Source organism: Nyctibius grandis, chromosome 1 (genome assembly GCF_013368605.1).
Source record: "Nyctibius grandis isolate bNycGra1 chromosome 1, bNycGra1.pri, whole genome shotgun sequence".
NCBI lineage: Eukaryota > Metazoa > Chordata > Aves > Nyctibiiformes > Nyctibiidae > Nyctibius > Nyctibius grandis.
Window position 1 is genome coordinate 16,911,595 of NC_090658.1, and position 58,116 is coordinate 16,969,710.

General features: G+C 44.5%; 1 protein-coding gene across 3 annotated transcripts; it reads right to left on the reverse strand.

Moving 5' to 3' along the window:
• Positions 1–8,730: 8,730 nt before the first annotated feature.
• FOXN2 (forkhead box N2) lies at positions 8,731–44,379 on the reverse strand. 3 transcript variants are annotated; one of them, XR_011049393.1, is made up of 7 exons: positions 44,335–44,379; positions 30,086–30,636; positions 22,681–22,805; positions 18,329–18,393; positions 13,946–14,014; positions 12,315–13,487; positions 8,731–9,600 (listed from the first exon to the last, which is right to left on the reverse strand). XR_011049393.1 is itself a non-coding variant. In XM_068414336.1 (6 exons), the coding sequence occupies exons 2-6, from the start codon at positions 30,620–30,622 to the stop codon at positions 12,970–12,972; spliced, it is 1,311 nt and encodes a 436-aa protein (XP_068270437.1). In that variant the 5' UTR covers positions 30,623–30,636; positions 44,335–44,379; the 3' UTR covers positions 8,731–12,969. The 3 variants fall into 3 exon arrangements, 2 of the variants coding, with proteins under 2 accessions (XP_068270437.1, XP_068270421.1); XM_068414336.1 differs by having other exon boundaries at positions 8,731–13,487; positions 18,329–18,390; XM_068414320.1 differs by having other exon boundaries at positions 8,731–13,487.
• Between the last annotated feature and the right edge of the window lie 13,737 nt (positions 44,380–58,116).

Here is a 58,116-nt window from a genome sequence, read left to right on the forward strand (position 1 = left end):
AAGTGAGTGTCGGGGATGGGTGTAGTTGGTGCCAGCATTTGACCCTTCATATTACCTTCAACCTTCAGTGCTGCCATCTCCTAATGAAGGGGAACACATCGTGTGTTACTGCCAGAAACTCGAATTCCACAGTCTTGGGGTCATTTTGAGCATCTGCACCCTGTGGTTCCCAGGGGAGGACCCTTCTCTGCTGTCTGCAGCCTGTAGGTCCCTCTGTTTCAGAACCTTCCAGCTTCTCCACCATTCAGCCATCCTCCTTTAGAGATTGCTTAGACTGTGCTAATCATCTCCTGTTTTCTTCTTCTTTATCCTCAGATTTGCCAAACATTTAAATGTGTATACACCATCAGCACTCTTTAAGCAGAATCTGAAAACATCATAATAGGTTTGGTCTTGCCAGATACCTAGCCAATGCAGGGTTTTGTTTCTGAAAATGACTGTAAACAGATGTGTAAGGAAAAGAATAATAAGGCAAAAATGTGATGATACTTCACCAGTGTATGCTGAGCAGCTGGTGATTTACAGGTTAAGAGCTTCCTGGTCTAGGATAGAGATGTAACAGCAAATTATTATTTCTGTTCAGTTTCCATGGTATCATTTTTTTCCACTTGATTTCAGCATGGTGTCTTCATAGCCTTTCCTCAGTAGTGGGTAGTGCTAGAGTTGCTAAACCATCGTTTTCTTACGTCCTTTTCTCTTTGTTTCACTGAAGTAGCAGTAGATAGTAGGTGCCTGTAATGGAAGCTAATCCTTTTCCTCAGTCTTGAGGCTTTGATGGTGTGTGCTATTCTTTTGCATATCACAGTGGTGGAGTTGGCAAGCGCTAAATATGATACAGTGGCCAGATTAGTAAATATGTTTGTGTCTCCACAGGAAGTCTTAATGTTGGGGGACATGTCGCTGATCCATATTGCCAAGATCAGAGACTGCACATTTTTAGGAAGTCTAAAAGGGGAAAAAAGCAAAACACATATTGTCACTATTAATCCAAATGATCTTGCTGCTGTTCTGCATGACCAGGAGAGCTTAAACAGCAATACTGGAATAAGAAATAAGGAAGCTCTAGTTTTTAACATTAGAGCCATGATAGACTACTCCTTCCACTCCATTTTGTATTCCCTACAGAAGTGCTTAACAAAGTAAATGGCGTTTGCAATTGCCATTCAGCACGCGAGGGTTGACAGCAACATACCTTGCATGGTATGTCCTCACATGTCAGTGCAGTAAATTTTATACTGGAAAATTATTAAAAACCTTTACAATTATTCTAAGCCTATATTTTTAGGTTTGCATTTTTTAGGATATGTCTTTCATGAAATGTTAGATTGAAATGCTTTGAACATACTTCCCAAAATACAGTACTCCCGGTTTGTGTTGTGTTCAAGGGTGCTTTTGTGATAAAATTTTCTCCTTGTATCTGGTGCAGTGAATGTTGGCAGAGATGTTTCACAGCTGAGAGCTGGGAAAGGGAGCTGAGGGAATTACTGTGCCTAGTTGTAGCAGAATGAATTGCTTTCCCACTGACAACAGTATTTCTGACTGGGCAGCTAGCGTTCAGGGTTCAGGAACACACAATTTATTTGCCTGCATCCATCCAGAATGGCAAGATGCAAATGTACATTATATAGGGTGTTTATCATAGGAGGGAATGCCAGTTTCTTAAAACACAAGCGGGCAGAGTGAATCAAAGCATGGGTGCTTTTACTGCTTAAAGGCTGTAAGGCTGAGAGCTGACTGCAGGCGTTTTAGGCTCATCAGAACAGTTTTACTTCAGTGTATTTGAAGCATCAGACCAGCCTCTTGTGTTTTAAAGTGGTCCTGTCTCTTACCCAGTTTCTCATGGATCCTGGAGTCCCTATAATGTTAGGAACATATAATGTTGTAACTTATCACCATGGTGGTACTTGGTGAACAGCTTGAGTCAAAGTTCCCCAAACATACAGGTAACAAAAGTTATGTGGCTTGTTTTGTTTTGTTTGTTTGTTTAACTTTCTCATAGGAAATTCTCAGATTCATCCTTTTGGTTTGTCATTGCAGCAGCAGTGCCACTTCTACTTTCAGCTGTGAAAAAACGTCTTTATTGTGCTGTTTCCTCGCGAGCACTCTCTTAACACTCCTCTCTCCCTAGAGAGCAAGGTTGTCCAACCACTGCAGCAGAGAGGCGCACAATGCATGTTGCTGCACCATGGTGTCGTAATGCTTCCTTGTCAGTGACTCAGAATGTAATTGCAAAGGACTGATCCTGTCATCAGAAGTTCAGAGCAAGAGAGGTCAAGTGAGTGGAATGCCAGGCAGTGTGGGGTGGTTGCCACGGGACCCCTAAAATACTACCTTCTGCAAATCCACCCACACTAATATAAGTACACGTCACGGCAGCAGAGCCTAATGCAAGCTAAAACTTGATGTGTTGAGCAAAGAAATCCCTCACAAGGGTCATAGCATTTTTGCTTGTCTTGTTGGCTTTCACCAGGGAGAACAGAGAGCAAAGGATATACAGTGGAACAGAGGCTGTCCTTTACTTATGTCTGTGCTCAGCAGCTAGTATAATGGGTGTTAAATTTTAGATGCTGTCTCAAGACAAATAATTTATTTAAGAATTACAGTGATTGTTTCAATATGTTCTATTTTCAAGCTCATTTATCCTCCCTTCCCTGCTCATACGTGCCTTCCCCTCTGTACAATTAGTCACAACTTGAACTCACATACCCTGTGAATAGGTGCAGGTAGAGAAATAAGCAAAGAATATATTTTGAATCGTCCAGGGTGTTTTCTGTGCTTTGGGAAAATAAACTTAATTGTCATCACTTACATGCTTACAAGTATTCACAACAAAAGGGTTTCTAAGATCCGGAAAAAATTCAGAAATGATTGTATGGGAGCCATCTTCAGTCATCAGACTATATCACAAGCAATGCATAAACCACATCCTCGGAAGCTGCAAACACCCTAAACTGGTGTTTTGTTTCTGTTATCTTAGCAACGGCAAGTACGAACAGCAGGATATGTGCTCACGATATGCGCTCGTTATTTCTCATGGTGACTCTGTAACAAACCGTTTGTTATATGTACCCTTTCACCTCTTTCAAAATCTGATTGTTCTGATAAAATAAAGCCAAGTAGTCAAAAGAAATTATGCATGTACAGATATGCACTTCACAGAACAATTTCTTTTCATTATTTGTAGTCTTCATTATCATAATTTCAGTGTTTCCGTAGCATTTAAAAACAGAAATTAAAACTAGTCTCTCTGTCTCTCGTGTCCCTTCCCAACCCATAGGATAAATAGCTTGAGTCATCTATAGGGTGTGTGCATGGCCGAGGGAGTGGTGCCTTTGTGTAAAAAGAAACTGCTGAGAACAAGAAGATGGAAAAACTGAGCAGGCAGCTGCCTGGGATAATTCAGAGTTGACTTTGCAGCTCACATTCCACTCGGGTACAACACATACCAGCTCTTGGTGCAAAAGCAGAAACTTCTGTATCTTCACAGCAAATCCTTACTGATATTTGCTCCATAAAACAACAGAACTCGCTAACAGCTGAAAAAAGTTTCTTTCATTTTTTTTGAATGCAGAATTCCCCCTCTTCCAGGAAAATGAAACCTCTTCCCTAGCTCTGCCATCTTTTGTTGAAGGTCTACACATCTTCCCCAGCCTCATTTCCTGCTTTTCTTCTCTTCACACTTTCAGGGGCCATAGCTGAGAAACACTGGCCCAGCTAAGACTGCCTGCACTGAGATTCTACAGTCTTGCACATCTGCTGAAGAAAGAAAAATAAAACCAGTGTACATTAAATCCCAAGAGACAAATTGTCAAATTTCATAGAGAAAAAGACCACAGTGAGAAGGAGTGTTATGAAGATTGTACACTGAGAAGTGGATGCTCTTTCACATACACCAGTTGTGGACACAGACCTGCAAGCCTTTGAAAGAAGTCCTGACTCACCCATGCAAGAAACATCAACAAACCAGGAGCTGTTACCTGCAGCAAAGATGGCATGGGTTTGTCTTAATTTTCTCAAATCTCTGGAGACAGACACATGAGCAGAGAAAGGAGAGAGATCTGGCAGATTTAGCAGTAGTTTAGGAAATATCTTAATCAGAACTATTCCTGTTCATGAGAATTTTTATTTTTTATTTTTAAAAAGATTGTGGCACCTCCAGAACTAATTTGGACTTTTTGGAATGAGCTAAAGCCAGGTCTTTGGTGTGTAAAGACTGTCGTGGAAAAAAGAAGAGGGATGGAGGAGACGTGGGGCAGGGTTCCTCACTGACAGAGCACGGGGAGAAGGCACAATGTGCCATGTGGAAGGAGAAAGAGAAACAGTTATTAGTACATTGCAAGCCCGGAGATGGGAAATGTGAACATGATGTGGAAGGGTGGACGCCCTGGGAGGATTGAAAGGCAGCAGGGGAGTATTACAATCAAATTGGCTGCTGAAAAAAGTGTCTTGGTGGAGACAGGTTTGTCTTTGCAGATTAGTATGAACTGGAAAGCAGAAACACCATGAGGAGCAAAGCAGTGTTGGTTTTGAATACAAACAATGGGAGGAGGAAGAATCTTAGGGGGGATTATGCGGTTGAGACGGACTATATTAGAAAGAAATAAAATGTAGAAAACTATTTACAAAAAAAACCCCACACCTCTGTAGAATTTAAAAATGATCTGTAAATATTCTATGTAATGATTTAAAAGAGTTAAAGCTTTCCAGTATTAAAAAAACATTAACTTTCAAAATAACAGCAGTTTATTGGAATGGTTTTAGATAAGAAGACAAGCGTTTCAACCTAGATGAAATTCAGCTAGAAGTAAGAGGACACATAATATTACTAAAAATTAAAGCTTAATTGTTATTGCCAGCTACCCATCCATAAGCATTCATTCATTTGAAAACCAGCATTCCTTAGAGAGAAAGGAGGTGCAAGCCACTTGCCCGAGCCAGCAAGGAAAGGAAGATTCACAGAATGACAATGCGCTATTTTCCTTCCACCTCTACTTGCATCCCCTATTTCTGTGTATAGATCAGCATTAAAATTTGGTATCAAGATCTACCCAGGGTGCTTATGCTCCTCCTCATTATGAGCCACTAGATACGATAAACAAAAGAGCAATGCTCCCACAACCAGGGTATTTGCGAAGTTGGACACCAACAAGTCAGGATTAACAACCACATCGGAAATAACGAGCCTTGACAGATCTAGGGTTAAATACTTTAAAATTAGATCCTGCTGAAAGCCAAATCTTGTCGCTTAGCAACAGCTGCATGGGATGCTGCTGTCACTCAGCGGATGCTTCTCTGGGGAGTTAACGTTATGCTCACAGAAAATGGGTTGCGATTGGGTCAAGATGACATCATGCAGCACGGCAGCATCATTTTTTTAAGGTAGCATACAACATGAATGCACGAGTTAACACCCAGATTTGTGAAGCCACTCGGAGATTTAAGGAAACATCTTTTCTTCTGAAATGGCTCAGCTCTGCCTACACCTTACCTGCCCTGCGGAAGAGCTCGCAGAGTCCACTCAAAACAGCAGGTTATTTCAGCCAGCACACCACAGTCAAACTCAACAGGTAGAGTTTTAATCTTTTCAAATTACTCAGAGCCAAAAGAAAAGCAAAATGCCTGTAATTTGTGGAGGTCTGACTGTGTATTCAGAGCATGGAAACCTCCACCAGCAGTTTGGAAAACACGCACAAAGCTTATGGGAGAGAATAAAATGTACCCTTACTGAAAATAACTGAAAATTTAGTTTGCTGAGCTAATTTTAGCATTTAAAACAACTGGGAACCTACTGGATCTTAGTAAGAAACCAAGATACCGAGTTAATTAAATTATAAAAAGCCTTTGAGGCATGAAATCGATTTATAAAAGTGATGCTGTATAAAGGTTGATATAGACACCTACAGAGATTTTTCTGAACACCTGCCTGCCAACTGCAAACACATAAGCACATCAGTGCTTCTGAGGTCAGTCTGATAGGGACCAACCTAGGGACCAACCTGTCTCTCTAGGCAGGAAAATACCCAAATGCTGAACTGCTACCAATGTCTTTGGAATGGGTACAGAAATTAGGTCTTCAGTCCAATCTAGTGTGCTGCCCATTAGGGCTTGGAAAGTCAAGATACTATGGAATGGAGATTATGGCAACCAGCATAAAAGCAACACTCAGCTAAACATACCTGGTTTTAAGAAATTAGATGTTCTTCTCTGAATGTTGAAGGAGCACAGACAAGTACGTGGTTGAGCGTAGTCATTCCAATGACTCAAATGAAGTGTGACGATGGCAGATGTTGCATGTCCTATTAAGACGTGAGGCAAAGACACTTTTGTTCTGTCCCCACCGTTTTAAATAAAAAAACCTCAACCTGTAGGTAACTGCAAAATGAGCTGAACAGCAAAATGCATTGATGAAATGCATATAATGGCTGACCAATCCTGTCCTCCTTCCATTATTTGAACAGGCTGTGCCAAAAGGGAGTTCCTGGTGAGCAGGAGGGGTACCAGGAGATATCACAGAGTCAGAATCAGGACAGATCTCATTAAATCAAGTTCCAGGTCACAAACTACCAACTTTTTCTGCCAACTGGGGCCTCACCTTTTGGCAGCGACGGAAAGAGAACAGAGACATGGACATATTAGTCGACAACAGGATTAGTTGACAGTGTGTGACCATGATAAAGGCCATGACAAGCCTAGGATATACCAGGCACGAGTGGTGCTGCAAAGTCAGGGAATGTATTAAGGCCAGGTTACAAAAAGCACCAGCACTCTACAAGAGTGTCCGTAACTCTTCTCATGCACGTGGCAGCAGGCTGAATTCAAACTGGAACTGATGTACAGAAGAGTGGTTCCGAGGAATGAAGATCATGTCTTCCAAACAAAAACCAAATAATCTTGGTTTGTTTAATAAGTCAAGAGACTAAGGAGGGAAATGATTGCTTTTGTACTGATGCAATAGGAAAACAAACACTGATGTTTAATGAAGAGCTGTTTAAACTAACATTGGCAGAGGGTAGTTAATAATCTTACGTTAGCTGTAAGCAGTTTATAACTGTAAGAGCAGGTATCTTTCAGGAGAGCCTTCTGGAAGAAAAGGGAGAACAAGAAACCCAGCTGATCTGAAGACTCAAAATTCAAGCAGAGACAATATTGCTTTGCCATCTCAGGTGCAAGAATTACTCTCACAGGTAAAAACAGGGAAGAGAGTTTCTACATCCAAATATGTTGGAAAGTTCACAGGAGCATTGCTGGACTATATGTGATTAGCTCTAAGCACGCCAGATCGTATATTTACTCAGACTACTCAAACTAAGAACACTTACAGGTATCTGGAAGCTCAAGATCTGTGAAAGTATAACCATATTCTGTGTCAAACAGACAGCCATTTTTTCAAAATAAATCTAATCATCTATTAAGTATTTCCTCAACAAATGTCTTTAAAATACAGCTGGTGTAAGTGGGTAATTGCTTTAGTTAATGCTTTATTTCAAGAGTTGTGGCTCCATACAGAGGGTAATTTCCAGCAAAGTCGTAACAGAGGAAAACACTCTTGGGAAATTTAACAATGAACTTAAGGCTCTCTTAGCACAATATAGTGAATAACAATTAGAAAGAGATCATTAACATATGATACATAGCTGTGATTTTGTCCAAACTAATTAGAGCAGTTGTTCTCTTATCAGTATATTAAGATGAACACTAAATCAAAGATATTAATAGCGCATATATGTTCTGTAATTTGTGATTTAAATATTATTTGATACAGTGATGAAGGCAAGTCTTTGTTAAAATCGACCGTCTCACTTCAAGTGTTGCAAAAGAAACTGTATTTCCATCAGATCCTACAGAGGAAGCTTAACTTAGTGATACTAATAGGTTAAGGAAAAATAGGAGAGCTGGACCAATGTCTGCTTTTAAGAAAGAGAAGCATAATGTCTTATCTTGTTCCCCTCCTCTGGTACTTCTGCCTGTCAGGCACTGGAAGGGCACACGCGTGTGCGTGCACTTGAGGGGAGAGCTGGCCCGGGTGCAGCAAGCTGAGGCACGTAGGAAGTGGGATGGGGAGTATTTCTTTCCTGCTAATGAAGAGAGGGGTATTCCCACCTGTGTGCTTTCCATAAGGCCTTACATATAAAGACCCAATAGATGCAGTAAATCGTATCTAAAGAAAAGTAAATACTGAAAAAATACCGAACAAGACCTATGCAGCTTTATCCAGGGACACATTTTTTAAATTACCTGTCCTGTACTACACTGTTGAACTTTGAGTGTCATACGAGCTACTTAGTGGCAGCAATACAGATATAGAACTGTAAATAATCACAGATGTTTCATCAGAAAAAGATTGGAGATATTTCTGTTTAAACAAATGCTTTGCACAGGAAGGCAAAAGGTATGCAGTAGTATTTCAGCAATTTCCAACATAAAACATACCTCGACTTCCAGGTTAAAGGGTGAAATCTTGGCCTTAATAAGATGCTCTTCAAATACTATGGACTAGCTATGGATGAACGTGACTGTAAGCAAACCCTCCTATGGATTGATAGGGTTCTGTTATTGTACAGATGACTTGCACATGCATGCAACAGTCTTAACCAAGCTGAGACCTACAATGAATTACACATTTGGCTTTTTACACCAGCCCAGTCTTGTGGAAGAGATGTAAATGGCAAGGTAGGGGACTTGGAGCACCATCTGAGACCAGGGTCTGTAGATAAAGAGAGAACACAGCGCTTTCTGTTTGCAATGCTGTTTATTTTAGAAAAGCCCCTTTGATCATCTGAATGAAAAATGTGGGCAGAAAAGTCACAAATGTTATAAAACAAACTTTATTCTGCAATATTTTGTCATAATGAATTGCATCTCTTTGGTAAAAATAAACTTTATAAACATTTTAATTAACAGAGATTAGCATACAAAAAACTAAACTTCTGTAAATCGTATTTAAAATGGGTAAAGGACTAAACTGGAGGAAAAAGGGTTAGAATTGGTCACCTACTGGCAAAATTATTCTAAACAACCCAAGGACATTGCTTATGCTACATTAGAAACAAGCTAACGGGAACAGTTTAAAAACAACTCTGGTTCATTTGATCAGAAAGCATTCTTACAATTCACTTTTAAATAAATAATAGTTACAATGAATTGGCAATTATAAAATGTTTTATATCACTATATGGCAGTAACATAATACTTTTAATTATGCACTTTTTAGTTCGACGAAATGTACATTTATAAAACAGACTTGATAATGGCACTGACAATTAGGTGTGAAGAATGTGCTTTAAGATATAATGGCAGGTGCAACATTTAAAATATTCTACCTTTTCTTTTCCATAAATATTTTGACTACACCATTATTAACGTGTATGAGTGTACTTTGCTTTAACCAAAGCTTGTACTTACTTTTCAGGCTGATGAAAAGTTGCAAACCATACAACTTCCATTTTACAGTCGGATTTTAAAATGTTTGATGTGACTTTTGCAAAAGCAGTAATTTAGTGTTGGAATCTGAAAGGCCAATACAGGTTCATACAGTATTCACATCAGATTTATCTTGAACAGAGCAGCCTCCCTTGTACACGAGTCTCATACACTTCTTCACTGTATTGAAAGAATTGAATGTGGTTCGTTAATACTTTTCTTGCCAAAATATATCTGAGTCAACCATTGGCATGAACATTTTACATATGTCACTAAAAAAAAAAACCAAAACAAAACAAACCCCAACAATCAAAATATCTTTTAATTATACTCCATTTATACTATATACACCAGGGTCTCTAACTGAGGTGGCAAACAAACCCGAACCCAATGCTAGGTAGGTAAGCAAAGGGAAGGGCAGCTATTCTCCCACTACCCAGAGGGGAGCTCTACAACCGAGCTGGCAGCCTTTGCCTGCCAAAACACACAGGCAAAGGCGTGGGACAATGTGGTGGAACAGGTCAGGGGCACAGATCGGCTGCCTTCTTCTTCGGAAGGAAGGAGGGAAGACAGCAAAGCCTGAAGACCATGGCCCTGCCGCACCGTCCTGTGTCCTGGGGAAAGGCTGAAATTGCTTCCCCCCTTCCACAAGTCCAGTTCTCCCAGGCTGAAAGCTGTAGGGCTGGATGCAGCTTTCACCATTAACTTCTGATTAGTATGGTTTTATTGCTCATTGCATATAGTAATTAAATGCATTGTTAGCATCCCAGCCCCATCCCTTTGGAAATGCTGAAGTCATTATCACCAACTTCAGGGTTAACAGCGGCACAGCCACACTCTAGTAAGTATTAACCTTCTCAAATTTTATCTGAGGCAAAAGAGTAATTCAGAACCAAACCAAACCACGGAGCCAACTATGACCGCAGTTTCCAGAATACTTGGACCTTGATCCAGCTTTCACTGGAAGCTACAGAAAAGCTGCAACCACCTTCAGTGGGAGCCAGGCAGCACCCCTCCTCAACAGCGTGCAACTGAAATCACGGCACCAAGCAAAATCCCAGACGGCTAACAATATTTCTGTGTAGCTGAATCCTCGTTTTTTCATTGACACAAGCTCTGCCCTTTGCAGTTTTCCATCAGTTCACCAAGCATTCATATCTCCACATCCCAAAACCCTAAGAACCACTGCATTGGTACTTAATTTTCCTTTAAATAGCAAGTTTTACGCCTACTATCCATCAGTAACACATCCGATATCAGATCTAATTGGCTAATGCACCACTTGTGATACCCAGAAGACATACACATCTGCACACATGTTGCTCTGTTACGGTTGTAGGCTAACAGATGTTCACACAAAGCAGGAATGCAGCAGAGTATTTTTCCTCCCTTTCAAGAAATAAAACAAATCATTCTTAAAACTGAAGTGATTGGAAAAAGAAAAAAAAAAACTTTTTTTTTCTAGTGTTTGTGCTTTAAAAAAAAAATAATATTGGCTTTAAATTCCAAAACACAAAGAACCTCAAATATTTCAGGCTTGATCCAACAGCCATTGAGTCAGCGGGAGCACCACCGTTGTCTTCAAGAGGCACTGGAACAGGCCCTCAGAGCAACAGACCTTCAGCAGCATGGCTGTGTTCATATTTAAAGTAGACAGTTTATGGCAGTACTCATGAACAGACTGACAAATAAGAAAAAAAAAGAAACAAACCACACTGATCTAAGAAAGGCCTCCAAACAGCCAGAAAAATACCCTGTTAGGGAAAGGTTAACTTTTGGCTGAACCCAGCACTGTTTTCAACAACCAAAACAGTGGACATGGGTTTCCTAGGTGGCTCTGCTCCTAATTTTCAACCAGCTTGCCCAACACCTGCTGGAAGCAACAGCTTCATGTGTTAGGGAGAACGTTTATGGCACATCATGCTACCTTTTGGAAACAGGAAAGATGACCTCTGATAGTTGTATATGATTCTGCAACATACTTAAGGCATCCTTATACTTACAGTACTGTTAAAACCCACTCCAACAGAACAGAAAGCTTAAAAAAAAAAAAAAAAAATTAATAATCTACAAGAAGATGTAAGCAATCACCACTGATTTTAAAAGAAAAAAAAAAAGAGGAAAAAAGCTCACCATAACACTAAAATATTTTTGGCCAAAGGATGTCTGGGAACTATAAAGAGATTCTTTTATTGCAAAAATGAATTGTGAAGGAATTTCTTCCCGTAACAGAGAGGTCCTCCTGAGCTACGATGTACATCCAAAGGGTAAAGCCTAGCCTTGCCCGTTATATGCCCCGTGTGCGGGAGGAGGCTGATAGGACTCACACAGCACAAGGCACAGTGATCTGGGAAACAAAAGGTATGGACAGCCCATGTGACAAAAACAAGAAGCTTTGGGGGGAAGGGGCAAAAACACCAAAAGCACCAAAAGCAATTTAGGGTTCACTGATCCAAAAGGAAGCTACTCTACTTTGTCTCAGATGAGGGGGTAAGATGTTCCCTTTTCAGCAGCCGTTCACCACCTAGGCCACCTAAAGCCTCCACCTCGTCCATGTGGTCACCACCATCAGCTGTTGGGTTCTTTTTTCTTGCCCAAATAGGTACAGTGGAGCAGAAGGGTAGATGTTGCAGGACTACGCAGCTACTATGTATTCAACAGTGGTGGTAACACAAGGACAACATCAAACTTGGCAAGTGGCAGCTTCCACTGTTGGCTTCAGGCAAGGCACATGTATGCATGCATGCATCTGCATGAAAAGGACGCACATCCCCCCAAAAAAGACAATTTGTCTTAAGATGAAAAACAAACCTGTTTTCCTTCAAGAATCTGACCTGCACACAGCAGATTTGGGGGAAGGAGTTAGAAAAAAGAAAACTGTGGGTGGTACCCACCTCAGCTACCCCTTATCCCCACTCTTCCAGGGGGTACTTAGCATCTTGCCGAAAGCAGCTCCTGGAGTCCTACAGGTTTTCAGCCCCTGTGTCAGATGAGCTGAAAACTGCAGCCGCTCGGAGATGCTTCACCAGCATTTCCATGGGACCTGTCTCAAAAGAGCGAAGAGGGGATGAGTGGGGGGAGGCAACCAAGGCCTGAACCCTTTTTTTTCCCTCCTTTCTTACTTTTTTCTCCTCCTTTTTAATCCTTTACATGAAGTCAGAGCCCTTAGACAGGGCAAAATTCACTTCTGCAGATGGGGCCAACAGAGATGTAAATATGATCCACAATGTGCATCTGAACAAACAGACCTCCATAAAAAAAAATAAAATCAACTATTAAAAAGAAAAAAAAATTAAAAAGCAATCTTTAAGAAGTATGCTTTCAGGTTTTCACAAGTCATGCATCTCTTCTAATTTGAGAAGATTAAATATTTTTTTTTTTCTTTTTAGGCAGTGATTTAAAAATAAATGGCTAAATTATAGTTAGCGCCAAAAATAAAAAAGCAATGAGTCCTCTTATGGCTTTGATCTCCCTTGTGAAGGGTAAAAGTAGAAGAGTATTGCCACAATTAAAAAAAATATATGTATATATTCAACACTGACAAACATACTATTTTTTCCTTTGCTTGTGACAGTGGGTCTTTGCAGTACTTATTAAGGAACTCAAGCACGTTTGGATGCCAGCAAGGTGCAGCAGAGACCCCGCTGCTTCTTTCAACTCCTCATCGATTTCTTGACATAACTCCTTGAGTGCTTTGTTGCTAGGCTGACTTTCCTCAGAGGTATCTACACAAGGTTGTGATGCATAGCCACTGTCTCCAAGAGGATCATCTTCATAGTCAACGTCTGTATCCACTTCGCTGTGAAATCCTTCGCTGCCATCGCTTCCGTCATGGCTGGTCTTGGAGATAAATTCATACACCTCATCAAGGGAGGACAAGGAAGACACGCTGGACCTAGATGCACAGCGCTGGGAACCCATGCTGCTGGCACTGTAGTTGTGATCCTCCTTCGGATCAATATTGGTGGCCGCAGAATCATTTTCTTGCAAATTTATGGAACTGGGAGGATTGAACGCACTGCCGTAACTCCTCTTCTTAGGTGTCTTCAGAGGCTGAGGTTTCTCACCTATTTAAAACAAGCCCTGTCAGTAAGCAAATACTCCAATGAAATCACCTGCAAAAACGAGCACACTATGGCTGGCTGACTGCAAAGTAAGCTGAACATGAGCATTTAAGAATCGTAATATCTTGTGCACATTTACTGTCATCCACAGAGGATAACAGTCTTCAGCTAACCACAATTAAGAGCTGGAGAAACAGAGAAGTAGCTAAGAAAGTCTTCTTACGATCTAGCACAAAGAGAGCAGGGGAAGAACTTTGCAGAAAAAACAAAATTAACTGGGGGAAAAAAAAGAAGGTTCTATAAAACTCTGATTCTAGCAGAAAGAATAATCAAACCAGAATTGCTTCTTGACTGCTCTTACTATTTGGAAACTAGACCATACTTGTTTCCTGAAACTTTATAGAGAAAACATTTAGCTACTGGGTAGAGAAATAAAACAGAGTAAAATGGTTTAGGCTTACAGTCCAACATCCCTTGTTGAATGGAAGTATTTAACAGCATCATTGCAGTAGCAGCATCAATATCGGATTCTGTGAAGGAGAAACAGCAAAACATTACATCTCAGGTAAGCCTGACAAAATGAGATCCCTAAAACATATGAGGAATATGTATCTGCATATGTTGGCCTACAACAAAGAGCAAGGGGGAGAAGAAATGTACAAACTCAGACAGGGCATGACTCTTAGTGCAATACAGTTATAAAACAGTCTCACATCTTAACTATAATATTCAAAAGCTGAATACTCACATTGCACTTACCAAAGCTGAAGGCAAGAATCAGCGACATTAATTAGACATTCGTATGATGATGCTGTTCCTATACTTATCAACAAGTGACTTTTGTTTGTACCAGTTGAGAGAGACAGATTATGCATATGGCACAGCAAAGCATCTCAGCAGCTTCATACCCTGGTGATGTGAATAAGCAAGGCTGAGGAACGAACATGCCTGTTAACGCAGCACTAATTGAGCAGACCTCTCTCCTCCAGCAGTATTTTTCACACTAACAGCAAGTCAAATGGAAGCAATCGAGAAGATGAGGAGGGAAAGGGCACTGAACTGCTCAACCTAGAAAGCATGGAGATCTAAATAATAAATAGGCACTTTAAAAGGTTTAGGTGAACTGCGCCGCTTTTAGCTATGGTGAAAAGCACTGCTGTTAAACGCCATCCTTGGCTGCATGGAGTAGATTGCTTACATCTGAAAAAGGGCACCTTGAGGATATTATGGCAAAGAGTGACATTTCTAACCAGAATCAGCTGAAAAGGAAGAAACAAGCACACCTTTCCCACTCATTTCAGGGCACGCTCATGCACTTTAACAAAGAGGAAATTCAAGGTCTTCCTTTGCTCACTTCAGCTATGGATGATGGAGAGACAGGCTATATATTCCTCTCCTTATAGAGGAGAGAAATATGTAAGACTAGAGATATATATATATATAGTGGACTAACCAGGCAGAAGAGAAGCAAAGAGACAGTGAGCTCTCACAAGAACCTTGGTGTCTCAGAGCAAAAGACCACATCCGAGGTGTACATATGTATGTGTGTACGTATGTACATAAGTGGTGAGTGGAGAAGCGGGGCTGGAAGACAACACGTGGAAGGCTCCAGCAGTGAGCAGAATGGGTTCTCCCTGCTGAACTGGAACTGGGGTGGGAACTGCTGAAGTGAAACATCAGGATTGTCATTTTCGATGGCATTTCTCCCCCCCACGCCCATCATATACATTAACTATGTTATTGAATTTGAGGGGAGGGTTAGTATTGGGAGGGGGACTACAGAATTGTCAATTTGGCTTCCTTATCTTATATAATTGTCCCTAACTTCATCCCTCGTCAAGGAGAAATTTGAAGACGACTTCACCTTGGCAATGTTGTACCAACATGGAAAGGGGACTGAGCTGCTGCTTCCAACACAGCTTATAAAACATACACATTCCCTCTTGTTTTCACTTGCTATAATTTTAAAACCAGCATGCTTTAAGGTCTATCCCTTTGCACTCACGAGATTTTTTTTTTTTTACTCTGTTTTGTCTTTCTTTGGCGGCAACAGAGCCCCTGAATTTACGAGTCATATGTACCAAACTGACAAAAAGAAATTAAAAAACCATGAAGCTACTTTCCTTCACACTACCGTAATCAGAAAGTGAAATATTCCCATCCCTTACTTGCTGTCACAATTTATATACCAGGATCATATGTTAATATAAGCATCATCTTATTAAAATGACAAGCAATTGGACGCATTAATGCAACACAGAATTACTACCTGCAAATAGAGTTTCTGCATGTTAGTACCCCCAAAGAAAGAGGAGGGACACTTCTGCAGTGACTTCTTAGCGGTGCTCTGTGTCACCATTAATGTGCTTTGGCTTCATTTGCAATTGCTCTCCTCCATAGAGCAGTATTCCCTAAATTTATGCTTCCCCAGCAGAATGGCTGAGGAAGCACCTCATTACAAGGAATTCTTTCATCTGTACAGCAGCTGCCCTCCATGACCCCAGGAACATTAACGGCTTGCCTCTAATGCCAGGGAGATGCTGAACAGGTTCACAGAGATGCAGAAATTCAAAGAGAGCAGATATATGTCATTATTTCGGCACCTCCAGTGTAGCAAATTGGAACAGTTAGCATCAGACTGGCAATCTCCAAACCTATCTCAGGACACACCAGCAAAATCATTAAGTGGAGGGAGATTTCTTGTGTTCTCTAAGAAGCCCTGAGAATCCCAGATCTAGCAGCCCTGCAGCAGCCAGCCAGCCAAGGATGCTGCTTTGCCACTCGGGTATCACCATAAAACCTCCATCTGGATGCATGGTAATTGCCATCTGTGGACCAGGCAGCTGCTGTCTTTAAAAAACCTTGGCTTTGCTGCCTAACCAATGTTTCTAGCTTGTGGCTGAAAGCTAAAAGCAACCTTCTTGCCTCAAAGCCTACCATGATAGCAAAACCAGAGAGCTGGATGTCTGCTATGCTGCTCAAGTCCTACTTTGTTGGTGGCTTTTTATTATCCTTTTCAAAGAGTTTTAACAACAATTCTCTACGACAAATTAACACATGCTCACTTTTTCTTGGAATCAGCCCTTTCAAAATTGAGCATGACTCACTTTTCAGCCCTTTTTTTAAAAAATTTTTATTATTTTTGAGAAGGACAAGCCTTTGGTGGATTAAGCTTTATTACTGAGGTGAAACACCTGTGCTCAACAGGCTGCTTCTGAAGAAATGCTGCAATATCCCAGCATGCTGTCTAGCTCCCTCCTGCTACCAAGGCCCACTAAAATGCTTTAAAATGAAGAAAACTTTTTAGAAAGTACATATGGGAAAATGACGTAACCATCTTCTGTTCAACAGCTGTTGGTACTTCAATTTGCATTTGACTGTCAATGAAAAACAGATTTCCATCCTAAATTCACTTTTTTTTTTTTCTTTTTAAATCTGAACCTGGCTGGCTGTTTTGACTCATGGAAAGCAGTAGTAGAAATCCACAGGACAGAATTATGGCCAAGTCCTTGTTACTCCAATGCTCGTTGAAACCTGTAAGAATAGGTATATCCCAGTGGGCTGAGGAAGGGGACACCAGAAAGATAGCAATGCCGCACTTCAGCAGGGATTCCTTGAAAATAAACAGCAAAAAAAACCCCAAAACCTGCACTCTTTCTCAGTAGCAATACCACCTGGGGTTTGTCCCCGCAAGCGTAGCTACGTCGACATCCCCTGCTCAGCTTGCACGCTGCTGCCAGTGCCTATCCGACCCCTTGGGCAGGTCTGCAAGTACTGAAAAACTGCCCTAACAGAGGTGTCAGCTACTGCAGGGGCAACCAGGAGGGATAGGCACCTTCTGAAACACCATCTACAGACAACTACATTTAACTTGCTGGACAGGGAAATGTGTCGTGCCGCTGAGATCCTGCCATGGCTAGAAGAGATCACTTATCCACAGTAATATCCAGAGCATGACTCGGTCCGATCCAATCTTTCTCCACCAAGTTTTGGTGACTACGGTTAAATTAATATTTATACAACGTAAAAGCCTTTGGTTGTGGACATGACTTGTTTTCTCCTGCACCTGCTTCATTACTTGTGCAGGAAACACAGAGGGATGTAAACTTGGCTGAGAAGCAGCACTGCAGCCTACAGTATCAAGACCTGTATTTGGAGTCCATGTATTAAAACTCATCCTACTCCTCTTTCCCAAGAGTTAAAATGAACATTTTGCAATTTTTAAGGTGATACCTTAAACCAAACAGACACCATAAGGCTATTCTGTCAGCTGGGTTAATATCCAGAACTTAGGTCTTCCTGCATAACTACACTGGCAGTAACACCAGCTTGTGCCCAACTTTTTGGCAAATGCATAAAAAGTACCACACAGCTGTGAAATCCTCCTCTGAATTGTTCCACATTCCCCTGCAAATCCTGTCATGCTCTCCCAGCCACCTGTATCAAACAGTCAACTTTAAGGCACTTCTATGGCCACATCCCACAAGTTTTGTATATTAAAATTTGCTGCCTTCGGTTCTCAGTTCTTGGTAACCAATGTAGCTTTCAGACTGGTTTTCTGCTGAACTATTCATCCTTTAAGTAGGTCATATTTGGGAGTGATGTGTCTGCTAAATACCTTACTGGCAGAACAAGATGACTCCTGTTACATCTTGAGATTAATCTTATGGATTTAAACTTAATACACAAGTGGCTAATACAATGAGCACGCGTTCTACTACATCAGGTTTTTTCGTAATCTGGTGGACCCTTCAGAGCAGGTCCGTACACAACATCAGCTGGGCTTCAGTACATGCTTATGACTAAAAACAGGGGAACAGAATGAAAGAAAATTAAATGTTTACCTTTGAGAGATCGGCCATGACTCTGCTGAAGGACTGAAGTTAGGTAGTGAGGGGATGCTGACCTACTGAACAGAAATGAAACAGGTCAAAGCCAAGCCCTAATTAGACAAATTATTTGTACAAAGTATAGTAGACACAATACTATGATCATAGAAGGGTAAAAACAAAACCAACCCAATCACCACAGTTTGGTGGGCAAGCAGTTTCTATTGCCCTCAGTAGATGGCATGACACATTGGTTGATGGTTTATGTAGCACAATTAAATGATCATCAGCATTTGGAAAACACCCCCAAACACACACACTAAGCAATAGTCTTGTTGGCAAGAGATACTAATTTCTACAGATTTTATGTACCTGCCTAAAGGCTAGATTTTAAACAAAGATATGTATTTTTCAGTAAGTAAAACCTACATGTGAACAAAACATTAGCTTATACAGGGATGCTTAGAGCCCAGGAGCAACAGAATAGATAAGGACCAGTTGTGTCCGTCTGCTCTTCAAAATGGTGGTGGGAGATTAACAAAAACGAAAGGTAGTGTCATGCAAAAGGCCAGGGAAGAACCAAAACCAAACCAAGTTATCTGCTGATTTTAAATTACGTGAAGCTGGGCTGTTTTGGTGATACTGTCTGCTTTTCTGCATTATCAGACCAGCTTTGTACCAGCATAAAGGGCAAGTTAAAGCTTTCACACGGTTTTCTGCTACACACCCAGCCCTAATTATTCAGTTCGTTATAAAGGTACTAGCAAACAGTTAGAAATAAATACCACAGCATTAGTACACAACTATTAAAACCGCATGAAACATAGCAATGTGCCATCTTTCATAGTATCGCTGGAAGAATTCAAAGGGTGATGAGCAGAATTTTCAAGTCCAACCTGTAACAGCAACTTCACAGGATTAATGGGGTGTGCTTACCTTCTATATTTATAGACAATTCTATTTTCCAAAATAAGGCACAGCCACAAATCCCTTCCAAAAATCACAGAGCTGCTAAGGGCTTTATATTTTTTTAAAAATTACTGGTCTAGATCATTAATTAAAACCCAAACAATTATTTCCATTTTTAAAATACCTTTTTAAAACTAAAATCTTCATTCTTTAAGTTGAATTTTGAACAAAATATTTTTCACCAGTCACTGGCCAGTGCTGTGGCTGCACACATCTTAACAACCTGGAGATCAGCTACGCTGCGCAGCTGTTTACGAGGAATGCCCATTTAATACTCTCACTGCTCCGACTTGCCGTCATAGTATCCAAACTCAGCTGGCTGTTGGTAACGGCCCCAAAGGTTAGCACAGTGCAGACTGCTAACGGGAAGAAGATGCAAAAAAAATTGAAGCAAGGTGGCTTGAAATGCATCACCCGAGCTACGTAAAGAGCTCTTGCAGCACTGCAGCCCGCCTGGCACTGGTAACCAGAACTACTGAAAAGGCGACCAATATTTAAGCATCTCCCAGCGTGGTAACCGATGGGAGAAAGATCCAGTGCAGTTGAATGCAAACACGTGCAAAACTCAAGCTCACTGTCTGGTGTGTTTTCTTGTGGGGGTGATGGAGCGCAAAGGGAACAGATCCAAAAACGGGAGAAAAAAATTAAAAGTAATTAAAAAAAAGAAGTCACAAGGAAAGCAATGGACCCACCCCAACACAGCTGGCTCTGCAGTCTGCAGGTAAATCGTACAAAGAGATGATAAACATCTTCGTCCCTTTGTCTGAGCTCAGATCCTTCAAGAATCATATCCATGTACAAGCTTTCCTACAGTAAATTAATGCTTAGTATTGATTAAGACAAGCTATGCATATGCATAAAGTATTTGCAAGATGAGGACCCTGGCCGTCCTGAGAGCCCAGGGATATGATACATGTAGTACTAGAAACAGAATGCAGCTAGAGGCCTTGCACCAACTTGTTGAACAAGCTGTGCAGGAATAAAATGCACCAGCAATGCCAATCATCTATGATAATACAAGTTTCAGTTTAACGAGACACACATTACAGTTTTGGAAAGCTTCTGCTCAAAGTGACACCTTAAATTTTATTTTAAAATGCTGCTGAATGATAGCTATATTCCCTGCTAACACACTGTAAAATAATTATGAACACAAGCCCTCCCACAGAAAAATTCAGAGACTCTCACAGTCAAATTCCAGCATGACCTTATAGTTAAATTTGGACAGTCCTTCCAGCCTCTCTCCAGATGTGCCTCTGTGCTTTTTCTTTCTCTCCACACACAAGGCAGCTCTTCGGGGCACTTCCCCAAAATTAGGCCAGAATTCAAATCTAATACAAGAATTTTTAAACATGGAATAGGAAAAAAAAAAAAAAAAAAAAAAATCTGTTTTTCTGTGTATGACAGAGTCATACAAATTTTTTTTATTATCAAAGGAAAATAAACCAGCTTTCATTAGGAAGAAGTCGAATATCTTAAAATGTTGTTCTTATTTTGTTGTCCTTGTAAATACAAGCATCGCAAAATCCTTCATGTACTGAAGTCAGTGGGAATTTTGCCATGTGGCTTCATTAGGACCAGGATTTCCTTGTAATTGTGATTGTTGGCAAGTGTGACTAATCCTTCAGTGAAGGAAAAAAAGTTACTGAAAACAACAGCTTCAAATTGAAGTCCTGATCTTGCAAGTATTTCAGCATTCAGAAAAAATCTCTCCTTCCCTACACCTAATTTCAGTATGTTGTATTTATACAAGCTAGGTAAATCATACTTCAGTGCTTGTATTGTTGGACTAATCTTGAAGACCTTGGAGATATTAAAAGCTTAACTGGTCAAGGCTCTCAACAACCTGCTCTAGGCTGAGTCTGTCTTGATCCTCTGCTCCTCTGGCTGGACAGACAACATCCAGACGTACCTTCCCATCTGTATTATTCTCTAAATTTTACAGTTTGACCATGTTAACATAGACACAGTGTTAACAAAGCTTTCAAGGACCAAACCTTCACGTGAGTTGTACTGAAAAACAGAAGTCCATGCCCTTACATAGAAACATTAATGCCTGTAAAAACATTATCATCTAGAGTCTAATTACAGTAGTTTCAACCATCTTTGTTCCCATAAAACAAAGCCTGACGATACCACCAGACATCTCATACTTTCCAATTTCACTATTTCTTAATACTTAAATGCTTCAGGGTTATTTTAGTAATGCTCCCATTCCAGCAGAAAGCTGGAAAACAGGACACTTCTGCCTGGCTCATTCAAACCCAAGATGACCCTTTACAGCTCAAGATGGCTGGAAGGTCAGACACCACTTTTACATCTCGTAGGTTACCAGCCCACCTGAAGAGCCCACGCCATGCATTCAGCCGCTGCCAGACAGCTAAGGCTTGCACGGGGGTGCCAGCTCTCAGGGTCAAAGTCCGTTGGACCCTTAGAAATGTCTGCTCAGTGTCATCAGTTTTACGTCCTGCTCCAGTAATCTCAGTTCCTCCTGTTTGTTCTAGAAACTCCTGGCAGTAAGGTTAAGGCATAGGGCAATGTACAGAGACCTTAATTATCTCTTATCTCACCCAAATTCTTTGCTGAACTAGATAAACCGGCCACGTGCCTACCTAACAACTCAGGTCACCAAGAGCAACTTGTTCCTCTCTGCTTTCTGTCCTGCTCCTCTCCGGCCCGCCTCTATAGGCTGACCCAGCTGCTGTTCCTCTTTCTCTACTAAGGACGCATGATGTTGACTTCAAATTCTCCAAATCTATTGCCTAATCTTAAAATGTGTCGGATGAGGAAGCCCTGATTTCAGAACTCTTGCATGCTCCACCTCAGAGTATATTTATGGTAAAGGCTGTTCTTCCCATCCCCGCTGCAAAATGCTTTTAACAGCCTTGGAGAAAAACACCCTTCTTAGTCCAGCCTCTCTAAGCACTTCAGATCATAGAAAAGTTGATTGGTTTTGACAACAGCATAGAACATATACATTTTATATTCAGATGAGTGACTTACAGGAGAAGACACGCACATCCTTCCAAGTGAACAGCACCAGGCACCCTACATCAGCCCCGGTGAACTGTGCTTTAAGGAGGATTTTGCTCCAGTTCCTGGGACTGCCTGCCCTCCAGAGAAATGGGGCTCACCAGTGAGCACCCAGCACAGCCCCGACGTTCTTCTTTTAAACACAGTTATGAAGATGACTGGGACATGAACCCCAGATCTTCTGTCTAAGAAGCCTGAGCTCATTACATATCCCTGCCTCTTCTAGCCAGTCTCACCTAAGCCCCACTCAATTTCTTCTCTCGGGTGGCAGCCAGTAACAACACATCAACATCCGTGTGGGCATTTCCTCTGCAAGATGGAGTCACGTAACCGCGCACCCTGCTCTGATGAGAAAATTCACCTACCTTGGCGGTGATGCCGGCGGAGTATAAAACGCAAGTGCTGAGGGAAAAGGCTGCTTTTTCAGTGCTTGGACAAGATTAGGTTTATATTCTGGATCAACACACCATAACGAACCCTTTCCATTCACCTGCAAGAAAGAAGTACTGCAAATTAGAAAATCCAGGGGCCAGGCTCTCACAGTCATTTCTAATTTAATATTCCCAAGACACAGCACATCCACCACTGTGCAGCTGATGTACATCATCCTCAGGCAGTTTGTCACCTGCATGGAAAGTGGACACTCCCAAACCGAGGATATGGTCCAGAGATCCTTGTTATACGGTATGTCTTGCAGCTTGGGATAGCATCTCCAAAGCCCTCCCTCCAAGGCCCCATTTCCATTCACGTTCGTCCACTGAACGTTGTAAACCTTATTTAAACACTTGTTAAATACAGCTGTAAATTTAAGTGTCTGTCCAGGCATCACTGAATTGCTCAGTAGTCTTTCAATTAATGGGTTTCTAAGTAAGAAACCAAAGTGCCTTTCCCTTTGCTTAGATACAGCCACATACTCATTTAACTTCACAACACCCTGTCAAAGCAACTTGCCGGATGCCCAGCTACAAAATGGATTATTCCCACTTTTTCAAAAGCTGAAAACCTAATTTATATATTTTTGATGCACCTAATGATGTAAGCACCACTGTGATAGTCAGTCTTGATATTAAATTTGACATGCCAAAAGTTAAGCAAGATAAAGCACCTCCTGCTCCTCTCAAGGGTTTCTTCACATATTTACTACATAAAGAAAAAAAAACCTGTTTTTCACACCTGCTAGTTCTTGCAACATAAAGAGGAAAATTAAATAGTAAAAGTTAAAACAATTCTATAATCACTGACCTGACAGATCATCTGACAGCTCTACAGGTAGTGGCACCAGGTTTTTTTGGGGGAAACAGATGTTACATCTGTGGTGGTCATGCGCATGGCAGATGGATGGGGCAGCTCTACACCTGAATGGGAAGATCTTTCTATAGGATTTTTGGAGGGAGAAGTCTCAGAGCAAAATCCCAAGCTCCATGGAGCACCTCCTGAGAGCCCAGAGGCCAGCTGGCCTCCTCCTGCCAGTATCAAGGGGGTATTAATACCATTTTATGGATGGATGCTCCATTTAAGACTGAAAAGGAGCCATAAAGCATGTAAGTCTGTGGTCCTATTTAAGTCACAGGGCTTTTCCTGAAAAGGGGAAATATTTTGCTATCAATAGTGAAAAATCAAATCAGGGAGAGATCCAGCTGAGAAACAGAGAGATGCTGCTCTGTAATTTTAGTCGAAGCCACTGCCTTTCAAAAAGATCTCTGAGCTGCAGTATCTCTCAGAGATATTTATTTTTTTAACCTGAATCTTCTTATACTCAACTTTTCATGCTAAAACTGAGCATAGCCTATAAGATACCTATCAAGAAGCTTACCTTTAATTAAACAGCCAATTCCTTCATCGTAGTGACTGGCAGGATGATTTAGCTAGCTAGGTACTAATGAGGGGGTGTCCTCCCAGCTGGCTCCATCCATCATCTCAGTGACAGACTAATGCCCTGATCCCTTCCCTACACCTCTTCCAGAGCCAGACCCTTTCAGCCAACTCATTACTTTTCCCATGTAAAAGACCCTGACTAACTCTGGCTTTTTCCTCCCCCCTTTCAGTAGCTTTGAGGCTCTCACCCTCAGGGAGCAGGAAGAACTCCCCCCCAACCAGCACATCACTGCTCAACGCTATTTTATCTTCTACTTCAGGTGAGCACTTCCACTTGATGCCTAACTCAGTTCAGCTGTGGGCTGCAGCTAGAATGGGGTTAGTTTCCCTCTTTCATCTTTCCAGCCACTTCTTCCCACCAGCTTGCTGCCCAGATAATATAATACAGTGATTTTGGGTGGGTATTGCAACGGCAAGCTGAACCGGGGCGCACCCTGAAGCCATACAGACACTCAATCCAATGCAAGAGGCAATCAACAAGGTGACTTCTTCTTTGGGTAGTAAAATTGGGTTAGGCGTGAAGTGAAACCACACTTCCACCCACCATTACTTGTACTAAAAGCAGATACTGAGGAAAAGAGATGATGCGCATGGGGCTGCTTGTGTGCCCATTGCACTCACATCTGCTGCTTAGCAAAGACACACAGTGGAAAGCCAACAGAGGTCTGAAGTTGGTGCTGCACTTTAGGGGAAAGCTGTGCACAACTGGAGCTCAAAACCCCATAAAACACAGATATACCCAGCTTTAAAACAAACCAGTGGTCTAACCACAGCAACAAAAAAAACGACTGTGCCATTTCTCCTAGCAAAGACAAAGCCTAGGCAATCCAAAATGCTAAACCGCCTTTGGAGGTTACTATTTCACACCAACAGTGGGGCAACTGTTGATGTGCTAGCTGAAATGTAGATGTGACTTTTATTTACAATCTACCGAAATGTCCCTCCAAAGTCAGTGCAGAGCAGCCACCAGACCGTTTTGACTCTCCATCTCCAAACGAGGAGGCAGTTAAATTGTTCTGAGATGAATTTTTGGTCTGACTATCATCTCTTCTGCATCTTTTTAACATATCTTATTTGACTTGTAGGATTTTATCTAGCCAAATAAAGAAAACTGGGAAAGAAAATAATTCCTGCATTTTGAAGCGCTGGACTGTATCATAACAACAGTAAGTTTCCAGTCCCCAGCATTTCGGGGTTTGATGATAGCAACATGGGTTGGAAACAAGACACCTCCCATGGTGCAGCCTTGTCCTTTACCTTTGCCACCACCCCGCCATGGTCCCTCCTCTGCCAGCAGTGAACTATGACCACTGACTATGACCACACCAGCAAGGAAAGCCCAGGGGGTGACCAAAGTGGAGCAACTCAGCCAGCACAGGTGGCTCGGGCTTGCTGCAGAGAGAGACACCCGTCCCCGTGCTCCAGAAAGCCCCCCATGAGCTTTACAGCCCTGGGCAGCGGCCCCAGCTCCATCGGGTATGGGCAGTTCTCACCAGCTGCTTCCACTCGAGCTAGGTGAACCACTGGAAAATATTGTGTGTGTGCAAGGAGGTATATTGTATATTCACCAAGAGGTTGATCAGATAACAGACATCTCTGTCCTATCTCAACAGGCTTATAAATAGATTCTTTACTCAAATATTTGAATAGCCACACAGATTGTTTACAGTCATTCTCTTGTAAAAAAAAAAAAAAAAAAAAAAGAAGAGACAAACCCTAAAAGAAGGAAGAAAAAAACTAAAACACATATCTACCAAGAAGAACAAAGGGAGATCTGTTGGAAGATATTCAAGCCCTGTCCCCGCCCTGACCTTCAGAGGAGACAGTGGCAGGGCCACGTCCACGTGAGCAGTGGAATGCCACATTGATGCTTGACATGGATGCCACTCCTGCCTCCTCACACCTTTTCTCCCCAGTGGTATCCATTAATAACAAGATCCCCAACCCCACAATTGTAAAAACAAGTCTAGCAAAGAGCAGGGAGACTCTTCAGGACTTCCAACTCCAAACCACTTTTCACCTCAGGTCCTCCCATGCTGTATATCAGACACTGCTCCCTCACATAAAGCAATATCCCACTGTAGACCTCTCCCCCCTGACCCCAACGCTGTGTGACAGTACTTAAGATGCAAAGAGCATTAGCAATATCTTCTGAGGATCGCTAGCCTGCAATCACACCTCCACATTTTCAGGGGTGCCAGGGCCACAGTAGGTAAGCTGGAAGGCAAGCAGGTGTCCCAGGGACCAGCTCCAGCACTGTCCCCTTGCTTTCCATCAGCTCCAGCTCCCAACCACCATTACCAGAGAACCACTGAAATCTCATCTGTCTGGATGACTGCAGACAGGAGCTGAACTGCAACTCCAATAAGAAAGGGTATTTCAGTTCATAAGTCTATCACCTGGGGTAAACCTTGACAAACCCCTTAGGTACAGCAGCATCACTATATGTGCATACAGAAAAGGTAATGGATATTTTAGCAGAGATTTGACGTACATACATCCTGTTTCCATGGCATGAGAAGTTCCTCCTCTCAACTGCAGTGCTGGCTCATAAGACACCTCAAAGCAGTTACTTTCCTGTCAGCACCCTTCAACTCATTAAAAGAAAACCATAACGTACAATATTTTTCAGCAATCCAAGCAAGGACAGCCTTCCCTCAATCTCTGCTGAATGCCATCCTAGACTCCCGAATGCCCGCAGCCCGCTGTGACAGGCAGGGTAAAGGTATTTAGCTGGCTGATACAAATACACTTGCAAACAGAACGACCATCCAGACCAACATCTGCAGCACAATGTGGTGCAGCTTGGTGGAAATAGCTCTGCGGAGTGAGAGAGTTGGTACTGGGGGATCACCTGCACATGCCTTGGAGGTTTTTTAATCCACATCTGCTACAGCAGGGTCTTGTGGACATCTGGGAGCAGTGAGGACACGGCAAGCACACTCCTGCAGCACCTCCTCCAGGTTAGCACTGGCCAAAATGAATCTAGTTCATGTGTCCCAAAACTGCCCTGCAGTGCCAGCTCATGTGGGTAAGTAAGTGGGGGAAAAATCAGGACATTCACTTCAAACTGTGAAGTCCAAACCAAAATATTAGTGTTACGGCAAACATGAGGAAGGATTCTTCCTACTTTTGCTGCCAGACCTCCAAGAGATGATTTCGTAGCTGACGGCCGGCAGCAATAGCCAGGGAGGTGTGAGAAAGCAGCCTGCCCCGGGATGGGGGGGTACAGACCCTCCGCTCCTGTCAGACATTTACACTCTTCCCATACAAGAGCCCAGATTCATTTGAAAGGCTTTAAAACCCATCTTACCCTGACGTTACAAAATAAAACGTGCTCCTGTCACGCAACACGCCATAGGCACCTCTGCTTCCACAGGCACTTGGGATAGACAAAAGCTGACTAGGTGCTCCGAGACACAATTAAGATGCCATTAACAAAGAAAGAAATGGAAGAAAATACAAAATTATCTTGCCCTCTCAGAGAGGCACCCAGAGGCACTGCTAGTGCATGGTTACAGGCAACACAATCAGCAAGACAAGCCTCCAAGCTACGGCCACTTGCTGCCAGAAGTGACACCTGAGGAGCTCATCCCAAGGTGCCGGCAGCATTCCTGTCATCCCCCGTGGACTCTGCGTGTGCCGCTGCGTGCCACAGACTTATTTTGCAGGAAGAATTTGGAGCAGTACCCTCATCTGGTCCTTTTCTAAGCAGGGCAGAGGGTAAAGATTCAAGTACTGTGTGCTGGAAAAGGGGAAGCTTTGGTAAACTTTCAGGAGGGGCTTTTTTGTGGTGTTTTTTTTTTTTGGTAAATGCAGTTTCTGTTCTTAAGAATTAGAGTTGTGCAGTCTCTAGAGCCTTGGGAAAAACACTGACAGAGCACATCAGCATCACCTTACTGGTAGTGGTGGTACCTGCTCCACGCTTTGTTTTTCCTGCTAGAGGTGTCACATCTAGCAGTGAGCCATCCTTTGGCTTTCTTTCAGCCTCTCTGAGCCCAGCAATACTGCTGGAGTCAGCAGGGTAAGCAGAGGACCGGGCAGTCTCAAGCTCCTGCTGCCCATATGCCAGGACACGAGGTCAGACTGGTGATTCCTAAATGGTGAGGGTTTCCAGGCTGGAAACGGCTGAGCTTTAAAGGGCAGATCCACAGACAGCAGGAACTCGTACACCAATTTAGATTTCCCTTCCTTGCCCCAATTCTTCTGAAACTCATGTCTCCCTTCCTGGACAGAGCCACCCATCCTTTGAGGGCACCTTCACCATCTGCGGCAGCGTGCAGTCACTGATCAGGTCCGCGTCCCTCACGTGGGCACAGCTGGCAGCATCTCAATTACTCCATTACAGCACGTGGAGCCACATTAAAAGCCTGTCCTAGCACTCAGCAGGACACAGCTATGGGGGAGTTACTGGACTTGGCACACAGCAGTAAAAAGTAATTTTTTTCAGGGCAAAGCTACTACTTGGGAAAACAACACCCTAACAATTTAATGTAAAAGTAAGGATATTGAGAAGCGGTGACGTTCAGTCCTACCAGTACAAGGCAGCCTTTCCCAACGCCCACTCAGCTCCAGGACCTCTATCTACATCGAGAGGCTGTCAGGCATGCCAGGCATTGCGTGCATTTGTGATAACAACCTGTTACCACTTGGGCTGACCTCCAAGCCCAGGGGTCCGAGATTTGTTTGTTGACTTTCGGTATGTGGTCTGTTGGTTTGTTTAAGTCAGAGCCGGCTCTTTGAGGAATGGGATGGGAAATGAGAGAGGGAGGAAGGAAGTCACTAGTAAAATCATATAAATCAAAAGAAAGAATTTGTACAGAAAAAGAGTATCCTTGACCGTAAGAATTGAAGCTTGTGTCTGCACCACATAGAGACACACACTGATGTTATGACAGATGTTGCAGAAATACAGTGTATTAAACACAGGAATTAAGATGGTTATTCAAAAACTAGAGCTGTGCTAAGTGTAAGAGAAGATCACAGGTGAGAAAGTTTAATATTCATGACGGCTTTCAGACTGAGAAGCACTCGGCCACATACATACAGCGTGCCTGCAAGCAAGGGCGCCCTGCAGAAGACCACATCTGCACCCAAATGGACAACACCCATGCTAACCAAGTGGGGAAGCTGCTTGGCACCCCGTGATCTCTTTTGCTTCCCGGTGCAATCGTAGCCGTGTGTCTCCGTTTATCCCACACCCAGGCCTAAACAATAACCAGCTGCTCTATCACCCAGTGACCCCTCCCCAGCCGAGAAAGGGAATCGGGAAAAGGAAGGAGACCTGTGGGTTGAAATGGAAACATATTTAATAAAGTAAGAAAACCAGTATCAATAACTAAACCAAAGTGTCTGATCAACTTTGTTCCCACCATATCGGGTGCTGCAGCCTTCTCAAAAGCGCAGCTTTTCTGAACAGAGAACTGATTCTATGATTCTGTCCCAGCAAAACCAGGATACTGTGGCTGTGCTGGAAAAGCAGGGAAGGAGGAACATACCCCAAAATTTCAGCGTGGGAAAACAGAGCGCGCACCACTTTAAGAAGCTTCAGCAAAAAGACATCCTAAGACAGATGTCTGAAATTTCAGGCTGGGTACTGCAGTCTAACAAAATTATAAGTGGAAACAGGATCCTTTGCAATACCGTGTTAGCTAGCATTAAAAGGATGCATTACAGATAGCTCTACCCAGGTCAGCACTAAATAACAAAACCAAGAGACTTTTATCATCCTGTGATTTGTCAGAAGTGGCATTTCCAAACCATCTCCACCTGCAAATAAAGTGTTAGAAGAAATGGAGGGGAAAAAAAAGCCTCAAAAAGTCCATGAGAACAACAGTGTTCTCCATTTCCCCCTGACTTTCAACCTTGATCCACCTCCCTCCCTCCAGGTCTCACCTTGCCATGGCTTCTCTCCACCTTTCGGAAACACTTGTTCAAGGAGAGGTTGTGTCGGACCGAGTTCTTCCAGCCAGTGGGTGCCGTGGCAAAGTAGGGGAAGCGCTCCAGGATCCAGCTGTAGATTTCTTTGACTGGCAAGCTCTTGTTGGGGGAATGCTCGATCGCCATGTAAATGAGAAGGCTGAAAGAATAAGGGGGTTTGGAAGTGGAGGATTTCTTTTCAGGGTTCTGGTAGCAGGACGGTGAGAAGGATGGCACGCTGTCGCCCTCGATATCATATAAGGGGCTAACGATTGGAAGACCCTCACTTCCGAGGCTGAAGTTTGTTAGAAGGTTAGTACTTTCATGCAGCCAGTTCAAATTCGTGAGCTCGTCGTCTGCTGAATCTCTGTCCACCACAGTGGCCTTTGGCCTGCTGGCATCGCCTGCATCGGGCAAGCTTCCCATGCCATGACACTGCCGTAGTCCTGCAGCTTTTTCAGCTCCTGGCGTTTCAGCTTTCTTATCCGGAGTCATTCCAGTGACTGGACCCATTTAGCTTTATTGGTCTACAACAAAGGAGATGGTCAGAAATCAATGCAAACCTTCAAAATCATGTTCAGTAGCAGCCCACCAAACCCAAACGCAAGGCTATACCATCCCCACGCTGTGCAAGAATACTGTAGTCACGGATGAGAGCCAGGGTCCAACACGAGTCCCCCAGTAATCTCATAAGCACACGTTAACTTCCCCCAGTTTATAAACAGAACTTATGGTAAGCACTTGGAAACTGCTGTATCTATCCTGAAACTCCAATCTGGACACAGAAATAACGACTATTTTGATGTCAACATCTAAAATCTGAAAAAGACCTTAACAGGTAGGATCTAATCCGTTCAGCTCTCACATTAACTCTTTAGTTATACTTATTATATTGTAATGTTTGCCTTTGGTGCCCAAAGAGTAAAAAATAAGCTGCAAAACTTAAATCAGCATAAAGTGAAGTTGTGGTCTCAGTGCAGATGAAGTCTTTACAACCCCCTACAAGTCACAGTCATTCCCAAGTACTGCCTCCTGCTTCCATCAGGGAAAGATCTGGCCAGCCCATCAGTTCAGCTAGGTCCCGTAGAGCTGCCTAGGTTCGAAAGACCTTCTTTCCCCTCCCACAAGGGCTTGCTGTTCTAACCCGGGCTCCCTTGGAGAGCAGAGGGTGGTGGGACCAGCTCTCAACAGGAAGGGTCCATCTGCTGGGGTGGCAGCTCAGACCTGTTGCAGCACTAATGGCTGACCACTTGCTTTGAACTTTTCCCTAAATGAAAAAAATATATATAAAATACAAAGTTATATCTATTAAAAACTGCCACCCAGAATGCACAGTCAAACAGGCTACCCATGCTTTAGAGGCATTACTCTAACAAAAAGCATCTTCTTGCTCACAGAGTTTTAAAAGGGGTCATCTAGCAAACTATGGTATGCTAACAGCCATTTTTTCTGCTGGTGTGACCACGTTAGAGCTTCACTGCACCTACAGCTTTGGCCAACATAACTGTGCCAGAAGTATAGGCCAACAAAACCATTCTAAAGATGTGGTGTGTATATCTATTTATCGCTACAGGGGCTATACCAGCCTGCTATAAACGTAAGGCACTCCAACTATGGATGCAGGTTACTAGCAAAGCTGAGGTTCATATTAACTGTAAAAAAAAACCAAAAAACCCCAAATAATAAAAAAAAACAACCCAGTTCCCTGTCCCAGTCCACGTGCTATCATTCTGGTTTCATGCGTCAGCTCCTACTGCAAGAGCTCAACTGCAAGACCAGGAGAGTTTCCATCTCGTATCTCACCAGACAGCTCTATGTAGTTACTGGGTATTTCCTTACAACAGTTTTTAGTAAACACATGGCTTCGTGCACTTGCATCTTCTCCTACAAAGTGAAGGCAAGGAGTTGGCCAGCTTGCGTACACAATCTGGCTGTCCCACCTACAAAACCACACCACCGGCTGGCTCCCACCCGACAGCCTCACCGTGTCCATGCAATGACACTGCCCAACCTGCCCGGAGGTGTACTGCCCAGCCTCCTTATTTTGGAGGAGAGGAGCAACGTGCGCGATGGAGACATGACGTGGTGGCATAGAAAGGCAATAGGATACATCCATTTTATGCTCCAACAGGAGCCAGAGCCCTGCCAGCCCCTGCCTGGTGCCGGGCAGGCGTGGGGTGCAGAATTTGTGCCTCCCCCAGAAAATGCACCAGGTTTCCCACCAGCAAGTTCTCCTTTCTTCATCTGTTCATACGCTTTCACACCAGCTATTGCAAAGCTGTTTTGACAGTAACACCTGCACCTGTGCTTACCAGTACTAGTGCTGGAAACCATCCCCAAATTTTCCATTTAAGTGCAGGGACGGGCATGATTAACTACCAGCTCAGTCATTAAAAAAAAAAAAAATAAAGCAAAGCGAACTGCTCAAATAGCTGGTCAAAAATAGCTTTGCTCTCCCTACAATTTACTTCTCCCTCCAGCCATCAGAGCAGATTTATATTGGCAGTCAGTGATTGCTGGCTTTAAACACAGCAATATATACATATGCTTATGTCACTTTTTCAATCCTTTCTTAAATTAAAAAACAAACAAAGAGCTAGTGATAAAATTCATACAGTGAGACAAACCCAATTCTGCTGCAACGCGAATTGCACCGTTTTCCTTATAATGATTAACTTTACCTCCTTGTTCAGCGCTTCTTTAGCCAGCTACGTACTACCTGACACCTCTCAGCCGTGTATTAGTAATTTTAGCACTCGGTTCATGTTGCATGAAATATCCCTTTGCAAATCTTCAGTCAGCACAGCAGATCAAGAACGTGCCCATGCACACACACACATGCAAGTTTTAGGTCACTATATCTATTCCTTCGGTGAAATGGAGCAATAAAGTCTGTTTTACAACACAAACATGGCCTGGGCACTCTCACGGTCTTCTCAAAAATACACAGGGAAGAAAAAAATATTCACTTATTAAACTGGCACTTAAAATCAGGTAGGTTTTGTGGTGTCAATGCACTATTTGTTTGCACACTGTTACGTGTTAGCAGAGAATCATGAGAATAATTAATAACCCACTTTAAAAAAAATATTTGCAAGCAATACACTTCCAGTAAACAATATAGGCTAGTGCCACATTTCTCTTAGCAGATGCATTACAAAAATCCACGTCTCATATTACCTTCTTAGTGCCTAGTTCACCACCTTACACATCTTCTACATGAACACATCAGCAGAAATTAAATATTTTTTCTAGAGAGCTATGAAGGCTATTATTAGACTATTATCGTCTAATAAATAAGAAAAAAATAAAATCACATTTCCATAACTACTGCAGTTTTCAAAGGGTGTTCTCCAGTGGTCTAAACTGAATGCTGCATCAAGGATAAGTTAAATATAGAAACAGCAGAGTATGCAACAGGAAGAGTAATTTTAATGAATACTTAACTCCATTGCGATGGCAGTAACGAGACTGGTAACATCGAGGACCATCAACTGATAATTTTGGCACTGCCTTTCTGGAGATAGCTGGTGTTCCTAGACAGCATCACCTCAACTTCAGCTCCAACAACGTAACGTGCTTTATACCACGCTAACCCACCCTTGCTCTGCTTGATCTCAGAATAGTGTAACCTCTAATTCTGTCCAGTTTACTCTGGTCTGCGGCTGCATCAGTCTGAAGAAGAAACCAACACTGGCAGCCTTCCTACTGCAAAGGACTGCAAAGCCATCAAAAGCTTGCCCTTCCCCTAGACAAAGATCAACCACCACAACTCCAAGGGGTACCCCACGGATGGACTCATTAACAGACATGTTAATGTCTGTCTCACCTCTCAAGCACCCAAGGGCCATGTGAACCATAGGACCGTCTCTAACTATTCAGCTGAGACAGCACTGCTTTCTGCCGGTAGCAGCCTGGTGGGGAATGACAGCAGTGCCACTGGAGTCTATCTGAAGGCACACAAGTGGTCAGCTTGCATGCTCTCCAAAGCCCTTCTTCATTTGTGCAGACCCTTAATGACATCCAAAATTCAGAATTTCTTTTCCTCCTTGTGTGCTCTGCTTGACCATAAGCAGATGGGATGGTGAGAACATAGCCTCCAAGCCGTCATTTTCAAATATCTGGGGTTTAATATTTTATATAAGGGTCATGCGATTCACCAAAGCCGTCTTTGCTGTAAGCTAGCAGGGTTTTGTGGACAGGGATGACCCAGCAGGAAAGCCACAGTAAGAGCAAGGAGAGCAGACTGTGAGAGGAAAAGAGCATGGAAGAAGCTCTCCAGTGCAGACATCATGACAAAACCATATACGCTCGGACCCTCAGATTTTTTCCTCATGTTTCTCACTGTTACCGGCTAGAAGGGTTGATGAAAACAAGGTTAGAGGTAGCCACTAGGACTTGCTCTCCACAGCACTCCCAGCCAAGCTGAATTAGCAGCACCGATGTGAAGCAGGGAGGGAGGGGAGAGGGAAACCTAGCAGAAAGGCAAGGTTAAGAGTGCGCATCAGTGTTGCAAGGCCACGCAGTGAAATTTATCTCCCACTCCTTTATTCCCTTACCGCCACCTTCCCCACCTCTTCAACTACTCCAGGAGCAGCAAAAGCCTTGCAAGAAAACCATCTCCAAATGGCACGCACCCACTCAGCTGCTGAGGCATGCTCCCTGGCCCTCTCCCATGGTTCTCCCTGAGCCACTTCTTGCCAAAGGAGGACGGCAGATGGTAACCATTTAACCGACCTCTCCGCGTGACATGCTGAACGCCCAGAGACTCGCTGCAATTCCCATGGGGACAGCCCCAGCCCTGCAAGCAGAGCAGGAAGGCAACCTCCAGCCATGCAAATGCAGAAATAACGTGCTTTAAGTGCACCCCTGAAAAATGTGCAACAGTTTACGCTCTGTCCCGTGTGCTTTGCCCTACCAACAAGTACACAGTAACACAGAATGCTGCTGTTAATTAGTATTAGCACTTGCAACTGAAAGCCGAAGTATTCAAAGCCTAAGAGCATCACGCATCCAAACCCTAAGGAACTGAAGCATCCATCTCCTGTAAGCACCTCCAAAAGAAAAGCCAACCAAAACATCTGCTCCTCAAATACAAAGTACTGCAGCAGAGGTGCATGTTATTTTGCGTGGTAATTATAGACAGAGGACTATGATTCTAGGGTAAGAAGATTAAAAGGCTGCAAAGTCAACTGAGGTTGCTCGAATTAAAGTTAGGGCGCATCAGAAATGAGGCAAGAGAGACGACCTTCTTTCCAGCAGTCTTGTGATTTCTGGCATCACTCAAGAGCGCACAGAAAAACCAGGAGAGGACCTCCCTTCCAATAAACGCCGGTCCAGCACCCGAAGCCCAATGAAGTCCTGCTCTTCCAGGCCACTTGCTACCCGGACAGCACAGCCCAGGTCCAAAGGGGCTGATTAAGGCTGCAGGTGTATTCAGGTGGCAGTCAGGTTCAGAGAAGCCCTAACAGATCAGAGGAGGAGATTCAACATCGCAAGGGAAGATAGTATTTTTTTGCAACCTTCTTTCAAACTCACCGAAGAGCTAAGTTTGGGAATGGTTATGGCGGCTGGAAGGTCCTCAGCCTAGCAGAGCACAGCTGGGGTTAAACCAGGTTTGCACACCCCCATATACATCCCCAGCTATGACTTCATTTGACAGAAGACCTTGAGCACCGCTGTGTTCTGCCAGAGAAGTGAATGCTTTGATGCGTGAGCATTTTATGAAAACAAAGCTGCTTTAACCCAGGCCAACTGTTTAACAACACTGGAAGTCTGGAAGTCTGCTTGGGCATATCCTCAGGCAAGCAGGGAAGCATGCTTATTTTGCAGTAGCCCTTCCTGAAGAAGTCCAAGATCCATCAGAGTCCAGGTCCAGGGGACAAAGCTGTAGCAGATACCTCCCTCCCACCAAAAGTGACCTTCTCCAAAACCAACAGCGTTGCAGGTAACGGTGCACAGTCATTGTTTTAGTACTATGGTCACCATGCCTGGACTCACTGACCCAGCAAGAAAGAATTCAGCCTTTTTGTTAAAAGATGCCACAGCCTCGTTAGTGCCATTGTGCCAAGTTAGTGCTTGAGCAGAGCTGCTGCTTGACCCTTCTTCACTCTCCAGTGGCGTCAGATGAAAGGTGCCATTTGGCATCTGCACAATGTCAGTGCCCCAGGTTAGAACAACCTTCCCTACAACTAAATGTACTTATTTATTTCTGTAGGACCAGCCAAGCAACTATGTCACCTCTGCTAGTAATGGGAAGACCTGGAACCTGCTAACAGTGCAATAATTTCCCTCCAGATTTAAAAAATAAAAATTAACAACAACCAAAAAATCTTACCATGAATTGTCTAAGTCTGAGGAGTAGAATATGATTTTAATCCAAGAGAAGAGATTTTTAGCCATATCACACTTCTGTTAATGAGAGTGGCTCTGCAACAAGCTCAGGGCATGCAGCCTTAGTTACAGAACGGGGGCATTTGTGTACTCCACATACACAACTTTAGTACTAACACATACAGGCTCTGAGAGAGTATTTAAAAAGATGGGCACGTGCTTTTGCATGCAAGCAACTATACCAACAGCAAACCCTTCCATTGATTTTTCATATTCCCTTGCATTTACGGGAAGCGTATTGGCATCAGACACTGTCCTGGCTTAACCACATCAATGTAGGTATCGTGTCGTTAAAACAGCCCAAGAATTACACAAACAAATGACTGTCACTGCTCACCTACACAAGTTTAGGATAAACTTCCAAGCCAGCACGCACACAGCACAGGACCAGCCACAAGTTTTTGTGCGTTAGAGGAAGAGCAACAAAAAAATCTTGGCACAACTAGTGAAAACCCCTTAATAAAAAGCACCACATCTGCTTGACCAGGAGCATTAAAAGCATGACATCAGATCATTTTTCCCCCCATTAATTTAACCTTCCCCCCTCCCTCATCTCCTTTGTCTTGGGCTGCCCTGCTCCATCCCCTGCCTACCCCACATGGGTAGCTCAGCGGGCTGGAGGTCAGACTGAAATCACCCCCACCCCAGCCCTGCAAAAGGCCTATATTTGATTACAACAGTATATGATGTCACGTATCCAAGACAACTAAAGGCATTACGGTCTCCCGGGGACAAAACCGCCTCTTGGCCATAGATTTTGGTGAGCCGGGACCTGTTGTCTGTGCAGGAGAAGAGCCAGGCAGCTGCACCCCCGGTGACAAAAGCCACCCAGAGATGCTCCCCCAGGGCAGCACCCACAGCCGGCAGGGCCCTTCCCACTCCTCTTGCCTTGCAAAGAGGAGGAAAATTAAAAATAATTGTTTAAAAACCCATTACAATGGTGGTTATCGACTTCTCAAAGCCAGCCTGAAAAAAAAAACCAACCCACAACCCAGGACCAGACAAGCTGTAAGCTCAGGGGTTTCTTTTTAACCTTGGCTTGGGTAGGCTCAAAGGAGAAGAGCGGGTTTCCAGGTATTTGCTGAAATACTTCCAAGCCTCTCCCATTTTAATGCCCCTGTAATGTCAATATTCTCCCTCACTCTCTGATCTAATTAAAGGCGGGGTGGGAGGGGGAAACAAACAGTAATGAAAACCAATGAAAAGGTCCAATATTAGGAAAAGCTATGAAATGCTGCAAAATTTAAAAAGGGAAGGGATTAAATCCTTATCATAGCCTGAGGAATGGCAGGGAGTGAGAGAGAGATTTAGTCTGAGATCTAACTTGTACAGAAAAAATTTTTTATTAAGTACACTTACCCCCCCACACAAGTGGGTTTTGTGATTGAAATAAATATCCGAAACGAAAATGATACGTCAGCTCACAGACAGGCCCAGACGCCAACCCAGACCCCGTGCACTGCCCAGAGCCTCTGGGCCATTTATTCCAGCGCTGCCTGCAGGGACTTTGCAATGGTGATGTCTTTCCAAAGGCTGCAGTCACTGTTGGACCGGGTTCCCTGGGCCTCAGATATAAAACACGCACATGAAAACAGTCTAACTGAGAAATTGGGAAGTGGAAAAAAAAAAACCAAAAAAAACCCCAACACCTCAGCAGTGAAATCCAAACTATTAAGAAAAACCCTTGGTGTCACCGAAGGGGGAGGTGGGAAGCACTTTTCAGAAACATGCTTTACTGCCAATAGTAGCTTTTCAAAAGATGCCTTTGGGTCATGTTCCTTAAATTCAATACACTGCTTGCTCAATGGACTAAAATGCAAAAAAAAATGTAAGCCATTGATATGTTCACAAGTGAGCTATTTGAGCAAATGCCTTGCAAAATAATTCTGATGCTAACTCCCTTTCCAGGGTAACCTTCCATGTGTTTCTCTACCATCCTCTTGAAACAGAAGTGAATACAGCTACATTTCAGCTGGTGTTAGAACCCATTTACCAACACTAGAAAACATAATGCTATCTTTTCCATCCAGCTCTTCTGCCTTCTTCAGCCTTAAAGCACCAGAACTCATGATTTTCATCTGAAAACCAACAATTTGAAGCTTCGCCCCAAGTGACCCTTCTGCAAGATTTGATTTACAAGCGACGTCGGAGCTGCAGCACAAAGCCACCGTCACGTCACCAGTACAACTTCGTGATCGCGAAGCTGTCACCAATTGCTGTTTCCCAGCTCCTGCTCCCAAAGCGCAAGTTTTCCTCCAGAGCCCTGGACACAGCAAAGCGATGCTCTTCACCGTGCTGACCTCCACAACCTACTTGCTCTTAATTTTACTCCACAACTGTTGAACTTGGCTTTCTGTTTCAAAATTACTTCATATCAGAATCATCCCTCTGCTCATAATGGTTGTGGTTTTCTTCCTCACAGTGACCCCACACTGGAACAACTGGTTTCTCGTATAGAAAAATGGCCCAGATTAATCATACAGGGTCTGTATGTTAAGGTACACCTTCAGATGGAAAGCTACAGAAGATGCAAGTTTCTCTAAACACGGAAGAAAGGCACCTGTGCTAGCAAAACTAGACCGTCAAAGTACAAGATGCCATCTGACACTTCTCATATGGCATGGTCAAAGGCCCAAAAGCATAATAGATCATACTTTTGATTACTCAACATCCCTAAACCAAACCAAACTGGCTGATAACTGGCCTGGTGATGGTCCTTACAGACCAGAGGATGAGGGATGAGTGATTGCTGCTGCTGCTGCTTGGTAGCTCCCACTCACTCAGCTCTACTTTGTGCAAGTTTTCCAGTTGCTGAGCTCTCTCCACATATACTAATTAGATTTTAGGTGACCATATACTTGCCCCAAACCTAAGCACAATGCAATGCAGTGAAGAGTGTTAAAAAGGAAGCAAGCAGGGGACCGCACGTGAACAAGGAAACTAAAAGTAGCTACAGACTGCAAGACAAGAACGTGCTGAAAATAATCTGAGAGAAGAAACACAGCCTGAGTGTGGTATCAAGATAAGCTGCTCCAGGAGATGGGCTTTGGGAATACATCCAGTCACACATCATGAAGTCCACAATAAAAACGCGATGGCAATTTGCACGACGCACGCTGGTGGGACACCCATATGCATAAGCAAAATAACACAAGGATCGAGCAGCATCATCCACATACCACCCATCCAGCACTTAACAGATGGAAAACACAGTCACACCTACCAAGCCGAAGGTACCCAGTGATGCTGTTCAAAGGCGGATCGAGGCGTGCAGCTCTGTGGCTGTAATGCAGAGACGAGGTCTGTCACCGGCTGTAGGGGAAGGCCCGCACACGGCCGTAAGCGCCGCAGCTGGAGGCCACAGACCCAATCTCAGCCCAGTCCTGCATTTCAAACCCGTCCCATTAGCAAGTTCAGAGAAGTGGCGTCAGCCACCTTAGACCACAACTGCCACCCTGCAAGGCAGCCAACGTACGCGGGTACCGCCGACCCGAGTAAATTGTATCAGGATTTTCTGCCATCAGGAACTGGCTGACAACATTCCCATCTTATAATCTAATCCTTACAGAGGGTGCAGAAGAGCGGGGGTGGGGGGTGATTTCTGCATCAGCAGTAGCCAATTTAATGGAGTCCCTAACATACCCTCACCTTTGAGGACAAAGTAGGGAGCTCTAAGTCTAGTTTGAACATACAAAAAAAAATTTGAACGCATTAGAGGGAAAAAAAAGTCAAAATCCACATTGTTGACTTTTGGTATAAATCTTCTTATGTGCACAAATTCCAGGCTTCTCTTAGAATGGTCCTGGTACACGAGCAACCGTTCAGTAACACAGGTATTTCCACCCCAGACACAACAGCTAGTCTTCCCGTCTGCCGACCACACAGAAACCCAGGCACTTGGCAGTAGAGTACCCAGCAGCACTTTCCAAAAGCAAGTGTGACCCAAGGCTCGTGCTTCCGCAGCTGTAAAGCTCTGCAGGGAGGAAGCAGAGTACCAGGGGTCATAAAGACACTGGCTGGCATCAGACAGCACTTCTCCCGTACGACATGATTTATTACTGAAGCATGGGCGAGCTGTCTCCCACTTGCTGACTTAAATTGTATTTTGCAAGTACCCTGGAGCATCGCTGTGTGCTTTTACCCAGTATGGTGAGGATAGAATGGAGAGTTCATCATCATACAGCGTGCACCAAGTCAGAAGGCACGTGTAATGTGACAGGGAACAAATAAACATGTATCACACGTAAAGATCCAGCCAGAAAAAAAAGTGCAGCAGCATCTCAGGGTTTTCTTGTTTTACTTGTGGGTGTCTTCCCTGGGAGCCAAGGAAGCTGCTGGGTCTGGGAAGCGACACACCGCACGCACCCAAACCGACCCTTTCAGTTGCCGCACTGGGATGCGGACGAGGTGTGCAGCCTGCAAGCGTGCACTCGTCAAGAGACGAAGCCGCGCGCTGACGTGAGTCACTGAGTGCCGCTGACAGCGGCGTCTGGGCGCAGGAAGTTGCCCAACACCATTTCAGTGGTCGAGCGGCGAGGCACACGCGCCAGGACGAGGTGCTCGCTGCCTCCATCTACTGCCCTCGGAAAAGCTACAATCAATGTGGTGACATCCTATACACGAGCTCATACACAACACACCTCATTAACAGGAGGAACAGCAACAGCCATAAAAAGAAAACTCAAGGAGCCAAATGGAATAAAACAGACAGCATTGACACCTGTGCTAAAAGGTAGTGAGTATGCATCTGTACCACTGACAGCCTTTACTTACGGGGACTAAAGGCTGCTTTTCATTGATTGACAGCCAGGAAAGGAAAGCTGTATTTCACACAGCTCGTTCTGCACCACGGCGGTGCAGTAAGACTACCCCATTGAAGGGAACGGCATAAGAGATGCACAGCAGCAGCAGCTGTGGGCACACTGTCACTCCTCCCAACACTCCTACTTTCTGTCACCCCACCAGCTATAATCCCACTGTCCGGCTTGTTCTGATAAGGTACCACAAACTTGTATCTGGAAAAAAATCTTCTGAGTGCCTGGGATATTTCCTCACACAAATACCAGCTCCTTTTAACCCCAACAAGAAGCCAAGGAACGACGATGGGGGAGGAAGGTGGAATTACAACCCTAGTGAAACCAGCATCAAAACTTCCACTGTTTTTAAGGGAACCAACGTTTCCATGCAAGAACTGCATCACTTTCTCATCAGTTTAAACTAAACCCATACACGGCATCTTCAGGTGCCAAACTATCAAGTTCACCAGAAGAATTTGGCTTTTCTCAACGTGTCAGGTTTTCAAGCTGACTGCATTGAGCAGGAAGAGACTATGGTCAATAGAGATGGTAAAATTCAGTTTGACATGCCCCTAAGCCTCTGTCTTCTTTCCCAGGTACTACAGTTGCTCACTAGGCAGTCCTTTTTCTAGTCCGACACAACCTTTACACATCCCTGTGTATCTGCTCCATTACCTACTGTACTGGCACGTCCTGACACTGCGACAGTTGCTAGCAATGCTGGTACCTTCCATCCCGAGGTCCCCAGAGGACACGGGAAGGCTCCTCAAGCAGAAAACCTGTGGTGGTTGGAGGTGTTGAGGCAGCACACTCCTTGGTTGGTGACCCTTTTGGATAAAAAAAAATATCACTTCTGGGCTGAGCAATCCCTGCAGAGCTCCATCAGTACAGCCTCGGCGGCACCACCCAAAGGGGTCACAACTTCATCCTCCGGTCAAGGTGCTGACAACGAAGACATCAACCGAGTTTTATTCCAGCAAGGTCCCGAAGAGGGTTCAGGGCCGCAGGCCTGAAGCGATAGGGGGTCGGTGCCTCCAGCTCCCTCCAGGCCCCTGCTCTCCAGGGCAGCGCCGCAGCCAGAGCCAGCACAGCATCTCTACCACGCTCTGCAAGCGTGAACACGGTGCACAGCGGCACCACTCAGCTTATGGGGCATTTGGGGGAAAAAAAATAAGACTAAGAGCACAGAAAAGTCCTGTATGTATTTTAGCAACTCAAACACACAAAGTGAGAATTACCATCTCCTCCTTATCTCTACAAAACTCAAGTCACGCAGCTGGACACAAGCGAGCCCCCAGCAGAAGCTGAACCGCTGCAGCAGCAGCGGCCAAGCTCAGAGATACCATACCCTGGCACTTGGCTCAGTTCATCAGCTGAAGCTCTGTGCCACATTAATTGCAACTATATAGCTTTCAGTTCAGAGCCGATGTGTCCAACTACCTTCTGCACAGCTTGGGAAATCTGAGTTGGCACCTGCCAAGAAAAAGGAAAAAAAAAAAAACACAACTGCAAACTAGTTCAAGTTTTCCGACATGAGATAACGCCAGTTTAATTTTTCTTGCATAGATGGAGCATCACGCCAGACTTCCAGGAGAGAAAAAAGACCCCAAACCAAGAAACACAACAGAAGTGAAATGGTTCACTTGTCAGTATATTACAACCCGACTGTTACCAAAGTCCATCTAAATGCAAGTCCACCAATTACAAGATCCGGAAAGTGTGTGCATGTGTGTGTATACATATACACACATATATATAGTATACATAAAATCATCTTGGTTTTCCAGGTCAGCCACAACCCTAATCAAGTTACCTTCACAGCATTCAAGTCCAACATAATTCAGCATTTTTATCTTTACATTTTGCACATAATGTCCGTCCCAAGGCAGGCACCAAGGTGGGGAGGTGAGTTTATTGGGCCTTGCTCAAGGTTACTCCTTATTTTCTAGTTTTACTCTTTGTCCTCTTTACTCTTTGTTTGGGCCTTGTCAGAATCCAAACCTTTATGAACAAAAGCCAGTTTCTGCTCCCATATAAACTGGGAGAACAGGAGTGTTTGTGTGCCTGAGCAGGAGCAAGCCAGGAGGGCTGTAGGATGCTGCCCCTCAGCCACCACCACGCTTCCCTGCCCAGCTCCACCAAAAAAACCCAAAAAAGCCCTAAAACTCCGAAGGGCCACGTGCAGATCCCAGCCTTGCCTCGAGCACCTCAGGAGCAGTTTCCAGTGTTTTACCTCAAAATGTGGGACCCTCGTAACGCGTCTCCCGCCCCCCCCTCACCTCTGCAAACCACACACCCCTCGCACACCCGTGGGGGCTTCCCAGCGATGTGGGGAATAAAGATAAAGGGTGTTTATTTAGTTAAATAAACCGCTCGAGGGTTTTATGGCGGTGACCCGGAGGCGGGGGGCACGGCCTGGGCCGCGCTGCCGGGGGTCCCTACCCCAGGGCGGACCCCGTCTCCATCACCTTGGTTGGAAGTGCGTAAGAAGCGCGGCCCCGCGCTGCCGTGGGAGGTCACCCGCGTAAAACCCGCGGACGGAGGGACGGACAGACAGAAGCTCCACGCCGGGAGGAGGAGCTGCGGGGGGTGGGGGGGAGGGCGGGAGAGGGTGGCCCCGCTCCCGGCACGGCCGCCGCGTGGGGGGGGGATCCCCACGCACCGTGCGCACCCCCCTCCCCACGCACCGTCATGGAGACCGGGTGAAGAGGAAGCGCCGCCGCCGCGCGTTGTCCCCACGCGGGGGGGGGGGGGGGGGGGGGGGTCGCTTCTCCGCCTCCACGCGTGGGGCGCAGCATCCCCGAGGGGGGCGCCAGCCACCCCCCACCCCCAGCACCAGCGGGACCCGCCGCCCCGCTCCCCGCGCTTTCCCATTCCCCCATGCAACCCTTCCAGAGCGTGTTAAAAACAAAAAACCCAACCCCCAAAACCCCGAAAAACCCCAAAACTAAACCCCCAAAAGGGGGGAAAGCAAAAAAAACAGGAGTGGGGATAAGGGGAGCGGGGGAGGGGGGGGGAAGCGCCGGCTCCACTCACCGCGGTCATGAAGCCGTGCGGCCGGCAGCGCGGACACAATATGGCAGCGGGGGGATGTGTCAGGGAGCAGCTGCTCCCTGCGCAGCGGCGGCGGCACCGCCCTCCCCGCCTCCCCATGGCAACCGGGAACAACCTCCCTCCCTTCCCCATCGCCGGTACCGCCTCCCCGCACCGCCCCGTCGGCCCAGAGGCAGCGCCACCACCCCGGGGCCGACGGGGCTGTGCGGGTTGCGAGGGCCTTGCAGGCTCCGCATCCCACCCGCGCATCTTCACCAGCTGGGAAAAGTTTCCGTTTCCCCCCATAAAACCCCACCAAAAAACCCGATTTAAAACATAAACCCTCCTTTTTAGTTTCCCTCTCCTCTCCCCTCACACATCCACAATCACTCATGACCTGGGTGTATTCTACCTGTTTTCCCCCCTTTTTTCCACTTTTTTATCCAATGACATTAAACCTGTCTTCATATTTTTTGTCCTCTGAACAAAGATGAACCCGCTGCCGTGTTTGCTCTGCCTTGTAGCACATTGTCCTCCACTCATGCCTTCGGCTTTAAGCTTTTCAGGGTGAGAACTTCGCTGTTTGCTTAGTGGGGTTTTACAGTCCTGCATCCACTTGTAGTTTTCCAACATAATAAAGAGAACTTCGGGAAGTTGCTCTCGGGGAGAACTTTTCTTCGGCAGCCGATCTGCTGCTGCAAAAAAAAGTTTATTCGCCCTTCCAAGGTTTCATTGCCTTCTGAAGGACACTCGGCTTTCTCCTGTCTCATGATGCATTGCAGTAATTTTATTTATAAGGGAGGATGGGGACATGTTTCAAGGAAATGCCCCCACTCCACATTAGCTGGAACAAGTTGTTCTTTTTTTAATTTGAAATAGTTTCAGTTCAGAGAGCAACCTCTTGGGTTATTAAGAGTGAGGATGAATCGGGCCCAGGGCTGCAGCAGGCAGAATATCCTCCCAAGGAGGAGGATTGAATCCAGCAGCAGGGAGGCTCAGCCCAGCACGTACGGGCTCCTTCCGCTACGCCGTGAAGCACGACTGGCTTCAAAAAGAGTCCAACCACACGGTTTTGACCAGAATAAATTGTTCTCAGCAGCTTTCGTTTTGCTCCTACCTAATTTCCACTGATTGAATACATTATGATTCATTCAGCTTTTTCTTTTTCTTTTTACAGCTTCAGAAGTTATCCAGGCTCTTCCTACCCTCTCGGCGGACAACAGAAACTCACTTATATTAATTACGTAAAGCCATCTAATGCTGAAAGCACCCTCCACTCCTAAACCATTAAAAATAGACTTAGCACTGCTGGTCCCAGCAACGCTTTGCCCATAAGAGGCTCTTCTGCCTAAATTCCCATCCCTCTGCCTCGTAGAAAGCGTGCGCTGCAGCTTGCCTTGCTAGCTACCACACCTCAGCTGCTTCAGAGGGAGGAGCGGGGGCCCGAGCTGAGCCTTGTTTGCCTGCTGGAGTCAGGGTGTGATGCTTTGCCTTTTGCCCGCCTGGGCGGCAACCTGAGAGAGAGACATTTGAATCCCGGAGCCATTCGGCTTCGATATATTACGTGAAAGATTTGGTGTGGGCCTCCGAGGGTGGTATCCATTCCTACCCCTTGATTGCATTTACACCCTGGCCTTTAAAGCGGAGCTGCTTGAAGGGTTTTCAGTTTAGCCTTTAAAGATGTAATCTGAGTTCAGCAGGAATGTATGCCCTCTCACCCCTTATATTTTAGTGGAAGAAAAAAAAAACCCAAACCACACAAAACCTAAAAAGATAAAAGCTGAAAGTGCCCTGAAGTCTCCACCCCCTCACGGAAACAAAACAAAATAAAACTTGGCCTTTGAATGGGCATTTTATTTAAACCAGAGTGTAGCACAACACTTCAAATGAAATAAAATGTTTCTACACCTCCTGAAAAATGTTGTTGCTTTTATCTTCCTTGGTCCTCTCTGCTCCTCAACATGCCCACGTTAGGTTTTTTTGGCTTTAAACCATACTACGCTGTTAAAAATCCAGCAACTCCATATCAATAAAGCCAGTAACCAAGATTTGAGGTTTTCTGGAGCACCTTTTGCATCACCCCCTTACCTCCAACACCAACCACAGTCACCTTCACTCTTCTGCTGCCTGTGAAGTCACCGGTGGCTGCAGCAGCGCGTTTGGGGACAGGGGACAGAAGAAATCTCAGCACAACCCCTGAAAAGGCTTCGACTTTCTGCCTCATGTCATTCTCGTCTCAATAATGCACAATAGGCAGAATTACATCTTCTAGTAGTCCACATATAGTTGCAGTTCTGCAACAGCTCATCCGTGCAGCGTTAGAGGACCTGGGGCTGACCCAGCTCAGCTGGGGCACAGAGTGTTTTGGGTGGGCATTGCCAGCTCGGGTAACGGGTACAGGACAGGCATGTGCCACAGGTAGGTGACTCAGCGTCCCTAGTTACAGAGACGGTGGGGGGTTGCTCCTCAAGGGTGTTTGCTTTCCCACCAGCCACAGCCCCCAGGAGCAGCCTTGCAAAAACCAGCACGTTCCTGCCGGAGCACCCTTTGCACCCCAGGGCGATGCTTCATTTCCACCCTGTGGTCAGGATCCATGCCTGCAGCTCACACAGGAACCAGGACATGCCAGGGCTCCAGGCTCTCCTGGTCCGCACCAAACACACAGCCAGAGAGAAGGGCACGCAGCCTTCGTGAACAGGCAGGGGCAGTCCTCCACTGCAGGCCTTTTTAGGTCATCACGAGGGCACTCGCACCACTCCTGATGTTTGCTTGCTCTGCCTGTCCCTGCCTGTACTGGCTCCTGACTAGCAACCTCCACTGGCATCAGGATGCCTTCACTTAGCACCCAGGCAGCTGCCAGGTGATCGAGGAATCCGTGTTTGTCTCTGTTCGCTGTCCATGCCGAGTTTGGTCCCTGCTTCCTTACAGTGATCCAGTTTGCTTGCTAAATCCTGCATGCGATCTGTGAGAGCAAGAGGGAGCAGGTGGTGGAGGGCTGGGACCAATGGCATCAAATGGAGCCAAGGCCACCGGTGTCATCCTGCCGCACGTTCTCTCACCCCTGAGAAGCTGGAGAGCCACAGTGTGGAGAACGCCCTGCCAGGTTGCTTGGTGCAAAATCCCTGAAAGCTGCATGCTCCCAAATTTCAGATTGAAGGCATTAAACCGTTCTTTCCTGCAATTTACCCTGTCCCACAATGGAGGCCTGCAACTGCTGGCAGTCCAAGCCCACACACCACCTTGGTCTCCCTCTCACTCCATCTCAGCTTTCTACTGCACACAAGACGAGCACCAGAACTACTGAAGGAAACCTACCGCAAAACGGCAACCGAGCAAAGCAGAACTCATCCAATAAATGTGGCAAAGACATGGTGCCATTTACCAACACAGATCTTTAAAATAGGCAGGACAGACATTAGTCGTGGTGCTTGTCATGGTTTTAGCCTGGCCGGCAGCCAAACACCATGCAGCCGCTCACCCAGCCTCCCCTCGCCTCAGGGGATGGGGGAGAGAATTGGAGGGGTAAAGGTAGGGAGATTTGTAGGCTGAGATACAAACAATTTAATAAATGAAATAAAATAAAAATAATAATTATAATAGTAGAAATAGTAGAATATACAAATGAGTGATGCACAATGCAATTGCTCACCACCTGCCAACCAAGGCCTGGCCTGTTCCTGGCTAACGATCCCGGAGGAGAGAGATCCTGAAACTGCAATCTCGGAAAAGAGAGCGAACTCCCCGGCCAACCCTCATCTATGTACTGAGCATGATGTGGCATAATATGGAATATCCCATTGGCCAGTTTGGATCCGTTACCCTGGCTATGCTCCCTCCCGGCTTCTTGTGCACCCGCACACTAGCAAAGCATGGGGAGTTGAAAAGTCCTTGAAGTCTTAGCAACAACTACAAACATCAGTGTATTATAAACATTCTTCTCATACCAAATCCCATACTACAGCCAAAACATAGTGCTACTCTAGCTACTAAGAAGAAAATTAGCTCTATCTACTTGAAGGTACTGCCCACTCAAGGACAAAGGCCACTCTCATCAGTGCAGCTCTCCTTCCTGGCTCTGGTGTGGTTTCTGCCAGAGGCTGGCTGTCCTCTCCCCTTCAGGGCACAATCATGGCTTTGCTTGTCTTGCTCTCACCACAGGTGGTGAAATGCAAGCAAAAAAAAAAAAAAAAAGAGCAGTGATTTGGGTGTTTTTTCTGCTCTAGGCAGAAAATAGGTCCTTCCACCTCTCCCATGTCAGGGTCAACATCCTCTGACCTTATCTCTTATTTCGATCTGAGGTGTTGACAGTCGATGGTGTTTATACGTGCATCCTGGGATAAGGCTTTCCCCAGGCAGAGAGGATGGTCATCCAGACCTGGTATGTGGAGGACAATCCTACTGGGAAGAGGAAACCTGCTTCACAGCAGTTGCAATCTGCCTCTCCTCAGAGGAGAGGGCACGGTGGGGACTATCCATGGGCCATATCAGCCAGACCTGACCCGTGCCACTCAGTACCATGAAAGCACCTCCTCACCCAAGCCAGTCACCCATCCTGACGTCTAAAGTACAATGCGTGATCCATGCTCTTAGGTATGACCAAAGAGCATGGAGAGCAGGGAAGGGCAAGAAAGGAACAGCTAAAAAGCAGAAGGGCAAGTGCTGGAGGTCCAGAGGCATGGACGTGTGATACGAGAGCCAGCAAGCCCCAGTTACTGTGCTGGGATTTCTGCTACATGTGTGAGCCGTGAGCTGGGCTTTGTAGTGCCTCAGCACTTTGCATCATGAAGCCAGAGGCACTTTGATCCCAGTGACCTACAACTGGTATACCACCCTGTGGAAAGACAGCTTACAAAGCGTTTGTCAGGTTAAACCACCCAGGAAAGGTGGTGTCTCCTCTAGAGGAGCAAAACAGGGTGCTGTTCGCAGGATCTGGTTAACCTTTGTTTCTGCCCAGGGATGCCATGAGAGAAATGCTGGTCCAGCACTGGTTGGACACCTGCTTCTCCTAGGACTTCTTGTTGCAAGCGACATCTCCGATTTGCATTGGCAGGTTGTTTGAAGTAATAACTTCAAAGGGACTTCCTATTTCTCCAGGTTGGTATGTCTGCCTGCTCAGCTTCCACATGATAACTTTCTGCTTGCAGTTTCTGTCTGGGAATGTCTCCCGCTCTGCTCTCTCCTACCACCAGTCTAGTCTAGCATTTGATCTCTTCCCTTGCCCTAGGCAAAGCCATGAGTGATACTGTGCAGTGCATGATTCATAGCATTTCTACTCCCACCATCCTGTGGCCTGCCACATTTACTCACTCCCTCATCTCTTGCTATGTCCTAAATGGGACTCAGTGCTGAAGTTCTTGTTCAGATCTGATTGTAGCTATGTACAAACAGGTCCCAAGACCCTCATTTTAGGGACTGAATAGCCTCTCTGCTTTTTTTCCCCCCCTTAAGAGTTCCGCCTAAGACTGAGGGTCTGTTAACATCTCCTGAGACCCACTCTTCTCCACTGAATACATCTGCAGTGTAGATCCAGAGCTCAGACAAGCAGGTAACTACAAAGGAAGTCTTAGGGGCAATATTATCCAGCAAGATGGATAATTAGGTGCTTTCCCAACCATACAACCAAAATCACTGCACTGATTGGAAAGATATTCAATCTGGTTGTAGTATTCCTCATGCATTTCACGTTGCATATCCAAGAACTGAAATACACGTGTTCAATCACCATCGAGACATTACAACTCTATGATATTGGATATCCAAAACCATTTACAAAGCTAAGAAGTTTTCTGTGTTAGAAAGAGTTTGACATTACTGCTACACTGGGAAACACTTTGGATGGGAATATCAATCATACTTGCATCTGGTTGTTTGGCATAGCTTATGCTAGCTCAGTAAATGATATAAGCCCAAACCTATGTGAAGATGGTTCTGCCAAAAGAGAATAGTGAATATTTTGCCAGTTTAGCTATGTCACTTAAGGGTGACATTTTTTTCAAGACTTCCAAATTATACAGCTGGAAAATCATCACAAAGAGACCAGGCCGATGCAGCCTTGTTGGAAAGCTCGTGCAGAAGTACCTCCTCAAGAATGGAAAAATCATCCATGGAGCTAACCAAATACAATCTTCCTTAGCAATGCATTTGGATTATTATTTAGCACTGTCATCTATTTACTCTTACGCAGGAGGAAGTTTATCTGAAGACTTGCTATGCTTAACAATGGATGAGGAATAAACCCAGCAATTTTACTATTGGAAAGAATCTTGCATTTTTAGAGATAACTTACCTCCCTCTTTTCATGGGTAATACAAATACCTTACAGAAAATAGTAGCAATTTCCTAAATAAGACCAAGTCAATTGTTTCTGTTGTGCACAAACAAAAAGATTCACGCCTTTTGGTAGATAGCCCACTATGTAATCTGCCAGGCTGAATTGCCCAGAGATACTTCGTTTTGAAAGGAGCGCAGAAATCCTGCAGGTTTAATTGCCAATAAATCAGCATGACCTCCACTGCCTGACACTTTTTTTTTACAATGATCTTTTAAAGCAGAAAATGAAGAGACTGATTTTTACAGTGTGTGCATACTGCCTTTGGAGAGATAAGAGCAATGACACACAAGCAGGTTCCTCCATTAAAAGCTATCCTAGATAATGAAGGACTCAATCAATGGTGTGTTCTGTTTGCTTTCTGGTGCTCTCTTTTTGTTATGATTAGGAGAGTACTTGCTTGTTTAACAATTGGCTTTCAGCTTGTGTCTGTGTATTCTGCAGTACTCAAAATGAATTGATTTGTGGTTTATTTTCATACTGATGCTTAAAATTTTAAGGCAAATGGCAAATGGCAATAGTTCAGGTTCTGATTTGGGGTTAAATAGCTAAGACCTTGGCAGTTTAAAGAGAGCTTGAGTATTTGTAAAAGAAACTATTTTGATTTCAATGGAAAATGCTCATTATGGTGACTCTCAGTAACAAAGGTTTTATGGTTTTACATTATTATTCAATATAAAAGGTACGATTTAAAGCCCAGTGAAAAACCTGAAAACCTGCCCCTTGCCTTGCTGGCTATCGTAAGCTTTACTTCTCATATCAGCTTTTATTTAGCCTATCTTTAATCCAAATATCTTCAAGCATTTGCAAGTGCTTAGCTTCAAAACACCATCTGAGGCAGCTAGTTATTATAATCTCCTCTAATAGACAGGAGAGTTGATACAGGGAGGGACTGAGAGGTGAACAGCATCTCATGGTGGGCTGAGATGCTGTTCACCTCAATGCACAGTGGTGGGCTGGGGTTCAGCAATTCTGAAATAATCCATGGAGAAATTTGCTTTCACCCTGCCATCATGTTTTTGGCTGAATTAGGAACAGTGCAGAAGAGCTGTGGCTCTGCTGTCAGATGTTTTTGGACTCGTCTTACACAGGCCAGTGAGCCTGAGGTGATGCCATCCTAATGTTCAGCCCAAGACCAAGAGGAATGCACAAGCTTTCCAAGGCTGTTGCTGGGAGGACAGCTGTAGGAGATGCTCTGTGAATGCCCCTTTTGCACAGGACATTTACAAAGCAAAGAGTGCCTAGCACAAGACAAAGGGTGACAACGATCAGCCCACCAACTGCTTTAGTCTACCTGTGTACTGCAAAGGCAAGCAAACAGATGCTGCCCAGATCCGGGAGAAGAAAGGACCACTGGTTTCCATATGCAGCTTTTGGCACTGGATGCGTTGGTTTTTGGGCAAGAGACAGTGGCAATAGGAATGACAGTGATGGGGACTCTGATGGCAATAAGGGCATAGCTCAGAAACGCATGCACAGCTCCCTGGCTCTCCTGCCTTTCCTCCATCATTGCTCATAACCTGTAATTCAAGGGCTTCCAGACAGTACAAAAAGACTGCACATGGAACTGGCATTTCATTCTTATGAAGTTCAAAGTGTTTGCAAAAATATATAAAGGGGAAGGAAAATAAATCAAGACAAAAAGTGGGATTATGGATAAGGCAAGCGGGAGTGCATATTCCTCACAGATACTTCTTACATCTATGAAGAAAAGGGGGAGTCGAGGGCGCGGCTCTTGGGTGCTGGGCGACGGTCCCAGAGTAACGACACAATCCCAATATGAGTATGGAAGTTCTCCGTTTAATGATTATACATACAGGATATATATAGACTCTAAGCAGAGAGCACGCTGATCACGCACCAAAGCCCGCGTTTCCATTGGTAAAGCCTTGCTGTCCACGCGTACTAGTAGCATATACGATTGGTCTATAATTTTAGGTACGCGGAGCGATGAGCACCCCCTCCCCTTTTCCTGTTTCTCTTATCTGTTTGTTACAACTGCCAAGTTCTTGTTTTGTTGCATTTTTGCAGCGTTCAAGGAGAGTCCAAGGTGACTCGCTCCGGGCCTAACTCTTGCTCAGAGCCTGGATTGCTCAGACTGCTCAGAAGCATGAAATCATGCCCCCTCTCACTTAACCAAGCCTCCACACATCTATTATACATGAGGCACTTTGTGCAACGCTTTCATGTCAAGAGATTGCCATAGAGTTATGCTATCACTGGTATCAAAGCATTGACCCAGACAGTCCAAGATATAAGTTCCAGCGACTTCATGATATTATAAGAGCCCATAAGGAGAGCAGTGTTGAGTTCCTGATCCTCTCTGTCTAGGGCCCCCATGGTTTGAGACTCCAGGTGCATTGATAATCACGGCTTTGCAGCCTGGTTCTGCAGTAAGTTACTCTTTGTCTGAATCTCCCTCCATTCCCGAACGAAGTTGCCTGATAATCTCTTTATACAAGAGAAACTCAAGATATATGGTCCTTGTACTAGACAAAAAGCAATGGCTGGTTTGGTACCTGCAAACCAATTCTTGATGAACTTTTCAAGCAAGCTAAGAAAAGTCTCTCTCACATGGATAATACTCCAGCACCAAGCTGGAAAACTCACAGCCTGTTCCAGTCAAGGATTTCAAACGGGCTCCCTGGCTGGAAATATTAGAAAGATAATGGTCAAAGACCTTGTGTCTGGTTGCTGGGCTGTCTCCAACAGCCAAAACCACATTTTCGCTAAACTTTCTTTTTCAGCTAATGAACTCTGAAATCCCTATGCCCATGTGTGTGGGGGCTGGCATGGCTCCTGCTAGCTGTATCTGAGTGGCTGATGTGTAGAAATGAAATGAAGGCATACTGAGTAGATAAAAGTATCAACCTGTGACCTTGCCATCACTCAGATTTCCAAAGGCATGGGAGAGAAGGGTGATTGAAATGGTCTTCTTTATTCTATAGATAAAAAATACTCTTTCACCCTTTCGTTGCTGGGGCAGGATGTGCTGGGCTGAAGGATCAGCTGTGTTGAAACCCATGGCTATGGAATAAAACTTGTCTCTTCAGTGCACTGACACGGGGTATAATCTCATGAGTCAGAGAAGGAGATGGATGATAAGGAAAATAAGCCTGGACTCAGATGTAGTGTTGATTACGGTCTTATTTGGAGAAAAGAAAGGCTATCCAACACCAGCTGGTGCATTTCTCTGTGGCATTCAGGAAGGTGCCTTTCAGCTGATCAAGGGCAGCATAACGGTCATGCAGCATTTTGTTTGGTTGATATATTCATATACTTATTGCAGCCAGCAAACCTGATGCCACTAATGGTCCTGGTTGAGTACAGGAAGCCTTTTCTCTCAAAGCCAGTCCTTTTAGGCACATTCACAATACCCAGCACTCATGGATTATCAAGGTTTTATTCCACTTCACTATCAAAGTACCAATGGCCAACATTAAACCTGTTGATCATGGATCTGCTGGCTATATCTGAGGTAGTCATGCTAATAATGAAACCCCTTGCGACTGGTGGTGTAGACTTCTACACAGGCTAATATCTCCTGCTGGGGAATGGCCCTTGTGATGCTCGATTGGCATCTCCAGTTCTTCAGCTGGGTAGTTTTGGCACCTGACACAGCTCAGCTAGGGCTGGTGGGTCCCCATGCACCACAGCAGCGTGCAGTGTCGTGCCTCTTAGACATGTATCACCATGGCATCCAAGTGTGAGCGGCAGGTGGAAGCTCCCCAAGGATGTTTCCAGATGTAAGTGGGAATTTACAAACTGTTAAAAACCAGCTAAATTGGTGGATGGGCTGTACATAGAAAGCAATTCAGCGCAGGTCATGTGTGCAACTCAACACTGCACACACATCTAGAAAATGTCCTGATCCCCATCTAAGGCTGGTTTTAGTTTGGAACCAAATAATAGGAGCAAAATAATGTTACTGAATTTCACTCTGCACATTTATTTCCACTCGAAACCTTGATAACAAAAGAGAGACTTCAAAGTTTGAACAACAGCAAAGCGACACTTTGAAAGAGAGGTTCTTTGGACCCCTGAGCATCAAAGTCAGGCTTAGCTTTGGCTCCAGCTGTGCCATGCATAGTGCTGTTGTGCGTCTCACCCCTTACCCCCTCTCCTGTTGGTCCGACCTCCTCCATCTGCCCCTGCCACTTCTGTGGCTCTATCCTCTTGTCCTCCATCAGTCTTCCCTTATGCAACTGCTTCTTCAGCCTCATTTGCTGTTCAGTCACACAGGGACAATCTCAGACTTTCACATAGTCCTCTTCCGTCTCCGTCCCCAGGTTATTATTGTTGGCTCTCTTTGGGGCAGACAAAATGTTGGTGAGCGGTCAAAGTCCTTAAACCCCTTCCTTTGTTCAACGAGCACAGTCTGGGTTGAATGTGCAATGGAGAGAATCAGTGGAAAAAATTGTATGATATTCAGTTATGAGCCTGGCATTGCCCTAAGCTGGCTGCTTTGAATGGAGCTGCTCAGTGCAGGGATGAGACCACAGAGTTCACTAAAACATCAGGAATTAGCCATGTATATTCCCCACATTCTTTTACTTTTCATTTGTACTTTTAAAAAATGAAGTGTTTTGTCCTTGTATGAATCTGTGGGGTGAAAGAAAAAGAGGACTGAATTAGAGATCATTACTGCAAATGCATCTGTTGACTGGGATAGGTTTGGCGAGGGGCCCCCAAGCCCAAATCTGGTGTGGGAGAGGGGATAGGGTGGGAGGAGACACAGACTCTCCTCCAGTGCATCATCTGTAGGCAAAGCCCATTTTAAGAGCGCAGTTTGCACAGAGTTGGTGCCAAGGAGGAAGACCCAACATTGTGCCCTGGCAAGCTTTGTCTCTGAGCTGTGCAGATCTACCCCTTGTCAGAAGGCATTTCTTCCTGTCTTATCTCCAGTGTCTTCAGAAAAAATAGCTTCATGACAAATGTCGCATCTACATCCTTGGGAAAAAGTCATTTTTACAACCAGGATTTCATTTGCTTTTTCTAGTGTTAGACTAGAGTTCAGCCAACGAAGGTGCCCACTGAGTTTTGGAGAGCTGGTGGTGGGTCCTCCATGCCTGTGCCTGCCAGTGGGGTGGTTCTGCACTCTGGCTTTCACAGGCTTTAATAGCCTTGATGTCCTGATCTTTCTTTCACCTGTAAAAACCCAAATAATTCAGAACTGTCTGAAACTTAAAGCTATCCAGGAGAGAAAGGTTTTCTCTGTCTCCCACCAGACACAAGGTTTGAGATGATCCACGGTGGAATTAATATTCCTTTGATCACTCTGCTGCCATATATCAGACTTCCCTAAAACAACTGTAATTAAAATACTTATCACTGAACATTACACTTAAGCAATTTCCGCATTTGCGTGTAGCATTAGTGACCACTCAGCAGCAGTTTACAACTCTTTAATCATTGCAAGAAATTTTCTCCATAGTCCACTCAAAATATCAAAGCTGACATTTCTGAGCTGGACTGTCCTACATATTCAGGGATATTCTCATATAAGGCTTTCAGAAACACTATGAGTTACTGATTGTATTCCACCTCTAATTTTTTTTCATCTTTTGAAGTTTAGATTATTTTCTGTGTGTATATATATATATTTATGTGTATACAATGTGTACACACATATTTCATATGTGAATATATACGTATATTTTTGTATATATATAATTTAACTGTAAGATTATATCTAAATATTGAATATAAATCTACTTTGTTATAGGCGTGAATGGAGTCCAGCAAAAGAGGGGACTATGTTCAGGTTAGAGTATCTGGAGGTATAACAAGTTGAAAAAGAGTAGTGAGAAATGGCTGGGCTACATCATGGTAATCCTCATTTGCGTAAATTTTCCAGGATTTTGCTGGGCATCTTGCTTGGTTTAGGATGACAGAATTTGCCCCACAGTAATTTCTTTCCTTTCTGGAGTCTGTGAGAATGTCTCCGGTTAGGTGCACAAAGTCAAAAGCGCCTTCTGCACACCTATTCCCTGTGTGCTCTAGGGACTGCTTCTGCCAGCACGACATGGGGGGCTTTCTCTGCCCCTTCCAAGGAGGCAGATGGGACCAGAGGGCACTTCAGGCTCCAGCACCTTTTCTCCCAGCCAGCCTGAGCCTGGTCTTCCAGGATGGTTACTGGAGAATCTTTTAGAGGTCTTTCTTCCCTGGCACAGGAGCGGTCGCTATAAAACACATCGTAACTCATCTGCAGAGAAGCGACCACCTCTGTGACCCCACTGTGCAGAGTACCTGCACTTTTGCCATCAATCCTGCTGGCAAACCTGAATGCTCTGCCTGTTCAGTGCATTGCTTCCCACGTCCTTTCTCTGTCTTATCTCTCTCAGCCTCTTCAAAGTCACTCCAGATTTACAGCAGCTTAACTTAGATCAAAATCAGGCTCTGAGGCATACACCAGCTATTCACTTTCACAGATCATTACACTTTATCACTGGAAATCTTTCAGATTTATATTAGTTGGAGAGTTAGTTAGAAATCAACAGAGTTTGGTACTACAGCCCACTGGAGGAGCTGTACCCTGGGCAGAGAGGACTTTCTCAGATGGTGCTTGTTGAATTTCCCAAACTATAAATGCTTCTGACAGGCACATCTGTGCAACAGCTGGTGGGGATCACTGCCTGGACCTGATTCCAGCTGTCCAGAGGTCTCATAATTTCTGGCATCTGCATGGGGATAACCTCTTCCATAGCTGAGGATCCGTCTATTTCTATTTAATACATACATAAAAGATGTTGCATTAATAAAATTGCATTGTTTGCCTTCCTCCAGAGAGCCCGAGGCCTCCAGCCATCGCAGCTGCCTTGGCCAAAACCTGGGGATGGAGGAAAGCCTCCAGCCTGCATGGAGAGCACACGCTTGTCCTGAGAGGCGGTGGGGAGATGGGAACCTGATGAGAAACGGGATGAGAAACAAAATGAAATGCAAATCATCATTAGCGTTTCATGTTACATTGGTATACTTGACATCAGTTCTGGATCTGACTCCGCTTGGTGCACCAGAGAGAAAAACCTCAGACAAACTCAGCTGACTGAGACAAGTACAAGTTTTAATTAACTAATTATCACAATAAACAAAAACTGCATTTAATTCTCTCTGAACTGATGTCTTGCTCAAATCAGATTTGATCTGGAAACATGGAACGAGATCATCAAGTGGACCAAATGAAGGTTAATCCACTGGCATCTCTGAGGCAGTGCGAAACCATGTTGTTGTTTTTCCTCTCTTTACTGCAACTTGTATTTTGGAGTTCCAGTTGATTGGGATGAAGCATAAAAACTGCTAGCCCTTACTTAAGGGTTCATTTTATTATTCTGGGAACCCATGAAAGATAAGTTAGACAAACCAAGTTTATTTTGTTTAACTTCCAACCTAAAGAAACATTGCACATGAGTAAAAAAAGGATTAGGCTTTTGTGTAGATCTTTATTCATAGATCTGTAC

Excerpts from the sequence above, each read along its gene's own strand:
- FOXN2 (XM_068414320.1), bottom strand. The coding sequence starts at position 30,622 with ATGGGTCCAGTCACTGGAATGACTCCGGATAAGAAAGCTGAAACGCCA. Across the intron at positions 14,015-18,328 it reads TCATGGCCGATCTCTCAAAG|AATCCGATATTGATGCTGCT; the intron begins GTAAACATTTAA and ends TCTCCTTCACAG. Across the intron at positions 13,488-13,945 it reads TCAACAAGGGATGTTGGACT|GTGAGAAACCTCAGCCTCTG; the intron begins GTAAGCCTAAAC and ends TGTTTTAAATAG.